Consider the following 72,089-nt stretch of genomic DNA (forward strand, 5'->3'; position numbering starts at 1 on the left):
GAGTGAATCAGTGAATGGAAGATCTTCCTCTCTGTATCTCTTCCTCTCTGTATATCTGACTTTCCGATAAAAATAAATAAATCTTTTATTTAAAAAGTACTTTAATTTACACTTGGTAATATTGAAATCCTTGTCCCAAACTGAAGACTGGTGAGTGATTTTGGCTTCACCGTCTGAGGCCATCAGCTACAAGGCGGGATGTTAGTATCGGTCTCACTAACAAGATGAGACACGCTTGGGGATGACAGTGATGTGCTCATGTTTTACTTCTTAGTTTCTCAAATGGAGTACATTTTGTAGAGTTTGACTGAGAAGGCCTAACGCATTTGATACATTTCAAACTGTACAAGGTATTTTGAGTTGAAGATCTTCTATTCATTGGAATATGCTCTAGTTGAATGTTAAAAACTGTTGTGATCAGCAGTCTGTCCAGATGTAATCAAATGAGATTGCTACCTGCATCTGTGGTGACTGTACCAACTGGAGAATGTTTTGTTTGAAATAATAACAGTTCAGTGTATCTGGGAAAGAAGAGCTGCTTACTATCGCACGAACAATGTGGTTTATTGATGTGTACGTGGGCTGGTTTTCAAGACATTCTGAGTGTTTGTATGTGATACAACCTATAATATGAGCAAGTCTTACAAATGTGAAAATTGGCATATGAAATGAACATGAAAAATATTTCTAAATTTTATGCTGTCTCATTGTACCATATAAAATATAAGTGAGCAAGGCTGCTAATATTGATCACATTCAAATGAAAATTGACATAAATACTGTAACATTTCAATAGTGCAATAGAAAAGCTGTAAACATGCATGTAGCATTAGTTTCCCATCAAATACACTACAACATACATAAAATCAAGAATAATAACTAAAATAGCTAATGTCTGACTATACCAGCATATTTTCCCCTGAAGAATGGAGATGTAAAGCACTCTCACATGAAATTATAAGCAAAAACAACTTAAAAATTCGTGAATAACTAAAGACACACTCCTCCCTTTTGTGTATGTATTGGGATTGCTGTTTTCCAAACCTCGCCGCTTTGCCCTCACACCTGCATTATAGCCATTCTACCAAGTGTAGGACCAAAGGGTGATTCGCACATTTCCCCCCCTCATGGAAGAGCATTCACAGCTAAGGAAACCAAGATACACCCAGATTTTCCTAGTAACTTAGTTTACTTCCCTTGATTTTTTGGGGTCTCAGGGTTCCTGCTCTAGTGGACTCCAATACCAGTAACCGTCTTCATGGAAGACTGTCCCATTCTTTCATCCACGATACTCTCTGTAACGCCTGCAGAGCGTGTGTCCATCTGCATGCATATGTAAGCTTGTGTGAGGAAGCGCTCACAGAGGATCGTGCACCCACCTGCCTGTTCAAGGCCTTTTACTTCATTGAGCACACACATGAAATGGGAATCCCCTGTGGCACACTTAACTCATCACAGCCCATTGATTCTCTGCAGGGCACCAGGCACAAAACATTCCTTCTCAAACACTAAGTCATAGGAGACTTACTGAAATGCTGAACATGTTCTTTACATGGTATAAGACTATCAGATTTTATTCACGGATCAAGAAACCATCTTGTATTTAGGAGTTCCTCAACCCTTAGCCACACAGAAGCTTACAGTTCCTTTGTGGGCAAGATGATTTTAACAGATAAGAACGGCCATGGGTGAAAGCAATATTGGTCTGGAAGTCAACGTGAATGTGGGATCCAGCGCATCACTCTCCCGTGTGGTTTCAGAAACACGGTGCAGAGAGCTTTTCAAACTTTGGTTTGGACTTGGACTTCATGAGGGTCTGGTTAGGACACAGACACTGATTCTGCAGGTTCAGCTGGGGTCCAATCATCTATATTGCTAAGAAGTTTTTCTATGCTTATGTTCCTGGTTTAAGAGCCATATTTTTGAACAGAGAGGGGTAAGAGTATCAGCTTTATTTGGAGATCTTTTCACAAGTGTTATTTGCTAATATGGTCAATTTCACTCCAGTCCACGGAACATATGTAAAAACACAATTATTGTATTTTATGAGTGTTGAATCTCCTCATCAATCCTTTTGGAGGCATTGCCAGACAATCAGTATATAATCTTTTTTTTTTTTGCTTGAACAAGAGGAGTATTTTTAGAGCAATGATACGAAACTGACCCACATTTCCAATCTGATACCCAGATTAAATAAATACCATAGATCATTGCTGATATTCTTACATGGAGGTGCATTTCTTTATGCTGCTTCATCCCAGAGGGCATTTTCTTCTCTGCCCTACACCAAGTTCTTCCAAGAGTAGCCCTTCTTCTGAAAGTTTGCATTGCGAGAGTTCAGTTCAGACAAGGCACATCGGGAACCGTCTCAAGCACAGAGAAATTTGGCTGGCCACCCAACCAAGGAAAAAGATGGTTGCTGTATGTCTGTTTGGGTATTCTGAGTGGGTCCTCATGTTTTGTTTCTCCTAGAGGACACTTGGGAGCCCCCGTCTGTGGATCAGACGTTGCTCTGTTGTAGCAGCAGGGTCCTCAGCTCCCTCTCCCTCTGGTCCTCCTGCCTGTACTTCTCCTCCAGCTTCTGCTTCTCAGAATCTGCGCAGTAAGGTGTGCAGTCTGCACTCTTGCGGATCTGCTCAAACTGGCTGAAGTCCGCCACGTACTTTCCATTTTTGGAGAGCGACACCACAGGCACAAACTCAAAGCCCCAGTAGATCTCCTCCGGGACATAGGAGGTTCGGCTTTGGCAGACAGCGCTGGTGGACTCCACCGTGGCATTGAGCAGGACCACAAGTTCAAACTCCTTCTCCTTCAGGTTTTGCGGAGTGAGGTCTCGCAGGGGGCTGGTCTCATCCAGCACGTGGTAGAAGGTCATGGGCAAGATGAGGAAGGGGCTCTCAGAAGAGGAGTCCACGTGGAATTTGACTGTGGCTTGGTTGAGCAGGATCCGCTCTCCCTCCTTGGTGACGTGGGTCTGGAGGAGCTTGCCGGAAAGCTGGCATTGGATCAAAAGGCTCTTCCTCATGTTGGCCACCTGGATCACCAGGCACAGTTTGCCGTTCTGCTTGGTGATGACTGCACAGTGGCTGAACTTGATGGTCTCGGCACGCTTTTTGGGTCTTGCGATTTTGGCCAGGAAGGTGCCCGTGATGAAGATTTCAATCAAGGTGGTGATGACCAGTTGAGCCACCAACAGAAAAATGGCGTGAGGACACTCTTCCGTGATGGAGCGGACGCCATAGCCAATCGTTGTCTGGGATTCCAGGGAAAAGAGAAAGGCCCCCGTGAGAGAGTCCACTTTCATGATGCAAGGGGTGTGATTAGAAATGTGCTCATTGGGTTCTAAGTCCCCATGGATGAAGGCAATACCGTAGTAGATCACTCCAAAAAGGAACCAGGTCATCACAAAAGTGGCAGCAAACAGGGTGAGCTTGTATCTCCACTTCATGTCGATCACGGTCGTCCACAGGTCTTGCAGGTACAGCAAGTATATGCCATCCACTTTGTCGATCCTCACGTTGCTGTGTCCACTCTTGGACATGACTCGAGGCCTATGGGCCTTGAGTCCAGCCCCAGTGGTGTGCTTCACCAGAGCGGCACTGGGCATGCCCATGTGAAGGCTGTCCATCATCAGGGTCTTGAGGCCACCTAAGGAGACGACCAAGAAAGACAGCTCATTACTTTCATAACTAGAACGGCCAGAAAAACAAAACTAGAAGAATCACAGAAAACTAGTACGAATGGACAGCCAACCCTCAGTATCCATGGAGAATTGGATCTTGCATGCCCTGAGGATACAAGAATCCAGGCCAATTCAACTCTGTTTTATTAAATTGTGTCAAATTTGTGTAGATATGAAATCATCCTTATGCTTTTAAGTCATCTCCCCACTATTAACTGCCAAGTACTATTGGAATGCTATGAAATAAGTTATTATATAGCACTATATAGGAAATAATGACAAGAAAGAAAATATGTAGACATTCAATATATGCCCCCTTTTCCCCAACTGTTTTTGACCTGAGGTTGACTGAAACTGAAAATAGGAACTCCTTGGGTACCCGGGCCAGCTGCTCAAGGTGGACTTTGGGAGGCAAGTTCAGCTGACAAGTTCACTCAGAACACAGACTTGGATGAAAAGCAAGTATGAGTTAAACATCCACTCCGCACTTCACCAGCTGTGGGAACCCAGGCAAGTTGTTTAACCTCTCTGGACCTCAGCTTCCTAATTTTGAAAACAGGAGGAAAGGCTATTTCTCAGGTTTGCGAGATGACTAAATGAGAATCGTGATCACCAAACAAGTTCATAGTCGACAAAATGGTCTCATGTTTTTCTTTGTGATATTACAGTCAGGCATATAACCCTGAGTGTCATGAACATTTGTTGATGACTAAATTTGTTTAGCTTAAATCCACCACCCATCACAATAATGATTGATGTGACAGTGAGAATACTAACATAAATTATAAGAACTTAAGTAGCAGGACCAGCATCATGACGAAGTGAGTTCAGCTGCCACCTGTAATATGAGCATCCCATTTGAGTACTGGCTCAGGTGTCAGCTACTCTACTTCCAAGCCAGCTCCTTGTGAACATGCCTGGGAAAACACTGAAACATAGTCCAGGTGCGTGGGATCCTGCCACCCATGGAGCAAACTGGATGAAATTCCAGGTTCCAGCTTTGGCCTGGCTCAGCTGGGCTATTTTAGCCACTTAGGAAGAAACCAGAACATGGGAGATTTTTGTCTCTCTCTGTATTTCCCTCTCTCTCTGTAACTGTGCTTTTCAAAATTCATAAAAAAAAATTAGCTGTGTGGCACTGACAATTTTTAAAAGCTTGTTTATTTATTTGAAAGGCACAGTTTCATATATATATATATATATATATATATATATGAGATAAATATTTGGAGATAGAGTTTCCATCCACTGGGTTACTACCCTTTATTTATTTATTTATTTATTTATTTATTTATTTATTATTTTTAATTCATTAATTACATTGTATTATGTGACACAGTTTCATAGGTACTTGGATTCTCCCCACCCCTCCCCAAACCCTCCCACCATGGTGGATTCCTCCACCTTGTTGCATAACCACAGTTCAAGTTCAGTTGAGATTCCCCCATTGCCAGCATATACCAAACATAGAGTCCAGCCTCTTATTGTCCAGTCAAGTTCAACGGCTTCTTTGGGTTACTACCCAAATGGCCTCAAAAACCAGAACTTGGCTGGTCCAAAATCAGGAGCCAGGAGTTTCTTCTGGGTCTCCTACATGAGTGCCAGGACCCAAGGACTTACACCATCTTCCACCATATTCCCAAACACATTCTCAGGGAGCTAGAGCAGAGTGTGGCAGCCAGGACCTGAATTAACACCTGTATGGGATGTCCCTCCTGTAGACAGAGCTGCAACACCACAGCCTTGGACACAGATAATTTTTTTAAACCCCAGCTTTTTCAGGACAGTTTTTATAACAGCAACTCTTCCCCACCTCCCTCCCCATTTGGAGAATTTATCACCTCTCCTAGTTCTCGGCGAGGATGGAATAAGCTTAGAGCATAAACATATTTTCAGCAAGCAATTAAGCTTTATTTGTGCCTGAATCACTATGCAGAGTAGTCTCAGAATAAGGTTCCAGGCCCCAGCACAGTGGCCTAGCAGCTAAAGTCCTCGCCTTGAACACACCTGCATTCCATATGGGTGCCGGTTCTAATCCAACCAGCCTTATTTCCCATCCAGCTCCCTGCTTGTGGCCTGGGAAAGCAGTCTAGGACAGCCCCAAACCTTGGGACCCTGCACCCATGTGGGAGACCTGGAGGAAGTTCCTGGCTCCTGGCTTCAGATCAGATCAGCTCCTGCCATTGTGGCCACTTGGGAAGTAAATCAGTGGATGGAAAATCTTCCTCTCTGTCCTTCCTTCTCTCTGTATATCTGACTTTGCAATAAAAGTAAATAAATCTTAAAAAGGGGGAGGGGAATTGCCAATGCCATTTGAGGGACGGCAAGAATGTCATGTTCCCCTTTAGAACTCCATAAACCCAGCATGAAGAGACTAGGTGAAAAGGTTGAGTGTGCTTCTAACACCAGAGCAGAAGAAAAGCCTACCTACAGGCGTGCTGGGCTCCCGCTCTCAGCCCTGGAACTGCTCAGTCCCGTGTAACAGGCAGGAACAAGCTGCCTGTGAGCCATGGGCATCTTACAGCACCTGCATCATCACTAAGATCAATGGCCCCTATTTTCCTTGGAAAAGATAATGTGAGTGAATACAGGGTAAGCTCACCTAGCTGGCATGGGGTTTTCCATTTCATTGACATTGTAAGGAAAAGAAAAAAAACCCTCCTTTTACAAAGGGGTTGTATACACTGGTTTGTGATTCATGCAGTAATCTCCCTTATTCTGCCAGCATTATCTCAATGGAAATTTGGAAAGTGATCCCCTGGGCAAATCCTCCCAAGGAAATGGACACTGTATCCCCTGCAGTGGCTAAACACCTGTTCAGGATGCCGTGGCTCTGTGGGTGTTTTTATTTTCCTGTTCCATTATTAAGGGCACATCTTTGAAATGGATTCTTTTTTTCTTGGAACGGAAAGACATTCTTTCATTATCCATGCAAAGAGGGACCACAGGTTATTCAAAATCTCTCAGTGTCACCTCCATCTTTCTTGGAAGCAGCTTAGACGCAAAGAATAGGATAGAACTGATCCACTTGCTCCTTCCTGGTTAAATTCCTGGCAACCCGGAGAACGTGACCACAATGAACATTTGGAAAGGGCATGCTATGCCAGCATGCCTCAACGCATAGGCAAGCTCGTAACATGAGCAGCCAACGACAAACACAGCTTACGTTCAAGTAGCAGCATGAAGTTGAAAAAAATAAAATAAAAAAGGGCTGCTAGGCAAAGCACATGCCAGTCAAGCCACTGAAATAAAAACAGAGGCTTAGGTTTTCCAGTCGGACTGACATCCAAGGGTCCTGTGGGCACCTGCCAGCTTCCCAGCTCAGTCTGCAGCCAGATACTGAAAAATCTCGCCCTGCTGCTGAGAAGGCGATGGCGCGGACCTTGTCTTCTCATTTCATTTTCATAGGGGTGGCAGGCTAGGCTTGCATGGGCCTGTGTCTCTTTCTCTCCCTGTGCTGGTATACCTAGTGCTAGAATTAATGGCATCAGTGGCGCACACCGTCCTCCCCCCAGCATGGTTTGCTGGAGACACAGCACAGAAAAAGAGGCAGGCCAAGGGTGCTGCTTCCCACTCTGTCGTCCTCCCTCCCCCTGGAGTCCTACACGCCCTCAGACCCCTTTACCACCTCACTCACTCAGCAGGTCAGAAGGTGTCTTCTTTCCAGGCAGGTAGAAAGAACGTCCTTGCTCCCCTTCACCCACCTGGCTAGCATGGGCTTCCGCTACTGCCTGAAAGAGAGAGGGACACGTGTTTCAGGGGTTTATGGAGAGCACCCCACTGCAGCTGGCTCTCAGTGACTTCCTCAGGGCCACAGCCTGTGGTACATTTACCTTCCAGTCCCTGGCCATCTGACACAGTGCCCAGGAAAGGGTGAAAGCTCAAGGATGTTTCCAGAATCCGACTACACTCACCATCAAAAGCCCTCAGGCTAGATGCCGAGCTCCTGGAGGGAGCGTGGTGGCAAGACACCCTGGAAAGACAGGGTGAACCCTCCCCCATTGAGGCCTGCTGAGAACGGAGCTGCAAGCAGAGGCAGGAAGAGGAAGTGCAGAGGAAGTAAACAGTGAGCATTGGAAGGGAAGAGTCTAGAATATTTTTACCGCCTGTGGAACTGCATTGCTCCCGTTGAGTCACAGACTATCAGAGGGGAAACAACTGTCAGGATCATCCCCTAGGACATGAGCTTCACAAACAGGCCGCCACTGAAACCCGGGTGCTAGGACGGACTTCTCTGGGTGTTGGCACAAGGGGGCAGGTTGCAAAGCTTTGGAGAGCAAGATTTGTTCTCCTCAGTCCTCTACAATGCCCCTCCAGGCTCCTGCAGCCTCAGATAATCCATCCTAAATCTAGAGGGTTCTCTTACAGCCTACTTTTCTGAAGTAACACTTCCTATGTTTATTTATCTATGGTTTTATTTATCAATTGTCTATCTATCTATCTATCTATCTATCTATCTATCTAATGAGAGAGAGAGAGAGACTCGATGCACCAATTCACTCCACAAATTTCCAACATGTCTAAGGCTAGGCCAGGTTGATGCCAAGAGCCTGGAACCCCATCTAAGTCTCCCACATGAGACCCAATTATTTGATTTATCACTCAGTGCCTTCAAGGAAGGTTGGCCAGGAACCAAAGCCTATACTGACTGAGCTACTCTCATGTGGGATACAAACATTTTTTTATAACATAAAAATTTCTTTATTTTTATTTGGAAAGGCAGATTTGCAGAGAGAAGGAGAGACAGGGGGAAAGATTTTTGATCTGTTGGTTCACTCCCCAAATGGTCACAATAACCAGAGTGGAGCCGGTCCAAAGCCAGGAGCTAGGAACTTCTTCTACATCTCCTGCATGTTGCAGGGGACCCAAGGACTTGATGAATCCTGGTCTGCTTTTCCAGGGCATAAATAAGGAGATGGGTCGGAAGTGGAGCAACCGGGGCATGAGCCAGTGTCCATGTGTGATGCAGGTACCACAGGCAGAGGAGTAGCCCGATATCCCACTGTGCCAGTCCCTTGAGATGTAAGCATCTTAAAGCATGTCTTCACTTCTGGGCCCAATGCTGACTCCAAAATCTCCTTCACAAGCAGTCTCATATTTCTTTTCTGATTCATGAATTATTTACCAGTTACTTTTTTATAGCTGAATTTTTCCCAATTATTACATTCCCATAATGGCTAGATTCCCCCAGGGTAGCTCACCATGTTTGGAAAAGAAGAAAACACTGTTCTATCAAGTTCTGATATCTTCTTGCATCCATCAGTCCCACTATGTGCCTTACTTCTACCTCATCAGAAGCAAATTCATCCTGTTTTGTTCTTCATTCTGCATTCCACATGAAATTTGCTTGACTGTTTTTTTTTAAAGATTTATTTATTTTTATTACCAAGTTGGATATACAGAGAGGAGGAGAGACAGAGAGGAAGATCTTTCGTCTGATGATTCACTCCCCAAGTGAGCGCAATGGCTGGTGCTGCGCCGATCCGAAGCCGGGAACCAGGAACCTCCTCCAGGTCTCCCACACGGGTGCAGGGTCCTAAAGCATTGGGCCGTCCTCGACTGCCTTCCCAGGCCACAAGCAGGGAGCTGGATGGGAAGTGGAGCTGCTGGGATTAGAACCGGTGCCCATATGGGATCCCGGGGCGTGCAAGGCGAGGACTTTAGCTGCTAGGCCACTGTGCTGGGGTCCTTGCTTCACTGTTGAAGGCACTTTTATTTCATGTAATTTTATATTGGTGCCTTAGGTTTTTTTGTTTTTTGCTTTTTTTTTTTTTTTTTTTGATTTGGTTCGGTTTGGTTTCTCATTAATGATACCTCTATCCATTTGGTTTTCAACTTCTAAACTTTTGAAGGGCAATGTAACTGTCCCAAGAGTTATGGATGAGAAGAACAATAGATGATATTAGCTTGTCATTTCACCTCTCTGAATTCCTGAGCTAAGCAAGTTCTACCCAAGTTATCAGCAGCTTCCTTTCGTCTCTAGAATGAGTACTTATTTCCACAGTGTGGGTTGTAACGTGCCTCCCATGGTTAGGGTTGCAGTCCTCAAAAAGGCAAGATCTACACTGAGGCATTATCTCTGCAGCTCTTGAGTGACCAACCACCCCTGCTTCAAGCCAAGGAAAGATGTGTGATGTGAAGGTATGTGGTGTTTACGCACTGGAGTGTTTGTTTTCTGATAACAAAGGAAGGAAAATGGCTTTGATCAGGACCAGCCCTGCCTATTGTGGAAGGAAGATCTCCTTTCTGTCTCTCCCTCCCTCTCTTTGAGAGGGATGTAACACAATAGCTGGCACATTAGAAAGTTACTCTGCTATCTGAAGAGCTATGCTTCCAGTGTTAGGGACAAAACCAGGAGAATGAGGAAAGTGAGACAGTTTCCATTACTTCCTCTATGAAAGATAGAGGCTTTCGTAAGAATGGAGAGCCTAAGAAACCAATCACAGCTTTCCGGAATAAGCTGTTCTGTCAGAGGGATCAACCTGCCAATGGCCAGAAAGCCATGATAATTAGTAGAAACGTGTAGAGGCTGGTGCTGTGGACTACCGACTTAACGCGCTGCACTGCTGTCTGAAACGCAGCTTCCCACAGGTGCATTGGCGCGAGTGCCCGCTGCTCCACTTCGGACCCAGCCCCTTGTCAATGCACCTGGGAGAGCAGCAGAGGACACCCAGGTTCATGGCTCCTGGCTGCCATCTAGCCAGCCCTGCCCCCTGTGGCTGTCTGGGAAGCAACTCTACCTTTCAAACCAATGAAAACAGTTATGTATAAACACATAATGAATAATAATGGAGTTACATTAGAGTAGTTACAAGTGCCCAAAATAGAAAAACGATTGATAGAAAGCAACAGTAATAATAGAACAATAAAAAAATGCAGACAAGTAATCACGGTAGGGAAGTTTCGGATCAGCAACAACACTGACCGTCTTGGGTACTCGTACCACTGCATGCCAGCCACACATTTTCTATGCATGGACTTGACCAACTTTCACCCACTGTAGCCTGTGTGCTGCGAGAACACTTGCTTATTCCTTTTCGGGAAAATATAACTTCTGCTGTCAACCATCCAAGCCTGGATATGAATTGTTTTAGGGCAAGAGTCTACATAGAGCTCCAAGTCCAATGTCCTGCTTAACCTCCCTCAACTCTCTCTCCTTAAAAATGTGTTCCTGCTTGCATGAGGATCCAGAAAAGCACTATTGAAACTAATAATGTTTGCCTTTCCTCCAGGATGGCTAGCCTCCTGAGTGAGCCTGTTTCCTAACATCACAAAAAAAAAGGATATGGATAATGTGATTCAAGCTATAACATAACATGTTGTTTATATTTATTATATACCTTTTATAGAACATATATATCTATTATAAAAGGTGAATTGAATACATAATTACAATGAGGCATCAGTTATATTTATGCTGTGCATGAATATACAATTTTAATTGGAATATTAATTACAATGAAGTGTAGAGATTTCTTCAATTCCCACAATAAACTTTCACTCCTCTCTTCTGTTAGCACATCTTTATTTCTGCAATACCTTTTATCCAGGTCTTACAAACGGGACTCTTCTGTTAGTTGTCATGTGGGTACTTTGTTACCAAAATATTCCACTGAATACTGCTTTCTATCTCCTTCCTAGTGACTAGACCACTGAGCTTCACTAAAAGCTTAGACCTCTATTGAGCCACATTTTGGATGCTTGCAAATGCCCAGCCTGGAAAAACTTCGTTCCAAACATCAGGGTGGACTCGCAAAATAGAGGTATCACCATAAAAACACTATGGAGGGTAGCTTTCAAAATGTAGAGTTTCCTAAGTTGAGACTTCAAGCCACCTCATCGCCCACACTTCCAGACAGGGTGCTGAGATAGTGGGAGTGAAACGTGAGCACAGGCACAAGTTAGGGTTTCCAGACAAATGGGAAAGGTGAAAGATCCGACTTATAAGCTCTGACAAAACACAGCTTCCTGTTCACAACAAAAGCTGTCCTGAAAGCTTTCTTGCAAGTTAAAATTTCTACCACATCCATTGTTTTTGGTGATTTTTCTCTTTGTCTACAAACCCCAAATATCCAGATTAAATTTCATCATCATTATACACAGGTTTAAATATTAAGTAGAAAAAAATGCATGGCAAGAACCGACTGGAGTTCACTGAGCAATAAGGCTTTAAAAATAATTGAAAATAAAACCAGTGAGGCGTGGCTAGGCTCCTTTAGACCCCGTGACTCTGGTCACACAAACACACGCTCTGTGGCCTCTGCCTCTGGCCCCATTCCATCCCCCTCCTGGATCGTCAGGACAGCCTGGGATTGGCTTCAAAGGCTGCCCTGACAGCTCATGACTTCCTCCATATCACCAGCCCAGGAGTCCTCAGAAATGGACGTGCTCACTGAGAAAGAACAGGCCGGCAGAGCTGACAGGGTAGATTGCCAAGGCCAAGGGTTCTTCTCTCTTGGGGAAATTCACTTTTCCCTTTGGGCCACTGGGGAGGGAGGGCAGCTGGGAAGAATGACAGCGTTCTGGGGGCTGTGTGATGGCTCATTCATCTCCAACAGAATCAGAAGGGTCTGAGGGTATTCTAGGGGAAAATGGTACATTTGGCAGCCATTTCCATGGCTACCAGGAGCTGCGCCTTGAACACAGGAGGTTGGAACTGGGCGCTGCTGTGGGTAGTTGTTGGCTATGGCTTGTAGTCATTTGTGCACCTCTTTGCTGGGACTGCTCAGACAGGACCTTTTGCTGGGTCTCACCCTGGACTGTGTGTTTTCTACTCCTTTGTGTCACTGGGTTGATGGAGTGACTTCTACCTGTACGGAAGTTTCAGCATCAATATGGGGTTTGCAGCTGCTCCCGAATGGGTGCCCCGTCAGCCTGTTCCTCTCCTGGAGAGCAGGAAGGAGGAACTGCTTAGACCAGAGCTACAGCTGAAGCTCACAGGGCTGGTGAGGAGGATGAGAAAATGGTGCTTGTGTTGTGTTCCATGAGGGGCTTGGAGTCCTCTGTGGCTGAGGAGACACCTGACCACAGGGCACTCTTACTATAGAGTTCTGAGTTTGGGGATTACATTTCTGACTTACAAGGCACCATATTTGAAAAAAAGAAGAATCCTGAAATTTTCCTAATGTGCATTCTGAATGTCTGTCATTCCATGACCAAACAGTAAATTGAGAAAGAATCCTTTGTCACTAAGGTTATAAGCAGGAAGACAGAGTGGTCTGATCCCAAAAGACACCATACAAAGGGTGACCAATCCTTGTAAAATTACCTTCAAGTCAGCATTTGAGCTTATCATGCCAAGATAACTTCTTAGGAATGTCCTAAGGAACCCTATCCTGTTATTCTACTGGTGTGTGGAGCAAGGAGTCCTAGATTTGCGAATTGGGTGACCTCATGATTTGTTCTGTCCTGGACACACTGGGCTACCCTAGGGACCATGACGACTATTCCACTGATTGTTTTCATAAGGCAAGGAAGAACTTACAGCGAGAAATCACTTTTCAAATCAATGGCAGAGCTATGGCATATAACCCTGCCCTTTCCCTGGTGAAGGGACCAAGCTTAGAAGGCAAAATAATCCTCACTTCTCATGAGAGTCCGGTACAGAAGACTCTGTTAGCCAACCAGCCAGATCTGACTGTCCCCAGCACTGCACTCCTCTGTTACCACCATTGTTCAAATCAGTTCTCACTCGGTGTCCCTCCCTCTGGTGCAGTGTCGCAGGCATCAATAAGCCACCAATACTCAGATATTGGCCCCTGCCATAATATAAATAGCAAGGACCGAGTCACTGCTCATCTGGCTCCAGACTTCAGGCGAAGCATTATGTACCACATAGAGTCTGAAAGGGGCACTACTGTTACTATTGGTGTTTATTATTCCCCTGTTTCAGGCAAGGAAACTATGATGGCCAGAGGACCTGATCCAGAGTCCTTGCTTCTGAGGTCCCTGACTTCACAGAGCATCCAATCCTTGCGGAGTTTGGTATAGCACACCTGTGACTAGAAGGGATTCACGCCAGTGAGCGATTCTGGATCTGCAGGTCTGCGGGTGTAGCTGGAGGGTCTGCAGTTCCAGCAGGCTTCCAGGAAGTGCTTCTCCTGGCTTCAGGTGACGCTGACGCTGTAATCCTGAGATTACACTTGGCAATCCACCTGACTCCCTACTCTATGAACTACACAGACTACAGAGAAAACAAACAGGCGCCCTGTTAGTTTGTCACAAATTCAGTGTCATTATTTTCAAGCAAAGGAGAGGACCTCTGCCTTGACACGGTGGAGAAAGTGAATTTGGTTGAATAGTAGCTTCTAGAAGGGTTTTTCACTGTTCAGGCAAAGTCTGCTAGGACATAGAAGCTTCAAGCATATCTTCTTGGAAGGAAAGAGAATTGCTGGGAAACACAGAAGCCATGAGTTGGAAATTGGGTTTCTCGTTGGAAGAGCTGTCATTGCAGAGTAGTCCTCAGTAGGGCAACGCAAGGCTGTAGGGGCCGGGCAGGTTGAACTGAGAAACTTATGGTGGCCTCATAATTATGGAAAGCCTTATCTATCAGGTCCTGACTACTCACTGTCTCCGCCCAAAAGGAAGTCACATTGTCCATTTGTAGATTACAGGTTCTGAGGAGTCCTATTGTTATGACATCTGCTTCTCAATATACATGAGGTCCCTTCAATACGTTGATCATTTTTTTTGGGGGGGTGTGCAGGAAAATCCTCAACACCATGGTGAGGAGCGACTAATCTTTGTGTCCCACCCAGCGAGGCATAAGCCAATCCACGCCAGCTCTTTCCTGTCAGATTCCAAGCTCTACTTTTTGTTGTTTGTCTATTTATTTTAGGTTTTTTTAGTTTGTATGATTGTTTGTTTGCTATGAGGGGTTTCCGGAGCAATCCCGATGGTCATCGCGAGGGAGAATGGGGGTCCAGAGCCGGAGCCAGGCTAGGACCAGAGAAAGCTCCCCTCCCTGGTCCCGGGGTACGTTTATTGTTCTTCTGTTTCTGCGTACCGCTCAGGGCTTCTGGTTGTCGTTCTGATGACGTCGGTTTCTGCACGGTAGTGTTTGGACTTCTTCCATCCCCTGCGGAAGCTCCGGTTGAGGGTGGGTGACCTCAGAGTTTTTGGCCTCCGAGGGCATCAAATTTCCTGTGGCCTCCTTGGCAGTTGGGATATAGTCCTTGTTGCTCGTATTAATAGTCTGTGGTGAAGATCTGGGAGTCTTAATGGTTGGGATCCAAGCTTCCTCCTTTCAACCTGCTCCACTCTGGAGTGCCCCCCTGCTCCACGCACATGACCTCCTGTTAAGAGGTTGTCAGGATCACTCCCGATTCCCCCCCTCATGCATTGGTATAGTAGTTCAGATCAGCAAAATTATACTTCAACACAACAAATGGCTAAATACTAAAATGAAATACACACGAGACAGCTGAATAGTACCCTATAGCCATTTTAAGGTATATAGCAGTCGGTCCTGTATATAAACTAAAATTGAAATGTCAATGAGCTAATCATAGGATGTGGTTAAGAACCTGCATTTTTTTTTAACATACTGGTTACTCAAAACCATGTCAATTCCATAATGTTGTAAATTGCTGTTGATGTTATATTGGGACTCTTAATTGACTGGGATGATATTCTACCAGCTCTAACTTCAGACCAGAAATAGGCTCCCCAAGAAACTGTTCAACCCATCTGGACAATAAGTAGCTGGACTCTATGCTTGGTATATGTTTGCAAAGAAAGAATCTTGATTGAATTTGCTGCAACAAGGTGGAGGAACTCACCAGGGGGAAAGGGCGTGGGGAGGGGTGGGGGGATTCCCAGAGCCTATGAAATTGTCACATAATGCAAAATAATCAATAAAAAAGTACGTTGATCAGAAAAGGCCAGAAGGGAAAAGTTAAGTTGATTTTAATGCTCATGATATTGAAACCACACATCCACGAAATCTATCCTTTACCTGGGAACACTTTGAAGAGACCCTGTGTCGTCTGAGCTTCTTACTTTAACTCTGGGGTGAAGAGTCTAAGCGGATCTGCCTAAGGTTGCTGAGCCAATAGTGAGGCGAGGACTAGAAACAAGGTTTTGTAATTCTCAGTGCATTGTGAGGACAGACACCTAGCTCTGTTGGTTGTCAGAGAATAACTTGAAATGAACTGTCCTCCTCACTGGGCACTGGGAATAATGGACAGGATAGCATGGAGCAGTGTGTCTGGACCCCTTTCCAACCCCTACCCCTCCCCACCACTCAACTGTAGCAGCAGCCTCACTGGGAGTGTTAAGTACAAACATAGAGTCGCAGACCCTCCTCACCTGAGTTGCTGAAGTGGTACATCTGGGGGGTTACTTCCCAAGCAACCGTACCTTAACGAGAATTCACTCTTGAATTCAAGAATTCAAGATCTTTCTGGCTTTACAAAGCAGTGGAAAACCAACAACCATTTTTCTTTTTTAAAATGGATTCCACATTCTGCATTGCATGTGAGCACCTAATGATTCAATTTGCATCAGTGGTCAAATATTTAGCCTTTTTTCCCTATGTTTCCATTCCATTATTATTGTTTCAAATTCCGTAAGTACTAAAAAAATCCCTTCCCATCCCTAAATGTGGTTTGCATAGTGATGCCCTGCACTCCTCAATGCATACCCTTTATAAAAAAGGGCTTTTTTTTCATTCCTTACAACATCAACCTTTCTCCACTCAGCAAAGACAAGTTTAAACAGATACTGTGTTCAACAGGAGGCTCATTTTCCATTTTCCATGGCAAAGAATTCAAGCACTGGAAGAAGTCAGAAGTATCATTTGCTGAATATTTTTGTAAAGACAGTTTAATTTCAGTTCCTTTATTTGCAAGAGAACCGTGTAACCCAAATAAAACATACTACATCTGTCTGTTGTTACCAGTGACCAGCTTCGGCTGCACATTATCACAACAGGGAGCTTTCCTATAGAGTAAGGTCGTGCAGGAGCGGACAGCATGTGGAAACTCCCTTTGGTTTACCACCCCTGGTCTCTCCATGCTCCAACACGCGGAGGACGTGGGTAATAGGCGTATTCTCCCTTTAATCACAGTCTGGCTGTGATGTGCATTGTTGTGAGATGACTGGTAAAACAGGAAAATTGATGTCTGGGAGGAAAAACGAGGCAAATCATACTGCTGCGCTCGACTCCCCAACACACTGCCCCACACGTTCTCTTCTTGTCTGGGCGAAGTTGAACACGGCAGAGTGGCACAGATGGCTTAAAACACTGCCCTTCGGCTACGACAAAGAAAATGCAGAGCATCGGGGAGCATCTGATTGTGACCAGGAGTGAGTCAGAGAGGAGGCCTCTGCCTCCGCAGACAGCACTTGTAAACAAGTATTTCACTTTTAAGAATTCTACTTAATGACATTTCAAAAAGAGCATTGTTAGAACATTTAACAAGGAAGAAAAGAACTGGAAAGCCAATAAAAAGGTGTTTTTTTTTAATCCCTCTGTATGGTTTGAGAAATCGTGTAAGACTGGATCGCTGCATTTTTACAGTGCATCTTGTCACGATTTACAACATTTCAAAGTGGCTGTCTCCTGGTTAAATCTTTCTCTCACAGCAACACTGAATCCAGTACCCTTACCGCTCACATTTTATTTCTGCTTGTGCTGCCTTTACAATATCTGTGTAGTGAGAAAAGAATAGAGACATAGGGTTCATATTATGGATGTGTACTTGTAAGCAGGCACCTACTGCAGGCTCCTCTGGCAGTGTGCTGACTGCCTCCTCGGTTCATAAGGGAATCACCTGCTTAAGAGGGTGAGTGTTTCTCCCTGTTGACTTCCGTGGCTTGCTATGACCAGGCTTGAAATCTTATCCCAGACAAAGGAAATTATGATTCTTGCTTGATTTGGAACGCAGCTACTTAAGAATGGGATGAGCGTCAAAAAGTTTCAAAATACAGTCTTATGTCAGTCTAAAGTCTGACCACATTTCTCTGACACAGAACTGTAACTCAGAGCATCTCAAGGGAACACAGTTAATATCAAAATTCTTGGGTTGTGGTCAATTGACTTGAAAAACTAGCAATATTTATGAGTTGTTTGCTTTGCCCAAAGTTGAAAATGTAGAAGCTTGTGATCTCTGAGTGTTAAGAAACTTCAAATTTACAATATTCTCTCATGGACTTGAACTCTGAGACCTCGATGGTCAACCAATTACCAGATGTAAACAGGGGGAAATCCCATCTTAACCATCTGCAGGTAACTAGCTGGGGGGACACTCATTCCCACCTCCTTGGTGGTAGGACTGCCATGGAAAATAGAAGATGGTCAGTTAAACTTGGATTTCAGATGGACAGCAAATCATTTTGAGAGTTAAGAATGCCGCATGAGATAGTTGACACAGGCTAATGGTAAAAATTGGTACTTGAAATTCAGGAATATAGATGTACAGCCTGTATCTATATGTGGGGGGGAGTTACAAGTTCATGGAAAATGCATATCATATTTAAAAATATGCATGTATTTTTTTTAAGGATCTTAACATGTTTATTTTACTGTTATTTGACACTATGATACAAACATAAGAGGATTTACTTGACATTTTTAATAAATATCTCATGGGCTGTTGAGTGCCTTACTGGTGAAAAGATTTAACTGGCTAATCTCATCAATCCATTTTGTACATTTAGTAAGCATCATCTCTGCCCTACATAACTCTTAATGCAATTCACAGCACACAAAAGGTTATCATATTAAATACATAATCAACTCGGACTTCTCAACAACAAGGAAATTAGTAAACCATCAAATGGACTGCTTACCATACACTTTCCTCATAACTAAATAACACACAAAAAAATCAAAATAATATTTGTCATCACTCTAAACTATTGCCAGCAACTGACGGAAACTGCCAATTAGCCATATTCATATTCACAACATGCTAAATATACTCTGCTGTTACTTCATCCATGAAATGCCAACATGCCTAGAACAGAGAATTTTCACCATCTCTTGCCTTGGGACCTGACTTGCAGCAATCTATATTTAGATCAGAACTCCATGGGCACTTGATGAACTCTACCTTTCCATGTTGGCTTTCTTATATGAGAGAGAATATATGGTATTTATTCTTTTGTGATTGACTCATTTCGCTGAGCATAATAGTTTCTAGTTGGGACCACCTGGTTTTGAATAGAAAAATATCGTTCTTCTTGACAGCTGAATAATATTCCATTGAATAGATGTACCACAATTTTTTTAACCATTCTTCCTTAGACGCACATCTGGTTTGTTTCCATGACATTGCTATTGTGGATTGTGCTGCTGTGAATATAGGATTACAGATCCCCTTCTCGTATGCAGATTTCACTTATGTTGGGTATATTCCTTAGAGCGGGATTGCTGGGTCATATGGCAGGTTTATTTGCAATTTTCCAAGCACTCTCCATATGGATTTCCACAATGATTGTACTAGCCTACACTCCCACCAGCAGTGAAGGAGGGTACCTTTCTCCCCACATCCACGCCAGCATGTGTTGTTTTTCGAATTCTGAATGTAGGCCAGTCTCACAGGAGTTAGGTGGTACCTCAAGGTGGTTTTCATTTGTATCTCTCTGATGGCTAGGGAGCCTGAGCATCTTTTCATATATTTATTAGCTATTTGTATCTGTTCTTTTGAGAAACATGCATGTATTTTTAAAAAATATTTTACATCAAATGAATTTCACACATTTTTACTTATGATTTCTGGCATCCTTAGGAAAGAATAAATGTATGCTCAAGAGTAGCTCAAAAGGCCACAAACCTTAAAAACAAGGCTTGACGTGGAGACGGCATTTTCTAAGATTAGCAATCCAGAATTCCCCAGTATGTCCAGTCTGCGCTATAGTGGGTGAGGATAGAGCCTTCTCACACGTGGTGTAACAGAGGTTTCAGCCACTCTCGTAAGCTACTCTCAATTTCAATAATTGGCTTGGGGCTTGTTGGCCATTTTTGTGTTTTGCACCGTTTCTGGTGGATGGGTGACATACATGATTGCTTTTCATTCTACGTCACATAAACAGATAAAAATAAAAGAAATAAGATTGCCAAAGACACCATAACGTTAAAATATTCTCCCTACAACACTGAAAAATAAACATTCTCTCCATCGACTACCCTTCCCCCGCCAAGTGCTTCTTTTCAACTATTAAGCAAGAGCTATTGCTTTCGAGATGTGGTGAGTAAAAGTGCTATTTCAGAACCTCTGAAAAGATGACAGCATGGTGAAGCAATATCAGATTCCCACTAGGACCATGTTGCAAGGGCAGCTTCTACAACTGCTGTTTGTTGCCCACATTTGGAGTGCAGAAAACAGAACCTTTAGTTAGAGATAACTGCAAAGAACCCGGCCCCTTCCCCTCACTCAAAGGCATAAGCCTCCCGAGTTCCCAGGCTCCAGGGTCTCTCAGTCTTGGGCACCAGCTTCTGATTGCTCAAAGAGGACTTCTGATCATGTCCTGGACCTCAGGCCAAATATTCTAATTCTTTTGGACTGATTTGCTCCATAGACACATTGCTGGCATTTTTAAACTGTTCATCATGTCACATGTGATTTCTTTGATACAAAAAGCCTGGATCCTTAACCATCAGAATCCCTGTTAGCATGTTCTCCAAAGGACATGAGTGCTTGCGCTCAGAGAGTTGCAAAGCCTCACATGGGAGTACACAAACACGGAGGAGAAAGAGCAGCTCCATTCCTACGCCCTCTACCCCACCAGTCACGGAGCAGACTCACACAGAATCAAAGCAGGAAACAGCAGAAAATAACTCGGATACATACGCAATGCTTGGTCTTCTGAGCCTTGTTCTGTGGGACTTCACGGACTCCTCAAAGTGGACTGTTAGAATCGATACGCAACTCAGTCACACACGACTTCGTGTGACCACAGTTTCATCAGAACTGTCACCAGGAAAGCGACTCTCACCGGGAAGCGCTTACTCATCTACAGAGGGCTAATTCAGACAAATACTCCCCTTCAGAAAGCCTCAGAGTCGCCCACAGCTGAAACCATCTGGGCACCTTTGGGAAGCAGAAATCCTCTCTTGAGCCCCGGCTCTGGTGTCCCCTTGCTCTGGGCTCCCTTTGGGGTAGAACTTGGGTGCGTCCCTGCCTCTCCCAGACAGCTCTTGGCCTTGTGGCTCTGGGTCTGGAGGCAGCCGATTCCTTCCTGAGGGTGCTCCGTTCTTCCCCTTTCTCAGGAAACTCCCACCTGTCCTTCAAAAGCCAGGTTGAACATTACCTCCTCTGTACTTAAAAAAAAAAAAAAAATGAAATACTGCTTGAGAGGCAGCGTAGTGTAAAGATTAAAAACGCAAGACGCCACTTCTGTTAATACTAGCTTTAGACAACTTCCTTAACCCCTTTGAGACTTGGTTTTCTCAACCACAGAATGGCAAGAACTACTACGTATCCTGGGGTTGTGTCAGGTTGAAATACACAAAGCACCATAAAATTCTGCCTGTTCATACTGAGCACTGTGTAAGAGTCAGCTACTAACAATATTTGCAGCAATAAATCGAACACATAGACTACAACTCACTGGGCAAAATCGCATGAACCACAAATGAATAGTAGGTGAATGTTCTAATTATCTGAAGTTCTCATGAATCAGCAAAAACCCTCACCACCTAAATGAGCCTCAATGAAAAGACCATTAGGGAAGTGAAAAAGCGTTCTGACACTGCACGTTGGTGTGTGTGCCAGGATTGTTGGTGCCTGCTGTGTGTTAGACATTATGCAGCGCCAGGCAGATCCAGCAGTGCTAAGCTGGCTGTGGCCCTTGCTTTTGTGAAGTTTGTACTGTAACAGGAGAGTGAGGCATAACACAACACTCAATAAGGGATGTGAAGATACTCACAGGGACATCTCAGGAGACAGCCAAGGATGGGAAGGAGGTTAGAACATGTAGCATAGAACACACCCTAGTCTGGGGTCCAGCAGGGATCCCTTGAGAAAGTGATGTTAAGCTGCAAGTGTGACAAATGGGAAGTGCTAGACAGACTGCCAAGTGGACAGAGAGATCAGTGAGTGTTTAGGACATGGGGTCACAGGGAATTTGCAAGGGCCAGCAAGAAGAAGGCAGTGATGAGGTGAAGGAGATGACAAGGCTGGTAGGAGCTGAGGACAGGATCCCACCATGGGGGTCCTGGTGGTTCCTGAAATCTTCATCCTAGGATCACTAGAAACACAGGGAGAGTCTTGGGAAAGATTGGATTGGATCATTTATGATGCAATCTGGAGAACACAGGCATAGATGGTTCAAGTCTGTTTGATGGGTGCTCTCACTCAGCAAAGCTGAAATCGCAGACATGGGGCTGTAGACGTTCCAGACACTTGGAAGGAATGAGGCTGTCTGAGCTGCACATTCTAAGCCACAGGTGTCCCAAAGTTGGAAGCTGGGGCAGAAGTGGTGAGGGAGACCCTGTCTTCAAAGTGACTGCTGGCTTCTTGATATGGACACAAAGTGGTCTTCTTGTTTCCCAAGGATTTCTTTTTGTTGATTTAGAGGGTACTGGATGTTCCCCATCCTTTTAGGATTGCACGTGGTACCGAACCTTCAGGCTGTTCCTTATTGGGACATCAGCGTGGAGCTCACTTTTGAGCATAATCCTGATTCGGAGTGACAGCATGGTTCAGGTTGGGGTTTGGGGAACTGATGGGCCTGACTTTCAATAAAACAAGTTGGGCAAGAGGGATTCCCTGAGCATTTAGGTCTCCAAAAGGAATTCAGATCATGGAAGTGGATGTATCTCTCTCACACAGCCAAAGCAGTTGGAGAACCCAGCCAGTCTTGACATGGGCACAGTAGGAACTACTGGGGCAGAAGCGCAAGGCACCAGTCCAAGGAGTACAAATGCACCCAGGACATCTTTTTCACCTTTCAGATTGCCAAGATTTGGGGAGATACATCAGCATTTTATACTGACAAATATGTACAAATGAGTAACTTTTTAGGTGGCATCTGATGAAAGGGATTTACTTTGCATTGGTGCTTTGCTTTGGCGGAGTGGAGTTTGGGGACAGTGATTTGACAGTGGATAACCATTTTTTATAAAGTATTTCTTCATCTCCTGTGCCCCAGCAGTGAATAATGAATATAAACATTTCTAAGAATTCATAAGAAATGTATAACAGAATGATATGTAAGCATGTTCTCTGTTTAGTCATTATATCCAAACATTTGGAGCAGCCTGGATCAGGAGTGTTACAGAAATAGTATTATATTTATAAAATATTGACAAACTAGAGTGTCAGGCAGTCTTTAAAACTCACATCCAACAGCTGAGCATGTTTGCAAACAGTCAATAGATTTGGCTAAATATCCAATGTCCCCTTGCTGCCTCTCTCTGTAGGCGAGAGAAGCATGAAAAGGGACTGTGAAGCCACCAACACTTATCTCCGAAAGGGAAACAGAACCAGACACGGTTTGCCACCAGACTTTCCATTTATATGTAGCTAATCTGAAAATGTGATTTCCCCGGCACAGATCCTTCTCAGGCATTCCAGATTTTACTCTAAAGGAGAACTACTCACTGTGTTTTCCTGAGAAATTTTCCACACATGGCCGCGGCCAGTTCTATGAAATCACTTGCTGTGAGAGATGTTTTGATTGCACAAATCCAAGAACCAACTTTTCATTAAGTGATCAGGGCTATTATTTCATGTTGATTTAAGGCTTTATTTAATCGACTGAAGAGTTTGCACTTCACCCAAGGGTTTGGTTGCTGAGAAAGCAGATTCCTTGCCCAGTGCTTTTGTTTGGGCAAGTCCTTTCGCACCATATTACGTTTCTGCCCTGTGCGTGGTAAACTTCTACTCATCCTTCAAGGCCCAAAGCATAGGCCACCCCCTCCAGCTCACACCTCACCTTCTCCAGCTACTGTTTTCTTCCCATAAACTTTGTGTATGTTGTCCAAACCTCATGACAACACACACACTTCATTGCTGTAATGATCCCTTCTGGAAACTGCCCTTTCCCTGGAAGAGGCTCTGAAGGACTGAGTATTTAATTCATCATTTAATCCTTACTGCTAAACACAAAGCCTGGAATATGCTATGAACTCCAAGTTTGGGGGAGGAATGGCACAGGCAGAGATGCAGAATGTTCTAGAACTAGTGACCCCTGTAACTGACTTGAAGGCATGCAGTCTACAGCTAGGTTCACTGAAGCTTGGGAGATTTGAATGCTTCCCTAATTTGAATGCTGGATTTAAAAAATTTAGATTTCCTATATTTGGCTTTACAGAGTAGAGAACAGCCTACTACATCTTCAAGAGAAAATTAGCTGTGCATTTCTCTAATTGACTAAAATGATAAAAGCCAAGGGCATGCAGCAATTCCATGGCTCAAGTGGCTAATCCTCTGTCTTGTAGCGCTGGGATCCCATATTGGGGTACTGGTTCATGTCCTGCCTGCTCTACTTCCCTTCCAGCTCCCTGCTTGTGGCCTGGGAAAGCAGTGGAGGATGGCCAAAGCCTTGAGACTCTGAACCCATGAAGCAGACCCAAAGGAAGTCCTGGCTCCTGCCTTCAGATCAACTCAGCTCCAGCCTTTGGAGCTGTTTAGGGAGTGAAACAGCGTAGTCAAGCAGCAGATGGAAAATATTCCTTTTCCTTACAGATCTGTCTTTCTAGCAGGAATAAATAAATCCTTTTAAAAAGCAAGCAAGCCATGGACATAAACATACTCAGCTGGGCCTGATCAAGGACTTTCTATGTTTTGTTTCCCATGTGGTTTTAAGCACACTGACTACTGCACCCAAATGTTTCTAAATTCTTTCCTTCTACCTACTATCTCTGAATTAGATACAATCTGAGTGGAACAAGTAGCAGAATAACATAATTATTCTAATATATTTCCTGCTTCATATCTTCCTTTATATTCTGTGCATATCTTTAAGTGCTCATCACATGGACAAGCATTGTGGTGCAACAGATTGAGCCAGTGCTTGGGACACCCACATGCCCTATCAGAGGGCCTATTTCAGATCCTGTCTACTCTGCTTCTGGTCCACCTCCCTGCTAATGCACCTGGGAAAAAGCAAATGATAACTGAAGGACTTAAGTCTCCACTAAACACATGGGAACCCTACAGCTACATTTGTGGTTGCTGACTCTGCCCTGGCTACCGTGGGCATTTGGGGACTGAGCCAGTAGACAGAAGATCTCTCTGCCTCTCCCTCTTTTTCTGTTGCTCTATCAAATAAATAAATGAATAATTCTTTAAAATGTATGTAATATATTAGTACAGGACAAAAAAATTACATAACACACACATTGTCCCAAGGGATTCCTGAGGAAACAACTGAGTTGACTTCATTGGTTCAGATCAATGCTTATTAAACTTCATTGTGCATATATATTCCCTGGGGATCTTTTCAAAGACAAATTCTTATTCAGAGGGCCTGGGCCAAGGTCTGACTACATTTGTAACAAGCTCACAGTACCGTTGAGTTTGAGGCCTAGAGTTCGCTCTTGGAGTGGCCCTCTGCCTCTGGCATCCAGAGTTCTTCATCAGGACCACAAGACAAAGGCCCCGTAAATGATACTAACAAAACTACCCTTAGAACGTAAGAGAGAAAGGCATCCCTCCTGTGAATGAAAGCCAGGGGCTGGATTCAGATTCACTTTCTCAATTCTTGTTCCACTATTTGGTTGAGTCGGAGAGCTGATTCCTTCCAAGTTCAGTCCATCGTCCACAGAATTGTAAGGCAGCCCACTGGGACTCAGTCTTCCCATCACACCCACATTGAAGAGTATATGTCAAGACCAGAAAAAGAATGCAAGGCACATGGAAGACCATTCACTTGACCTGTGACCAGGAGCTGGTCCCTGTCATTTCCCACTTTCTTCCTTAGATCTGTCTTCAGCCATATGTTCAGATATGTGACCTACTGTTAAGCAGCTAAAATTGGAAATAGGACCCTGGCTGCAATACCTCGGCAACTCTAAAGCCTCACATTTGTTTTGTGTGACCTCCCCTAGCTCTCCCCAGTGATCAATACTATTTAAAAATATTGATGTATTTATTCAAATGGAAACTGCAAAGAGAGAAAGAGAGCAAGATTTTCCATTTATTGATTCATTGCCCAAATGACCACAATGGCTGAGGCTGGATCCAGGCCAGGGTCTTGGAACAGAAACCATGTCCTCCACACGGGTAACATGGGCCTAACTACTTGGGCCATTTCCCACTGCTTTCCTAGGTGTGTTAGTGACTTCTGTCCACCGCTTTACTTGGTTAGAGCCACGACTAACCTAAGTAGTGGACACACTTCATTCATCTGACATTATTTCCAAACGTTCCAGGCCATTCCTGCCATCCTCTCTCAGTCCCCAACTTCTCTGCTCCATTTCTAGATAATCCTTCTTTCCTGATAATCCTTCAAATGGTATTTTCTCCCAGACCTTATACTCCAAGACCATCTTATTATTGACCACACAGTACTTCATCCCTTCCCGTGGTATCTGGAGCCATCTTTATTATCCATGAATCCCAAACCTTGTGTATGCATCCAATCCCTCTCTTCACTGCTAAATGAACAGGCTGTGGTTAGGGTTAGCCTGTGGTCGCTCTAGCTAATTGGTTAGAGGTATCCTAGATGAAATACAGCTTTGCATAGATACCCACCACCCAGCACTCCTCATTTACCTTGATATGCTTTAAAGGTGTCCCCACCTCCCTTCCCATTGCCTCTACCTCACTTACAGCCACAAACTATCTTTCATTGGTAGCTCCAACACACTCACGATAGTGGCCTGCATCTTTTTCTTTGTAAGATTTATTTGTTTTTATTGGAAAGACAGATTTACAGAGAGAAGAAGCCGCAGAGAGGAAGATCTTCCATCTGCTGATTCATTCCCCAAGTGGCAGCAATTGTTGCAGCTGCGCTGATCCAAAGCCAGGAGCCCAGATCATCTGGGTCTCCCACATGGGTTATCCTCCATTACTTTCCCAGGCCACAAGCAGGGAGCTGGATAGTAAGCAGGGCCACTGGGATTACAACTGGCACCCATATGGAATTCTGGCTCGTGCAAGGCGAGGACTTCAGCAGCTAGGTTACTGTGCTGGCCCTGTGGTCTGTATCTTAAGTCATCTTTCCTCTACAGCATTCTCCATAGATCAGCCTAGTGATGGCTCCCATACACTCTGCTGCCCAGGTCAGGAGCCCCTTTGATCTACGTTCAGTGCCACTGCTCCTGAACTTGTCATGGCATGGAAGATCCTTCAGGAGTTGGTGTCACCTGCCAGTGCCTTGGCTCCAGTTACTCCCCAGTCTGCCACCTGCCCAACCCATGCTGAGTGACTCACTTGTTCAAGCGTGTTGGTCCTCTTGTGGTTGAGTGATGCTTTTTAACATGCAGAGCAGCTCTTGGAAGCCTTTCTCCTTTCGTTGCCTGCTCCCTCAAATCTTTTGATAGCGCGAGCCCCTGGTAGGCAGATGTTTTTTCCTACCTGTGTTCCTAGCCAGTGCTTTTTAATCTGGCTTCTCTGTGCTCTGCCTCCCAGAATACTTATCTGACTGTAGTAGAATTGTTTGTGTACTTTCATATATCTGATTATAGCAATCATCAGGCTAACAACTGCTATTTGTGGGAATGTACATGTGATCAGCCCCATATCTGTAGTCCACATACTTTAAGTCTGAATTTCAAAATCACTCTGATAACAACACATACATGGAGGCTCCTGTAAAAAGAGCTTGCCTATATTCACATAACTGTCACCTAACTAGTCAGCTGTTTGACAATACTGGATCCTGGTCTGACTCAAAAGTCGACCCTTGGTCTGTCACATGCATACACCTCTCCTGGGAATGTAAGCCACAGGGTCTTATTGGGTGCCTGCCAATGTCCACACTGTAGCTGGCCTTAATCTTTGTTGAATGTGCACACAAATGAGTGGAAAGAAAGGGAATGAGGATTCCAGGTCCCAAACCCAGCCATAGAGTCAGCATTTCTTGGAAGTGCCTTGTGCTGAGTCATCAAAGGTGATACCAGCAGCCCTCATCCTGTCCTGCCTCTGTTCCTGAATTATTTACTCCTACAAGTACCCCTCAAGGTTACCTAAGCCAGAGGCCAACATCCACCTCTAGATCCTACTTCTTTTATGACCCAGAAACACTTGGGCTAATCCCCTGAATAATTTCTGTTTTCACAGCCTGTTCTTATATCCTCCCATGGTCCTCTGGGTGAGGAAGCCCCTCAGAGTCCCTTGTAGACCCCCGTAGAACCAGCCTCCACTTTACACTCTGTCTGTGCCCTCCTTGCATGGTCATACTGTCTGCTGTGCATATACAACCTTTCAAATAGAAGCATTTGTCCAAGTCAGTGGGCCCAGCATGGTAACCTAGTGGCTAAAGTCCTTGCCTTGCATGAGCTGGGATCCCTTATGGGCATCAGTTCATGTTTTGGGTGCACCACTTCCCTTCCAGCTCCTTGCTTGTGGCCTAGGAAAACAGTTAAGAATGGCCAAAAGCCTTGGAACCTTGAACCCACATAGGAGACCCAAAAGAGGCTCCCGGCTCCTGGTTTTGGATTAGCTCAGCTCCACACATGGTGGCTATTTGGAGAATGAATCAGCAGATGGAAGATCTTCCTCTCTGCCACTTCTTCTCTCTGTAAATCTGACTTTCCCATAAAAAATAAATATTTTTTCAAAAAAGTCATCGTACCTGCCTTTGTTGCATTCATGAGCCAACCCTCACTGTCCCACCATTGTTCTACAAGAACCTCTAAACTGCTTTCCTTCTGCCTAAGCTCTTCTAGGATCTAACTCCTGGCTACCTTGTTGTTCATATCTCTGAATATTCCCTTTCCACTATCTATACTTCAGCCATGACAAGCAGCCTTCCCCTCCTTGCACATCCCAGGCAGCCTCATTCTTTTTACCTGCCTTGGTTCCCACTCGTTCTGCTGTCTTCAAGTTCATACTAGCCCCAGGTTTCTCTCCAGTGGTCCTCCTCCTCACTGCACATCTATTCCTGTTAGTGAAACATCACTATGCTGGTGCACATCACTTTCATTATGCGTCTGCCCTTCCCAATGTAGGCTCCAACCACCTTTATATTCTCAGGAGTACAGTCCCAGACCCAGGTGCTGCTGCAAAAATGTTTTAATGACTCCTGGCTCTATAAGTGAATCAACAAATGAATCAATAAATGGATTAATAATGAGCCCATACACTAAAGAATGAATGAATGAATGCTACAGACCTGGTCCAAACACATGTGTGCAGTTTCTGTGCACTTTCATTACATGTGAAGTTTTCCAAGTTGCTTTTTCACAGTGATTCAGACATAATCAGTGCCTGATTTCAATAGGAAGTAAGTTTCCATTATTTTGAAATCTTCCTGGTTAAGAAGTACTTCCTTTTATCTTTTATGACTCAGATGCTTTTGGAAGCTGAACTAAGCCTTTAAACTTTCTTGGTGGAGGACTCTTAGGTTGTGGCTCACTAGTATTCTTCAAGAGGGAATGGGGGTCCAGATATTACCTTTGTCCCTGGGAGTGATCTCCTTGTAAGGGCCTATTACCACACTTGTTGCTGCCTGAATGGCTACAGATTTTCATTGGAGAACTGCAATTATTTTACATGAACACCACTTTCTCATTCCCTTCAGGCACTTGCCCAGCCAAATTACATACACAAAATTTACATTTAGACATGGCAAGGTCTTTGTCTACATGCAAGTGGTGACTGTGCTGGCTTCAACAACAACACCTGTGAGAGGGCCAGAGATGGAACTTGAAAGTCACAGCAAGGTCAGAGAGGAAGAGAGGACAATTCCTTGGTCCATCGAGTGGCCAGGTGTTTCTCCTAATCTCACACTCCAGTGTGCTAATCAGTCATCAAACTGTCACATTGCATCTCTGGGGTTCGTTTATCAAGATCAAGTGCATTCCATGCTGCTAGGGACAGATCATTGCTTCTCAGTCATAAGCAGCAGGACCTAGTTTGAGGTGCTACTTCTATTTCACTGAAATGGATAATGGAGCAGGCAGTTGAGGAAAGTTGTAAAACACACTCATCATTTAGGACTGAAAGTTATGATCTGGGTCTTCCGACTCTTGTCGGATTCCCCTTGCACTGACTGAGGCACTGAACTGCAACGCTGGTTCCTTGGAATTTTCATTGCTCCCTAGTGACTCCCAGTTATCAACAAATCACCCACTCATTCACGCATTGATCCAGCAAACATTTTGCAGTATTAGAATTTTTGAAATATGAAAGGTCTTCATTAATCTTGTGTGAACTGAGTAGTATGGGAAAGCTACATGCAGATTTCAAGACATTTCTTGCTTCTAAACAAGTGTGCGTTTTAGTTGTTTTTTCTTCCCCCATGAACATTCTCAATTTCCCTCATACATAAAAGTGAGTGTTGGCATAGTCCCGTTCTCAAAAGTGCACCATCTGATAGAAGAGATCACATGTCACAAGCAGAACGACTTCTGCTGCATCACCTGTATCCCACAGACCCTTCTATACTTCTTAAGTAGATTTTGATATTCCCAACATGTGTCTTCCCCCACGAGAGAGTAACCTGCTGATTTACAGGGGCCTGGCTTCATTCCTCTGTGTGTTGTCCATGCCCAATACAGGACCTGTCGGCTCACGTGAATGAATTGACATATACAGATGGACTATAGATTTTTTCCCCCCAGGAAATGGATTGATTCCTTTCAACTGGAAGAATCCTGTTTCTTGTACAAGTAAGACTTAAAAAAAAAAGAGGTTTGTGGACAAGGGGAATTTTCCAGGCAAAAGTATGTGGAGGTAAACCATACTGCAGTACGCCTGTTTAATCAAGTCACTGTGTCCGTCAGTTATCAGTGGTTCTCAACTGTGGCTGCACATGAGAATCCCTTGGGGAGATTCATAACACAGACCAGTCAAAGCAGAATTTCCTGGTGGGGAGGCAGATGAGTAAGAGCCTAAGTCTGGCTAAGTTTGAAGAATGTCCCCATTTGCTTCTACAAAGTTGAGAGATTACTAACAATGAATGGTATAACAAGACAGAGGTCAAACTGAGTAGATTGTTCTTTCAACAGGCATAAAGATGACAACAGCATAAGGCAAGACACACTGAGAAGCAAAGGGGTCACAGCGAGATTGTACAGGAGGTTATTGATTTTGCCTTTGTCTCAGTGATGCTGTACATGAACTTGGGTTGGCTGCCAAGTTATTTTAGCATTAAGTATAAATTGCACACATGTTAACTGTGAAATGGTGACGGTTGAGAACAAATGATGATGGACTCTGGTCCTGCTGCTGACATAAAGAGCAAGTCCCACGTGAAATGCAACAGGCATTGAGGGAGGCAGAGTGAGGTTGGCTCTGAAGATTCACCTGGAGACATCCATCTCCAAGGAGGAAATATGGAGCCGGAGTTGAAGATGTTGGAGTCGCTGCAGTGGGGATCAGAAGAGGACCATAGAGGAGTCAATGAGAGCTGCAAGGAAGAAAAACACTAAAATAAGAGAGTAGCAGAAAGCAGAATCTTAGGGATTGACCAAAATGAAAGAAATTGGACAGGATTTTCCAGCCAAGGAACCAGAGAAGAAGCACCTGGCACTATGTTAGTTTTCCAGACAAAACAATTAAGAAGATGTGATTTCAAGAAACAGGATGATTCAGAAGTCAAAATTTGGTGAGTGGCAGACATTTGGAATGGTAGTTCACATGTTCCTTGCAGCACCTAAATCTTACAGGAAAGTCCCCGGAATCAGGTTCCAGACCCACCTGTGAGTCCAGCTTCCTGCTTGTGTACACCCTGGTAGGTAGCTGGGGATGGCTCTGGTTGCTGGGTTCCCGTCAGGCATATGTGAGACCTGGTATCATTCTGGCCCTGATTGGGATCTGTGGGCATTTGGGAAAGTAAACTAACACATGGAAGATCTTCCCCTCTTTCAGCTTCTGAGTGCAGGCATGTGTGTGTATGTGTAGGTGTGGGTGTGTGTATGTGTCTGTCTTTCAAATAAATACAAATAGGCAAATAAATAAATGTTTACAATGTGGGAAGCAAGAAGGTATTGATGCTGTTTGGAAGGTTCCTCTAGGTGTGGAGGGCAAGGGGGAAGGTACGCACACAACACATGTGTTTACTCATCACCTACTATCCTTGATATGGGACAGTATCACAGATGAGGTGCTGCCTACTCTCAGAAGCTTTTATTCTATATTTAGAGAAGAGAAAGGCAGATGACAGACTCACAGAAAATATTGGAGGTATAGTGATAACAATTGAAGAAACGTGATCTCGGTTAAGGAAATGATAATCCAGTATTCGGGTAAGAGGAACAGGATGAAGGATGTGGAATCAACCTGGGCCAGCCCTTCAGTTTCACACAGGAGGAACCACGAGAGGTAGAGAAATGACCCAGTTGTGAAGAGGAGCATGAACTTGCATCTTTGGTTACCTGTGCATGACTTTGTTGGTGCTTGAAATTCTGGCTTAGTACAGGAGAGGTGGACAGCCCAAGGCAGGGATTAAGCAAAGGCCTTAGTGGTAAAAATTCCTGGGTCTCTGGATTACAAATGCCACATTAGAAACATAAACATGGAAAACCACAGAAAACCAATGCTCAAGGTCAAAGCAGACTCAGCACATGGGATCTATACAGCAATTGGACACATTAAGCAGTCTACTGACTCTGTTATCCTGTCTTAGGAGAGCTATAATTTAATAGCACTAGCTATCAATTACTGCTGCTTTCCTCATCTGTAAAATGAGAGGCTTGGACGAAATGACCTCAAAGTTCTTTTCCAGCATGGTGAATGGCGACTGTCAGAGCACACGTGAGCTCCTGCAAGTGAATGGACTACTTTAACATGGACAGTGACTGCTAACTACTGATGTCCAGGGTACTGCCGTTTTATGCTCACAGACTTGGGTGCCAGGTCTGTGCACACAAAACTGGCTGTTTGGGGGACCATCTTCATTTTAAAATAGAAAATATAAAACTTAAACTCTAATGGGAGATGCCTCCGGTGATGTGTGTAACTGAATAGAGTAATCAACAGACCATTAATAATGCAATGAAATGTGCCTAGAAACTAGAGGTGAACAGTTTCTAGTATTTGTCAGCTTGGAAGATGGTTTCATGAATGCTTAGACAAATGAAGTATCTAAAGGCATAGATGATGGTCATAGCTAGAGATAGGAAATAAGCCTCTTTAAATATGATTTATGAACCACAGCTAAGGTTAACTTAGAGCACTCTAGAAGAGGACTTCAGAATATTCATGAAAATGAATGAAAAGATGTTACTTTGGGGTTGGCATTGTTAGGTAAAGCCACTGTCTGCAGTGGCAATAGCCCGTATGGGCACCATTTCTAGTCCTGGCTGTTCCAACTCTGCCAATTCATCCCTTCCTGCTAATACCGGCCTGGGAAAGCAGAGAAAGCTGGTCTAATGGCTTGGGCATCTGCATCCACGTGGGAGACCCAGAAGAAGCTCCTGCCCCCTGCCTTTTGGCACTGGCTGCCAAATCCACGGTGGGAGTGAATCGGTGGCTGGGAGGTCTCTCCTCTCTCTGTTTTGCCTTCCTCTCTCAGACAAATAAATCTTTAAAAAACAAACAGATGTTTAACTTTGTATAGTTTTCATAGTATGCATTTTCTGTGAACTTCTTTTAAACTGCCTAGTTCTTGCACCAAAATACTCTTACCTTTTAAGTTCATGTTTCCACAAAAAATGGCTTTCTGTAGATCAGTTTAGGAAACTATGCTTGGATCAAGAGGAGTCACTCTGGGGCCCGGCGGCGTGGCCTAGCGGCTAGAGTCCTCGCCTTGAAAGCCCCGGGATCCCATATGGGCGCCGGTTCTAATCCCGGCAGCTCCACTTCCCATCCAGCTCCCTGCTTGTGGCCTGGGAAAGCAGTCGAGGACGGCCCAATGCATTGGGACACTGCACCCGCGTGGGAGACCCGGAAGAGGTTCCAGGTTCCCGGCATCGGATCGGCGCGCATCGCCCGTTGCGGCTCACTTGGGGAGTGAATCATCGGACGGAAGATCTTCCTCTCTGTCTCTCCTCTGTGTATATCTGGCTGTAATAAAATGAATAAATCTTTAAAAAAAAAAAAAAAAAAAAAAAAAAAAAAGAGGAGTCACTCTGGTGGAACCTTCCAGAAATTCCCTTTGTGGTTCAGGTGTTGCTGCCCCCTCCCTTCTGCCCAGCCTTGTTAGCCAGCCAGCAGCACCTGGGGAAGGGCTTGCCTGGGGTTCAAGTGCTGGGGCCCAAGCTCTGCTGGTGATCCCAGAGATCTGAGGAAGGGATGGCAGAGCCGGGCGCTGATGGAAAAGGGCTGTGTGCAGCCTATACCTGCAGGGCCCCTGCTCCTGGGACAGAAACGGAGGAGGTCGGACTCTGCACTGCCCCCAGGGGGAAGGGGCCTCTGTCCCACTTCGGAGCGTGTCTCACCCATCTCTGAGGACAGAATCTGAGCTACAGCTTTCCTACAGGACATTTTTGTTTTTGTGGTTAAAAAAAAAAAAAAGAATTCTTAGGCGGGTCTGGGAGCCTGCGCAGTGCCTTCTACTCCTCAGGGGTCCTGGAGACACTGGACGCTCATGCTTGAATTTCCCTTCCCTCTTAGGGGCTGTGGAACCTTGGAGGAGAAAATGGTTATGGTAGGCCCAGTCACTTGAGGAGCTCTTAAAGCTGCCATGGGGCCGGTGCAACCTCTCATGGCATAGATTGAGGATGCGGGTCATGGGTGTTGGCTGGTTTTCCATTCGTTTCGGAAACAGTCTCTCATGGTGGATGATAGTTCCTGGTACACGGGGACACGCTAGTCTGTTGTGACAGGGGATGGACGCGAGGGGTCTTCTCGCAGTAGAATTCCGCATGTGCTTGTACAGTCGATTTCTTCCTTGGGACAGAAGCTCCCAGCTGACCTTTGACGCAGGAAGTGGGCGGAAACTCTGGGACAGCCACAGCAGAGGCGGATTTGAAGGGTGCAGCGCGACTTCCAGGTCGCTGCTTCCGGAGAGGAAGACACTCTTGACTTTGGCTGTCTGGGGGCCAGCTTGGCAATGACAGGCTTGGGGCGGGGCTAGGGGCACGTCACAGCAGTCCAAGTTTTAAAATAACACTATTGTTTCAACTGGCGCATGCAAGTGGCACATACTTATGGGCCTTTTAAACCCTTCTGAACGTTCATGGACTTCTCTAGGATGTCTTTCCATACTGTCTTTTCTCTTTCCAAGGTAGAAGCTGCTTGAATTCTCTCATTGCCGCCTGAGTTTGGTTTTCTCTTTTTTTCTCTTGGGCATGAGCCTAGAACGGGAGAAGGCCTGGAGCTGTTGGGAGACCCACTCTTCTGTGAGCTACAATCCCTCAGGTGGGTCACAGGTCTCTCTGGATGTCAGTTTCTTCATCTCTTATAGGGGAAAGGCTTGGAACATGGCTATGAAGCGACACAAGTGCTGAGAGACGGACCACGTTCCAAATCCGAGCTGATCTAAACAAGCCCAACCATCCCTCCAGTACAGGTTTCTTTGAAGATGAGCAGCCTGGCTTTGTCTTCGGAAAAAGCCGTGAAGCTGAGACCCAGCTACGGTAGCACTTCTTGGTGTCCAGAGGGACTTGTCTGTACCAGGGTAGTTAAGCATGCAGTCGCTCAGACATGCCCTTGGCAATCGGAGCAATCACATTGAACTCCTCCTGATGCCTGTGGCGTGTGTGGAATTATGTTGGACCCAGGTGACCAATAATTATACATTTCCTTAAATATTAATGTGTGTTTAAACTTTTATAGTCTTTTCATATAAAGCAAAGAGTAAGGAATAAAGTTTTACCGTGGTCTTTAGCATAAAGACTCTCCTTGGTTTCAAGATGCAGGGTTTGGTATGTTCCCCTGGCAATGAAAACTTGGGATGATCACAGATTCATTTAACAGTATCTCATGTTCAATTTAGGACTGACATCTTGGTGATCAAGAAGCAGAGGGCTGAAGTAGAAAAGGGGGTAGGGCCAGAGCCAGATTTGGGTTCAAGTCTCAGATCTCATGGTTAAGATCTGGTGTTGGGGGCATTAACAGAAAGTCTGGAAGCTTGTGCGAAAGCCTGCCTACACGTTGTGTCCTCCTGACGATGCATGGAGATGCCCCTGAGAGGTAATGAGGCCTTGACTCCAAGCAAGAGACTCGTTCTTGATCTTGATCTCCCTGACCTTCACTGTCCTTGTCAGGATGAAAAAGAGACATCTTGCCATGCACTGGGAGCTGAACGCATCGGGTTTAGATGCTCGGGAGGACTTAGTACCAGCTGCTTTGGTTCTTGCTCAGTTCAGTGCCAAGTTCAGTCTGACCACCAAGAGACTGTCTCCTGGCTAGTGAAGTTGGAAGCACCAACACCCAACAGCCGCAAGTGGGATACACTTCCCCCTTAGTTCTTGGCCGCAGAGACACTATCCAGGACTTGTTCAAGCTGGAGAAGACAAACTCCAGGAAGAGCAAACGTGGCTGATCTCTACAAGGATGGAAAGCTGAGCCTTGCCAGGCTTCCAAGGGCCTTGAAGGAGGGATAATTCAATTCTAGCAGGAAAAGGAAAGAATGACCTGCCAGGAAATGGAACTGTGCTGGCAAAGGCAGTGAGGCCTGAGGGGTGGAGGCAGACAGGAGCAATAGAGCAGCATCTCTTGTTGAAGAGAAGGGGCGTGGATAGACCCCAGGTCGGGCAGTGGGCAGCCTAAATGAGGAGCGGGAAATCCCACAGAGTGCTAGGGTACAATGGCAGGTGTTTTGCCAGGACCAGATTCAAGAGATTCTGCTAAGATTGCTGATAATTACAAACATCCCTGACTCCGGGGACACCTTGTGGTTTCAGGGAGTCTGTGGTTTCTCTCCACACCAGCTTGAGCAGTATGCAGTCAATTTATAGTTTACTGGGCTTCCCACACACCCATGTATGTTTTCCACTGAAGTCTCAGCTTTTTCCTAGACCCACCCGCATTCCAGGGCAGGCCTCCCTTGCACGCCAAGCTTATGCTCTTTCTCTTTGTCACTCTCTTCTTAAAAACTCAGAAAAACTGCTACCTCTCTTGGTGTTCTTGACAGAAAACAACCTCATGAAAAAACCTTAAGGAGAACTGCTGATCCTATTCGCATTAGAAATGGCAGCTTCTAGAAACAAACCCTGTTCTTTCCCATTTCATCCCACGTTTGCATCATCAAACCGGGGTAGAATCTGTTATAAGCTAAAATGTGAACAAGCTGCTTGAAGATCTCATGAAGCTTGTTAACACCCTTCACTCTAAATTTTGGGGGTTTCTTTGTAAAGTACGTGCTTTTTAGTTTGGTTATTTGTTTTTAAATGCAAAACTATATTAAAAAGGGAATTGGACCCTCAGGGAGAAAATAGGACTCCGTTTTGCTCATTTGGCAAATGCTTGTTCCCTCTTGATTCATGCAGCAGAAGTCAGAGGAGTTTCCTCAACGTTTGCAATGAAAACCATGTCCTTGATCTTCCCCATTATCGCACTGATGGGTATCTCTCCCAGTATGACATGTGAGAAATGAAAACGGTAAATAATTGGGAGAGGATCACCCATCTTGTAAACACCAGCCTCCAGCTTGAACCTTTGTTCCAACAGCTGCATCCGGAAAAGGCTTGTGTCCAGCCTGTTTGGGACAGGGGCAGCCAAGGGTCTTGGGGAAATGGGAACCTGGGTGAAGAGAGGAGTGACCACTTATGCTGTCACTTCCCATGCACCCAACGTGCTGAGAAACTGAGGGCATCGGGCTGATCCCCAGGGGACTGTGACCAGGCGTTGGCACATCTGGACTTTGCATGTCCGGGAATGTTGGAACGCCAGCACTGCTTTGCCGAAGCCCAGGCTGTTGCTTATCAGAGCGACCCCCTGACCAGACAGTGCCTTTCCTGCTCTTTCCTGTCTTTGTTCCAGAGGGCTTTGAGTAGTCTTTCAGAAACAACTACTTTTCAAAGCACAATGCATTTTGTAGCACTTTATAGTTTACATGCAACATGTTTCCCTGCACTCTAGTGGCTGGATTGCTTTGAAACTGTTGAATGAGGCTGGCAATTTTGTAAACTGGCTTTGCTATTTTACGGAATCTGTAACTGAAACAAAGAATAATTAAATCACTTCTTTTTAAAATGCACTCAATGTATTTTACTCATATTTTAAAAATTATCTTCTACAATTTTCATTCACATGTATTACTTGCACAGTTGGGGGATGGGCACAGTGCAAGTAAACCCCCATTCTGGAAGTTTTCCAAATGCATGACTTTGGCTAGGAAAATGGAGGCTGTGATTGTTAAAAAATGTATTTACAAATTTTTCACACTACTAACATAGGGCAATTCACAGGCCTAGCACGAATAGTGCCAGCATCACACATTTCAACCTGAATGAGTCCCCAGGCAGCACTGACAGTGATGGAGTTGGCACTGCACTGCAGGAGTTCCTCATTCTCTCTCTCATCACTCTCTTTGTTGGATCCTGCTTGTATTCAAGAGGTTGCTGAGCTTAGGAAAGAATAAACTTGAAATGTCTTGCTTTAATCATTGTGGTGATTAGCAAATTTGGACACTGCCTTATCTTTCGCTTTTCATTGGAAACACATTCAAGAATGGGCTTGCAGCTCCTTCAGTGCTGCTTGGGAAGCTACAAGAAGAAGCTCTCTCCAGCCTGGTAAGCTCAGGTGTCTTCCTGTGTGTGACCAATGGCTGTCACAGTCTGCGTGATTTCAGGTACCACATCACCATCTGCTGAAGCCTTGCACGTTGGTCCTAATTAATGCATGGTGTCACCTTGTACATGAACTGAATTGACTCTAAGGAAGGGCAGAGGGAGGTGAGGCATGCTTAGAGCAAGAGATGGTGAAAAGCGTTCACCACTGACACCCTGACAGGCAGCCACGCTGCATGCCTCCAAGGAGTGAGCTTGGGCAGCCCAGCCATGACCCCGCAAGGCCCCTGACTGCTTCAGGAATGTGATTTGATTGAGCTGCTAAGCCCTCCTCCACCATCTGTTCTTGTTGGCATCTTCAGGCTCTCCACCTGTTTGTCCTTCAACTCCATACTTGCTAAGATCTTCCATCTCCCCTTCTCTGTGTGGGGAGTCTCTGAACCCCATCTTTGGAGTTTCTTGTTCTGGTTGCTACTAAGGTAGAAGGCTCTTTGGTCTGTCCTCTGCTATGGAACTTCATTCTCTTACTGTGTGGTGGATTTCTCTGCTTTTCTGCTTTCCTAATCACGTTCCCCTCAGTCATTTTACTGGCCTCTTTTATTTCCCACATTCTCTTTGGAACCTTCTCCTCACCCTTATGGCTACTCACAGCCCCAGAACATTCACTGCTGCCCACTGCGGCATCTTCCCAACCCTCTTTCCAATGCCCTCGGGGCCCCTTGCCTAGAAAAATGTCAACTACTGACTTGTCTGAAGCTGAGTTCCTGACTAGTTACTCCTGTGCTTTGGTTCCTAACAATGATGTTTTCCTGTTCTCTAACTTTGAACTTCTTCACGTCCCCCCCCGCCCTTCTTTTTCCTTTGAGCTCCAGAGGTTCTACCTGCTGACTACACCTAGCACATGTGTGTCTCCCTTGGCCCTTGGTGGGGTCACTGTTGTAGTCTTGGTCTCCATTTCTTTGATCCAGCTATTCGAAGTTGCTTTCAGGCCAATCACTTGGCCCATCACTAGTATATCTGAAGTGTAGCTCAGAACTCTGACATGCAAAATCTTCCACGGCTCCTCTTTGCTTGCCAAACACTCTCAACCAGCATTCCCTGGAATCTCACCTCTCCTGGCAGACCTGGAAGGATGTGGCCTCAGAAACCAATGACTTTACTTCCAAGGCCAGTGTCAAGCCCTTCTGAAGGTTCTGATCACAAACAAGCTACTTAACCTCTGTACCTGTGTTGGCTAATCTTTGTGGAAGTTAATCATGAAGCCATCTTAAGTGGGGTTTAAGGAGTACTTAGATCGATGTCTAAGCAAGCATTCCACAGTGTCAGCCATGCGTACTATCCTCACCACGATCATCACTGTCCTCCAGAAATCTCAGTCACTGTGTAGCTACTGCCTCCCTGCCATCTGCTGGGGCACCAGTGTGCATCTGTTTTCCTGGCTTGCGATGGCTTGCTTTCAGGAGACTGAAGGGTGTTTGATTGTAATCACAGAGAGAAGAGGACTCTCAAGTTTTAGTCCTATAGAATTTCATCTTTAAAATGGGAAAGTCTTAGAAAATTCTCTGTCAAGTTTAGACATTAAAACACACTGGGCGTTAATGGTCTTGGTTGCCATGCACCTAAACACCGCCTCTGATGGAGACTGAGCTAGGGCTGACTGGCTGTCTCCTGGATACACTGTATCACGACCCTTACTAGTTCCACAGTTTCTTTCTGATTTCAGTTTCTTGTTTCCTTATTCTCAAAACATTGTACATATGTCCTACTTTGTCACAGTTGCATAGTTACTCTACTGTAGGCACATGATTCCCCCTTTTGTTGCTCAGGAAAGATGTCTCCCACTTTCATGACTTACATGACTGTCACAGCCAGTCTAATACTTCGCAACTTTCATCCAGGAAGAAAAACTAACAGCTAGGGCCCAGCGGCGTGGCCTAGCCACTAAAGTCCTCGCCTTACATGCCCCAGGATCCCATATGGGCGCCGGTTCTAATCCCGGAAGCTCCACTTCCCATCCAGCTCCCTGCTTGTGGCCTGGGAAGGCAGTTGAGGACGGCCCAATGCATTGGGACACTGCACCTGCGTAGGAGACCCGGAAGAGGTTCCAGGTTCCCGGCTTCGGATCAGCGCGCATCGGCCTGTTGCGGCTCACTTGGGGAGTGAAACATCGGATGGAAGATCTTCCTCTCTGTCTCTCCTCCTCTCTGTATATCTGGCTGTAATAAAATCAATAAATCTTTAAAAAAAAAAAAAGAAAAACTAACTGCTAACACTTTTCAGATACATGTATGAGAAGTCTTCAGAAAATTCACAGGAAATGCTTACTATGAAAAAAAGGCACGGATTTTGCAGTATTTTGGCATTGGAATAAATTTACCCTTTAATTCTGTTAATTCCATTTTCTATGACCTTTTGGACTATCCTCATAGTTTTGAAATATTTAAGATAAAAAGATCTGTGATGTATGTTTGCAGGATCCAATAGATGTCAGTTCATTGTACAAGGAAGATGAAGTGATAAGAAAAATAATTCCTTTCATATCAATGTGTGTGATTTGATAAGTACTTGCTGAGGAATTATTTCTTGGACCAACCAATGGGAAAACAGTGGAAGGACTGGAGAAAATTATGGTGCTTGTGATTTTGTGTTCCTAAAGGGCAAGAAGACAAACAAGCAGGCCAGGATCCAGTGGGATGAGCTAGCTCTTCGCAGGAACAGGGAGGGAATACAGAGGGGGTCCCTCGTCCGGACAGAGAGAACCAGGTGTGATTCCCTTGTGCTGGTGTTAGCCAAGGGAAGGTGAGCCCAAAATGGACAATTAAATTGTACAGACAGAAAGAGATGATGGCAGTATCTCTGACAAGGAACAGACATTGTCATTCAAAACAAACTTTAAAAAATGTGCAGGTTAAAGCAGACTTGACAAGTACTTAATGGATACCCAGGTTCCAATACAACACATATTTTAGACCTATCTTTAATTTTGAAGTAACAAACAAGGGCCTTTGGCTCACTAGACATCTAATTGTGAGGCTTAAAAATAGATGAAAATAGATGGATATAGAAAAATAGATCATATAGATACTATATATATCATGCATCACATATCATATAGATACTATATATCATATTATCTGTATTACATACAGGTAATATAAAAATAGATAAAATAGATAAAAATAAATGATTAATCAAGTCACCTGGTTGAAGTACTTTTTATATATCTGCTTCAATTCATGTTGTATTTAGAATGTGTGTGCACGTGTGTGGTTAAATTCATTGAAGTCTTTTCAGAAGTAAAGGGAGCATAAACAAACAAAGAGACAAGTATTTTTTGGGGGGGAAATTGGGGGTGGGAACAGGATTTGACAGGGAGCAGCCATGCTTTGAATTCTCCAAGGCTGGCCAGACACCTACAGAGGCAACTCAGGGCCCGAAGGAACAACAAACAGCCAAGAGGCTCATGACATCGCACTAGATCTTCCAGGGACCACATGATGCAGGACCGACCCACACCAACCACAGTCACACCATGACAGAGAGCTAGGTTACTCAGAGCTGTCAGGCTGGAAGGAGGTGCAGACAAAATATGGTCCACAATGGATACAGAACTCAGAAAGACGAAGAATGCTGCCTGGTAGAACTTGTTGGAGTTCTGATATGTTCTCGATCTCTGTGGAGTTCTACTAAGGGATATGACAAAAGCACAGCACATCTCCAAGTGCTGACCTCACTTCTACCAAGACTAACACGTATACACCAGTGTCTCCCCAGCACAACCTCCCAAGGTAAAGACTGCTCTGCTATCGAGCTTGATTGTGTCTAAGGGCCCTCCTCTCCTACCTGCTGGCTGGGGGCATCACCCCTTGCCTCAGACCCCCAGAGAGCACAGATCCAGCATTGGAACAGTTTTATCTCCACAGGGTCCAGGTGCTGGAACCCTGAGTGATTGTGGAAACCAATTATCACAGCATTTCTGTTCACCAGACTTGAGTCATGGGATACTCCATGCAAACCTTTTGTTCAGGAGTGACATTCAAATGTCACCATTTCTATATAACACTTTTGGTAACTAATGTTCAGGGGCCAGTTTGAGGAAACACCTAGTCTGTAACACGAACCTTAGGAAAAATTATAAATTAGAACTTTGTGGAACAAACATTGAAAAAGAAGCTCTGTTACATTGTAGACACTGGCCTTGAGAGAGTGCCGTTGTACCTACAGTTTCACCACGGGAGCATGCCCACGTTGCCTTGGGTATGGAAGTCCCTGGTGTAGAGAATTCTGTGTGTGCTGCATCTCACTATCTGTTTCTAAATTATTTCCACAGGCTTGTGAAAAGATACAGATGGCAGGGTGGGGTTCTCCTTCCTTAGCTTCTAGAACATGTTGCAAACAGGGCAGCCAGGAGCCCCTGGTTTATTTACTTCCTTTCACTCCGAACCAATCTGATGGAGAGAAAGTCTATTGGAAGACTAGTAATGATGCCACACCTCATGACTTTCCCAAATGAAAGGTAATTTTCGTAACTTGTTGCGAAGAGGTAGGAGGAAATAGGAAAGGAAAATTTAGGGAATAAGACAAGCAAGATTCAGGGAGTCAACCTTGTGTTCTTTGGCAGGGAAGACTAGGAGAGAGAAAGATATTAATCTGCAAATATTTTCAAATGTAAACAGCACGGAGTGGGGGTGTTATCTTGCCTGATGGGCACCAGCTTTGCAAGTATTCAGACAGAAAAATGATACTGTTAACTGCTATCAGAAATTGGAAACAATGCTCTCTCTGCCGACACACAGACCTGTGGATGGGGCAAACCGTCAAGTCTCTAAAGGAGGCACATGCACGAGTGTTACCAGCACAGCCAATGTCTTTCGAGTTTCTAGGATCCCAGTCAACATGGCATTATTTGAATTGTACACTGTTGGTTTTCCAAGTAGAAAAAAAATGCATCACAAATTTCAGTGCCCACCTACTACCCGGCTATTAGAAAAAGCAGCTCCACCAGCATGGCACCCTGCAACCTGGATAGGATGGGGAGGTTCAGTCAGTCAGGTTCTGCGCTTTTCACGGCAACACATTGACAAAGTGAGAAGGATTCCAGAAAGCAGCCAGATCCATGTTCCACTGAGTCGGGGGAGGTAGGGTCATTTCTGCTGATCAATCCTCAGAGAGACAAGGCAGCCAGCAGCTTAAATTAGTACACAAATTAACTCAACCATTCATTCCAGAAACAATACTCTCTTATGTAAGACAAGGCATGTGCTTATCAGTCCTACTTTGCAGAGTTCCACCCCCACAACCCCACTAAAACCTCAGTGCCTGAATTGGACGGTCACACACCTATGTTCATTTTCTTTCCAATTTCATAGTCGCCAGATTCATGTCTCTGGAGCAAACATGCAAGAATATGGCCAGTCATCAGCCTGACAGCGGGCCAGCTCATGCAGAACCAGGAATGGGGTGAGACCCAAGCTGAGTCTTTGGGACACTCTGGGACACCCCACAGCTGTGCTCCCTCTGCCACCCGACACTGGCTCTCGTTGCTCCTGGTGGCTGCAATTTTAGGCACATGGATCTTCAACTTGAACTCCCACCCTTAAGAAGGGAGTGAAAAACCAGTGCTGCCCCTGTGACTTTTGCCTGCCGACTAGGGGATGTAGCACCTGCTTTATTTAACTCAGACCACCGCTCCTCTACACTGCTCCAAAGTTGAGCCGCAGGGTCATGGGGAAGAGCCAAAGAAAACTTTGTCTGTTCTGTTGCTAATTCTTTCCAGAGCTTCCCTTTTTCCTCCCGTGGGTAGAGAGCATGGATACACTCCTCCAGTTCATAGCTTCCTCCTGGAGGCAGATCAGGTGGCTGGCACCTGTGCACTTTTGTGCTGAAAATCTAAGCCATGCTCTTCTCTTAGTTCTCCTCCAACACCTGCAGGCGTGATTGAGTGATCCTGATTTGTCTTCTGATCATGGTGAAAATAACTAGAGTATCACACAGTGGCATTATACTTCAGAAGGAAGTAGAGAGTGTCTTGTGGAATTGAACTGGGTGTGAAGTCCTAGTGTGGGCTGTGGTAACCACAGGTCTGTGGATCTCAATTACTGCAAGGTGCCCACCAAAGGGCTCATAGGTGAACAGACTCCTCATGGAACTCTCATCTGACGACAAGAGCATGGCTGTGTTTGATCCCAAAGCCCGGGGAACGAGGCAGGATCTGTGATATGGATCACAGCAGGCGGGATCCCTGACCTCAGCCTGCATTCATTCTGAGTGGGCCTTGCAGAGGCTGCAACATCTGGCAGGCTCCACTGTCCTAAATTGCCTTTTAGAAATAATTGACATGTTCTTACTTTTCTCCTTTGATCTTAAAGCAGTAAAGATAAAAGAACATACAATATATAGAACTCCCTCCGAACCTTTACTTGGTGGTGATTAATTATTCTCTCTTCACTCTAAGCCTGCAATTCTCCATGTAAATGCAGGGAGCAGGCTCTTTATGATGTTTTAGTGTAGTGGAGATTTGGGAATTCCCAGGCACTTTTGCCTGGAGGTTTCTTAGGGTCTCACAGCCCTTTTCTCTCTCTTTAAAACTGGCACAAGGGAGCCAGCCTGAGCGGCAGCCAAGGGCCCACTGTGTCAGGTCAGACCTGTTTCTGGGGCCCCAGGACCTTAAAGAGGGCCCACCTGTTCTGGACTTACCTTGTGGCTTTGCTTTGGCAGCACCCAACCCTGACCAGCCCCTCCCAAGGCCTCTCCTGGGAGACCACAGCGAGAGTAAGAGAGGGACTTCAGTAGCAATGCACGTTTGCTTTGTCTCTCGGAACTGCCTGTTAAAAAACAGCCAAGTTTCCCCAGCAAACTGAAAGCTCACATTGAATGCTCGAAGCACTGTCTCAACTAGTCTAGAAGCAGAGTTCTTTTCATGGGAATGAGGACTTTAAACAACACCCTGGGAGACGTCGGATCTATCCCATGTGAGCAGGGTGGACTATATGAAGAGAGAAGTGTTGGCGCAGAAGCCAAGGCAGACACAGAGGATCCGGGATGCCTCCACGCCCTAAACCCACATTTGCAAGGAATGCTGAGCCTCAGCTCTGCTACCCTCGTGTCTGCTGCCTTCCCTGGACTTGTGGCTTCTAAGATTCCATTCCACAGATGCATTTTCTACAAAGCCCAGGGCTGGGCAGCCACAGACGTGAAGGGACTTCTCTCACTTTCACAGAGATGAGGGAGGAGGGACAGGGTCAGTTCAACTATACCAAGTGTACTGATTAACACAGGAAAACTTGCCTCTCCGTTGGGTACCTGCAACCATACATTGATGGCTTTTCTTGTCGCAAGCACTCTGTTGTCATTTGGCATTGTTACACACACGCACACACACACGCGTGTGTGCAAACACACAAGCACAGCCCTTTTAAGATTTTCTTAATTCAAAAGCAGAGGGAGGGCGTGTTCAGCCCAAGGCAAAGGAGCCAAAAAAACCTGCTTTTGTTGGCTGTGAGTGCTGGCACGTTAATCCTGGGGTCTCGTGCTCTCCTTCGCCCCCAAATGCAGCTGGCTGCCCTAATTAGACGTGCGAGGAGAGGAAGCAGGAGGAATCGCACTTTCTGTGAAATGACCACAACCGTTGGTGGCAGGAAGGTGTGGTAAGAGAGAAGGAGGGCTTCTTTGAAATGTGTTTTCCTTAAGCAACCAGAATCACAAACTCCCACTAAGCCTGTTTCTCTAAAGCCCCCGGACTACTGACACCTTTATGAACTCAGAGAAGAAATGACTGCTCTGACCTCAGACTGGAACAGTTGGCGACATGGTTAAACTCTCCCAGCCCAAGTGAGAACATGCCACACGACCTCCAAGCGGCTTCCTGCAAGGCCAGTCAGTTATGTCAACTACTGTTAAGCAAGACGCAAAGCTGCTGGAAGACACAGCCCCAGGAAGGTATCGTGCAAACAGTGCCGGGAGCCCCGTGGTTGAGGTGAGTATTGAATGGCCGAGCAGGTAGTCACTCACCTGCACATAGAAAGATGTGTGAAAGCCTCGTGGGGAGCTTTTGTTGGGAGCTTTAGGGAATTTTCTGATCAGACAGGCTCGATCACTTAGGGCTATACCTAATCATGGCATATTTGTATGAACACGCATACAAGAGGACACAGCAGGGAAGGATTGGAACAACAGTTGATTGTGTGAGTTTGAGGTTGCAAAGAAAGAATCATTGACAATGTACGTGTGTGTGTGTGTGTGTGTGTGCGTGTATTTTTTGTTTCAAAATCCTCCCCTAGAGTCAAAGGGGGGCAGGGGGAGGAGGAAGAATAAGCCACATTCATATGAAAAGAAGTGCACTAAAACGTTGCGGCTGAGAGAAATGTGAACTCCTGCAGTTTTGTGTTTTCTCCTTTGTGGCTCCAAGAAATTGTGGCCCCAAGGTCTCGATTCCTTGTGGTCACTCTCGGTGGATTTGTTGAAAGGGACACGAGAGGAGTTTTACAGGAGCAGTAGCATAACATAGAATACCTGAGAATAGCCTAAATTCACGAGAAATTATACGCAGATTACCCGAAGCGCTGCCCATGGGCTGTGAACAAGTTTCCAAATGTTTTTTTTTTTAAAGTCAGAATTGTTTACATTCCTTATACCACAGAAAACTTGTATAACTTATGTCGTCCTATATACATAGGTAGCAGATTTTAAATTATTCCAATGAGGTTTTGCCTCACGGCCACCTAAACTCATTTCCTCACTGACAAAGGAAAAATCACGGCTAGAGAATTAGCCAAAGCACTCTGTAATTGCTGGAAATCGATCACACGCTTGCTTGAGCAGACGCTACGGTAGAAAAGCACTTGTGATGAGAACTCTAAGTCACTTTTCTCCTGTGGTCTAGAGCCCCGACACCCACAGCAAACAAGACAACATCTGGATATTATTTCACAGCAAGAATAAAGCACTTTTTTTTTGTCCCATCATTAAGGAAAAACCCGTTTTCCACATGCAAACAGTACTTATAAATTCCCCCAAGATATGCCTGGATGTCTTGAATGATTTAAGTAAGTTTTAAAAGAATCACAACTTTTTCATTACCTTTAGAAGTAAAGTTTTTCAAACACACCGCAGTGCGCTCCAGGCTCCAATGTTGACATAAGCGTGTGTCTCTTACCTGCAAAGCCCAGCGGAGTGCAGAGTCCTAGCTGAAAGTGAAGTTGAGACGAGGCAGAGATGAGCCCTCGGTGCAGGTTGTCTTGGGAGTAGGTGCTTACGGCTTCTCAGAGGAAAGAACACATTCTAACTGCTCACTGTCAGTCAAAAACAAGTTGGTGCAAGTTTGAGTAGGAATTACCTGAAGGAACTGAACAGAGAAAGAAAGAGATTGGGAGAGATTGGCGGAGGAGGGAGGGACGGAGGAGAGGGAGGGAGGAGAGGAGAGAAAGTGAGAGACACAGAGAGAATCTGAGAAGGGAGTCCCTGGTATCCGTGCCTGCCTTAAGCCCTCAGGAAATGCACAGCCCAGGATTCAGCTGGGCACCCACTCCTGAGGGTCCTGAACACCTGTGCAAAAGCAAGCTGATGCCCTTTTAAAGAATGCCAATTAATCTCTGAAAAACTTGGGCCACTCTTAGCAAAGCCTCTCTAAAGGTTCCCTTTGCCTAAGCAAAGGATAAATAACTGTATTATCTTTTCTAACAAGTTCTCCTTTATCTCTCAGGATCTTTCTTCCTCTTCCCTCTCCCCACCTCCAGTCTGAAGCTGAACCAGAAACCCCTGCCTCCTGTGCCATGCAAGACGAAGGCACCCGCCCACATCTTAACAGAACAGAGCTTCGTAAGAATATGGCACAGAACCCCTGGCTGTAGCTCTCTGCCATCCTGGCCCCATCAATAACTTCTATCACTTCTGTTTTCATTCATGAAAACAACATACAGAAGTTGGAGGGATGTCGGTAAGACTTGGCTCTTGTGGCTCATGGAGTTTGGGTCTGAGGGTTCTCTGGAGAGTCAGGGAGTTTTATGAGATGTGGTGAGAATTCCAGGCTGCAAGCAGAGAACTGGGGGGAGATCTTTTGGACTCTGGGATTGGAGAGCTTCCTGGGACACAGGCACATGCTCTCACAGTCACCACGTCCAGAGGCCAGTTCATGGCACATGTGCTTTCCTTGGCTTTTCATGGCAGAGTACACGTGGACCTTAGTAATTCCTAAGACTGCTTGTATGCTTCCAAGGGTTCTCCCCAGGAATTGTGCCCACACTGGTCCAAAGCTGCCCATCACAGGAGGCAATGACCCCCTCATACATACCCTACAAATACATCTTGGTCTTGAGTGACCTTCAGTTACACAACCCCACAGCATCATTCCGGTTTTGGCTCACACGGGAGGTCTCCAGCTAGTAGGGCCCTGACCCAACTCAGATTCAATGCTCATTTTTTTTTTCTATATGTCACTGGCCATCACCTGAGAGCGTCCCAGCTTTATTATGCATGGTCTGTGCTGCATTGTGGAACCCAGCTTCTCTTGTTTGGACCACCAAGCAACTAACCAGTATTACTTGGCATGTTGTAAGTCCTCAAAAGAAATATTTACTGGGTGGGCATTTTGCTGTAGTGGGTTAAATCACTACTCGGAGCACCCTCATCATACATTGGATACCTGGGGTTCCAATTCTGCTTCCAACCCAGCTTCCCATGAACATGCCTGGAAGGCAGCAGGTGATGGTTCAAGTACTGTGACCCTGCCACCCATATAGGAGATCCAGAGCGAGCCTGGCTTCAGCCTGACCGAGCCTGGCTGTTGCAGGCATTTGGGAAAGGAATAAACAGGTGGAGATAACTCCCTCCATCTCTCTCTTTTTCCCTTTAAAATAAACAAAATATTTTGGGCAAGGCATGATGGCCTAGTGGCTAAAGTCTTCGCCTTGCATGCACCAACATCCCATATGGGATCCAAGTCTAATCCCAATAGCCCTGCTTCCCAACCAGCTCCCTGCTTGTGGCCTGGAAAAGCAGTGGAGGATGGCCCAAAGCCTTGGGAGCCTGCACCTGCGAGGAAGACCCAAAAGAAGCTCCTGGCTCTTGGCTTCGGATTGGCTTAGCTCCAGCTGTTGCAGCCAATTGGGAAGTGAATCAGTGGATGGGAGATCTTCCTCTCTGTATATCTGTGTTTCCAAAAAAGTAAATCTTTTTAAAAATAAAACATTTAAACCTTTGTCAAGTAGGTGGAAATAAGTGAATAATACTGTTCACTGCAATTCAACTTGAATTCCTGCATTTGAGAGCGTTTAAAGCTTCAACTTTATTGAATACTCTTTTTTTTATTGGAAAGTCAGATATACAGAGAGGAGAGACAGAGAGGACATTTTTCTTCTGTTGATTCACTCCCTATGCAGCCACAATGGCAGGAGCTGTGCTGATCTGAAGCCAGGAGCCGGGACCAGGAGCTTCTTCCAGGTCTCCCACACGGGTGCAGGGTCCCAAGGCTTTGGACTGTCCTCAACTGCTTTCCCAGGCCACAAGCAGGGAGCTGGATGGGAAGCAGGGTTGCTGGGATTAGAACCATATAGAACATATAGGATATAAAACATGTAGGATCCCGGCACAAGCAAAGTGAGGACTTTAGCCCCTAGGCTACCATGCCTTGCCCTTGGACACTCTTTCCCAGCTTGCTATCTCTTTCAGAAATGGTGCTATTTTGATGCTAAGGCCCAAAGTGTCCTAATTGCTACAATAACAGTCGGAGAGGGTAAGTGATACCCTTGGCATCACAGAGCTACAAAGTAATGAAAAGTTCTTCTCCCTCTGAGGACGTGGTTTTTCATTATTCTACATTTTTTTTCTGGAATTAGTCTATTGCAGGCATCCATCTCAGTGTGTATTCTTTGAAACGCCAAGCAAGAACACTGTGTTGATTATATTCATGGTTTAAGATCCCTGCAGGTTTCAGTTCTTGCGTGGCCGTAGAGTGGAGCTGATATTGGGTCGCAGCAGCCTCTGAGGCAGTGGGGAGAATGAGTACAGGGCAGTAGGGTGACATTAGGAAAGGTGGGTGTTCAGAGACTGACGGTCACTTGGCCACCTCGTCCTGAGCTTTCTTCTTCATATCCACGACTTTGATCAGAGCTGACAGATCTCACGGGAGATGCGACCTGAAGAATGCAGGCCAAGGATGGAGGAAGATGTTCTAGAACAAGCCTCCTAGTAGATCTTTGTCATGAGGAAACATTTTGTCCCACATGTTTTAATAATTGGACAATCTGTCCAAATGTTCCTGGAAATTTCTGAAGCTAACTGATGAAAATAGAACAAACTATTAAACTTGAACAAAACAGTATTTTTTGTTCCTGAATTTCCCTCTCATTCACTATGTGTTTCTATGTAAGCTGCGCTTCACTGTGTGATTCTAGGGCGTAGTGACAAGGAAGTGACTTAGGAGACCATGAGCAACAACACAGTGACCGTTCTGAAAATGAGCATATTAGTGTTGCTTGTCCTTCAACCGGAAAGAGCCACCCATGTGGATTTGCCCATAAATCACCCTTCCTCCCCATCTACCTTGCTTCCTCCTCCCTTTCTCCCATTGAATTGAGAACAAGACTTTGACATGTGTCATATGTGACTAGAGCATTCATCCGAAGTCTGGGTTTATCCAAAGTTCTGGAGGAACATTCATAAGAAACAACTTTTTTTCAGGAGACCCATTTCCTGAGAATAACTTCCAAAACACACACATACTAAAGTGCTGTATTGAGACATTAAAAAAAAAAACATTGAAATGTGGTGAGTGTAAAAAACACATTACCTGTGACTGTATTCTGTTAAGTTGAGTAAGCTATGAACTCATTTACAGAGGGCCAAGGTTGGTTCTGAGAACCTCGTTAGACACTCCTGTAAATCCACCTGCTGGCAGACCCCCTCCCCAGCCAGGTCAGGTAATACATGGCCAGTAGGCTCCGGATGGCATTGAAAATACACCCAGCACCACCACCCTAAAAGGAATTCATTCCCAGGAGAGTGACGTGTGACCATCTCCATGCTTCCAAAGCTCCAGGGGCCCGAGATGGGGACCCACTAACTGTGAGCCTTTTTAGCAAGCTGCTTGCCTTAGGAACTCACAGAGCCAAGGTACCCTCCTGAGATCTGTTCCCTAGAAGCAGTCATCCAGACAAGGGTGCTTGATAATTTACCAAAGAATGGCTTCTAGAAGGATCCTGAAAGAGAATAGGGGAAACAAGTCAGGGTTGGAAAAGCCAGGGCACAATGTGAGGCGGCAAATGCTGAGGCCCAGACCCTGGAGTGGACTGTGGGGCGGGGAAGGAGTTGTGGCCTGAAAATGACCTCCTAGCTATGGAAGCTGGTTCTCCAGGACCTGCCTGAGGCAGCTTTTGGCCAAGTGGACAAGAACAGCTGGGGCACACAGTCTTCCAGCTTACTGCTTCTGCACCCAAAATGTCCCTTCAACCCAAGGCAGTCTGACAAAGGTGGAAGAATTCACAAGCAGAAGTAGCTCTCAGAAGTGCTGGAGGGGCAGCCGGAAGCTCCAGCAGATTTCCCAACAGCTTCAGTTACTATCACAGATCCTGTGGATACCACCAGGATTTACTCCCCTTGGGGGCTGGAATGGCACCTTATCATAGTCCCTCAGCATCCCCCAGCAACCTTCCCCAACCCAACCAGAAGAAAGCTCAGCACTGATCCCGGGATAGTCTGCATACGAGGTGCATGCTGTCATTTGCTCCCTGCACCCACATGTTCCTGGCAGGGCTTGCTTGTCACCAGAAGGACCCTTTGTTATTGACATCATGTCCATGGAGTTTGATAAGTGACTGGATTGGGCACCTTCTGTCTGGGAAGTTACAGCAACCCCACAACCTCATTACAGCTCAGCAGAAAGATGGACACACAGTGGCCCATTTAGTGTGAGAAAAGCTAGAGGGTCAACATGTTCCAGAAGTCCCTAGGGAGGGCACTGACCCTTGCCCTGAATATTGAAAGTTTCCAGAAAAGGGAGCAAGCTGACTTCAGCCTGCCAGGAGTCCACAGGTGGAGATAAAGAAAGATTGTAGACATTAATTTCAGGAAAAAGGAACAGAGTCAATAACTCAAGATTATTTCAGCAAAGATTAAAAGAGCCAGGAGATTTGGTCTCTGGACAGCTGAACAGAAGTGACATAGTTCTAATTTTAGCCCCTCAGAGTTGAGGCAGCATGAATGAGAAGGTAGGTAGCTTTAGGTGTAAGAATCCCCCATGACCCTTGACCTGCCACCTTCAGGCCCCTCCTTCCCTTGGCAGAAGTAAGTGGGATGCAGACAGCACCGAGCCTCCCTCCCCAGTCCCAAAGCGTCCACTCAGGAAGGCTTTTATCTGTTGTTAGATGGCACACAAATGATCTGAAAGTGTGAAAATCCCTTCCTGGCAATGTTACTCCAAGTCAGCTTTCTGTCAAGGTACGATCCACCCTGGTTTCCCCCGGATTACTCTGATTCTAGGATTTATTTTGTTTCGTACTTGTAATATATATTTTTTTCATTTTATTTTTGAAAGCCAGAGGGAGAGTTCCTGTTCACTGGTTTGCTCCCCAGAATGCCTTCACCCTCCAGGGCCAAAGTAGGACAAAGGCAAAACCAGAATCCAAGCCAGATCTCCCACACAGGTGGCAAGGACCCAAGTGCTTAGCGGGAAGGTGAGTCAGAAACAGAGATGCTGGGGCTTGAACCAGGAACTCAGAAGTAGGATGAGGGAGTCCTAAGCAGTGACTTAGCTATCCCTGGCCTGGTTCTAACAGTAGCAGTCCCACCTCCTCCATTCATTGCCCAGTCTCTTCACCCTGTGCATTTTCCAGTTTTGTTGTTCTCAGCTATTACATGTCAAGAAATGAATTTGGAATGAAAGCACTCATGCTTGCTTGCCCTCAACAACAACTTGCTGAGCAACCTGAAGATGTACCTCTACCAAATGGTGTACGTGTGTCCCTAAAATGTTAGCTGTACAAATCTCAAGCTCTCTTGGTAGAGAGTACCATTAGTCAGTGGTTCTGTGTTTGTATCACCAACATGGTTCCAGCAAGCAGTGCCCACTGGCATTAACCCAATGGTGATTCAGTTTCCTTTGCCTGATGCCAACTGGACTTTGTTGGTTTACCTGTCATTCACGCCACCTTATACCAGGTCTTGCATTCGCACAGCTTCTTCCTGCTTGGTTTGCTTCAGACACTTTCACTCAGTGAGAGGTTTTGTGGCAATTCCTACCAAAGAAATTCCCACCAGGATAATGACTGTTTTTGCCTTTGGATGGCATAAGCCGACAAATAGAAAAACAACATCTACAGGGTAAAGTTACCTTCTTCAGTCTACTGCAGCCAGAGTGAGCCTACCTTCCCTTGAAAGCTTGGCAGGATCATTTATCTGGCAATGTGTTCTGTGCCAGCTTCCATGAGCTCACCTCTTTTGCTGACTTCCTGTTGTTTGAGTCAACTATGCAGGTGACCTCCTGGGCCAGACCCTGGGATATCTGTAGGCACCAGTCCTATCTCCTCCACATAACCAAATACACAGAGGGTTAGCCTAACACTGCAAGGCAGGCTTTAAAAAATTGTCCCAGTAGTTTTTATTATTATTATTATTACTACTATTATTATTATCATTTTATGATAAAGTTCCATAGAACCTGGGATTTCCCTTATCCTCTTCCCAAATCCCCTCTCCCAATCCCCTCCCCCATCACTGAGTTCCCCTATATTATTACAATACTATAGTTCTTTATAAACAGTCATGTGTCCATCATGGTGGGCATGGACAATCGCAGAGAGTCCAGCATCCTATTGCCAAGATACAGTAATCGGTTTCATTGAGAGTTCGTCTTTAGTCTGGAGATAGACACACACTCCACTGTATCCTCACATCTGGATATGATAGTCTCCATTACACAGTTACTGTACATCCCCTTAGATGAAAAGCCACAATATAAAATTAACAGGAGGAAGAAAAGTAGAAATTTACAACATCATGAAGTTAAATAACATGCTGCTAGATATGATACTCTCCATTATAGTTTCTATACATCCCTTAAATGAAAAGTCACAAAACAAAATCAACAACAGGAAGGAAAAAGAAACTAACAACACCATGAAGTTAAATAACATGCTACTGAATGACTCATGTGTTGCGAAAGAAACGAAAAAGAAAATCAAGAGCCTTCCTGAAGAAGAAAATGATGCCACTCTATGATCTACGAGTCAGTGAGGAATTTAATGAGAAAGTGTTTTGGAGAGATGAAACTAAAAGTAAAACCATCAAAATTAATGAGATATGGTTTCCATTGATCTTTGCTGGTGAGATATGTCTCCTGTAGGCAACAACAGGGTTCTGTTTTTTAATCCAGTCTACTAATCTATGACATTTGATTGATGAGTTTAAGCTGTTTACATTCAAGGTTAATATGTGTGGGTGTTACTTTGGTCCTGTCATTTTAGCAATGGGTTGTACATTGATTTAGTCTTCTCTTGTTATTTCACTGGGATGTTCTTCATATTTGCCTTTGGTTTTGATGGGTGCTATTCTTTTTCTCTGTCAAGGGAACATCTTTAAGTATCATTTGTAGGGCAGGTTCGGAAGAGGCAAATTCTTTTAGCTTTTCTTGACTGTGGAAGAATTTTATTTCATTTTCAAAGACAAAAGAAAGCTTTCCTGGGTACGTTATCCTAGGCTGACAATTTTTTTCTTTTAGAATCTGGACTATGTCACTCCATTCTCTTCTGGCCCATGGAGTTTCCTGTGAGAGGTCTCCTGTGAATTTAATTGGCATTCCTTTGTATGTCAATTTAGTTTTTTTTTTTTTCACAAACACGTTTAAAGATCTGTTCCTTATGTTTGATTGAAGAGAGCTTGATTATCATGTGTCATGGTGCAGATTGCTTTGGTCAAGCCTGTTGGGAGTTCTGTGCCCTTCCTGGATCTTGTTTCCCAATTCTTTCCCCAGATTGAGGAAAGTTTCCTTCATTATTTCATTAAATGAGTTCTTAAACCCAGCTTCTCTTTCTGCACCTTCTGGGACTCCCATAACTTTTATATTTGGTCTTTTAATTGTGTCTTTTTAATCCTTGAATACCTTTTTTTAGCTTGACTCAGCTCTGCTTTCAGCTTTTTGATTATTTTCCCATTGTGATAAGAGATTTCTTCTAATTCTGAGATTCTTTCTTCTGTCTCATTCATTCTATTTTGGAGACTTTCCACTGAATTTATAATTTGCTGTATTACATCACTGATTCCCAATAATTTGGCTTAAATTTGTTTCAGTATTACTCTCTCCTGTGTAGCAAACTCCTTACATTCCTTGAGCTCCTGTATGTGCTTATCATTGTTCATAAGAATCTTTATAATGAGTTGTCTGAATTCTGTATCCCCCATCTTCTCAATGTCTTCCTCAATTAACTCTGAGGTTGGCAAAGGCTTTTGCTCCTTTGCAAGGGAGTCTTCAGTAATATTCACTGTGCTTTTGTCTCACTTGATCTTGGTATTTGAACTTCTAGTTATCAGATTCTTCTCCTTGGGGCAGGTTTCTAAACCATGTAATCCACAGGTCTACAATTCTGTTTTACTTACTGTGGTTGGTACATGGTTCTTTGTTTGCAGTCAGTTGTGCCACTCCCTCCAGCGAGTTCCCAGTCTGGGTGCTTATGTTAGATTTCCACCATGGTCTCCGTATTCCCAGTTCCTGGCTCACCACTCTCCACCTCATGTGATACCATGCTGAAGCTGCACCATTGTCTGTACAACCTTTGTCTCACCTCTGGTTCGAGCAGTTCCCAGGATTAGGGAGACATCAATTTTCCTAATATAGCTAGGCTGTTGGTGGTGCTTATCTTGCCGGAACTTTTTGGCCATTGGGTCTGAGGACCTGTTTTGAGTTGCATGATGGCAAAGTAGGTATTATTTTCTCCGTGGGACCAGTGTAATGCACTGAGCTCAGTGCGTTTGCTCCCAACTCAGCACATGCACAGCTTACTCTTGTCTTTGCAGCCTAAAAGCCTTTGCCACTCTGTACAAAATGACATCTGATGTGCCACTGCTAGAGTTCTTGATCTGCTGGCTGTCAGACCTGGGAGTTATCTGGGACTATTTTGTGTGGAACCTGTAGGATACCACGATGTTACAATTCACTGAGCCAGAGATGAGTTTACTCCCAGATCAGTGCATGCATAATTCTGCCCCATAGCCTTTATCTCTTTAAACAATATGGCATCTGATTTGACTCTAGGGGGTGGATTAAACTCTGAAATCCACCCTGTTCCTGTACCACCTGCTTGAGATCTGCTGCTCTGTCTTTGCTTTTGGTAAAATTAAGCCAGCAGGACGCGCAGTTCTTTGTCTGGGTTCACCCCCTGAGCTCCTAGCAATCTCCCCTCCCCACCTTTTTGCTGGTGGAGTTCCAGCCACCTGTGTAGTTCAGATCGCTGCTTGCTGAATGCTGCTGGGTTATTGGTCACTGCAACACCAGACTGTTGTGTTCTCTGCTTTCCTGTGTCTGTCAGTCTCCAGGTGTCCCTCTGCCTTTGTTCTGTTCTCTCCTATTTCCTGGAATGTGACCTCACTGGCTAATGTTTCTCCATCTGTTTAAATGTGTCCTTACCCTATCCCAAGGCAGGATTTTATAATGTTTAAATTATAATATTGAGGATTGTGAGAGAACATTTTCAAAGATTAAACAAAAGAAGAAAAAAACTAGGAGACCATTCTATATTTCCCCTCTTTCATATTTTGGTGAGTGGTCTTTGGTGATAACCATATGTTGCAGCAGTTCTTTGGGGGTACTGGTGGTACCAATGGATAGGCTGTGTGTGTGAATCCACCTGCTGGACACAAGCACTGACATTCATCACTTAGACCCGCCAAACAATCCAAGGACCCCCGCCGCACACAGGGCTCATTGTTCTGACATTTCTTCACATGATGTTTCAACTCCTTAGCATGGATAACACCCTTTTCTTCCCTATGACCGTGGCATTTACACACTGATGTTGCACCACTAACCCTAACTCCACACAGCATTCACGTAGAGTGCCTGGAAGCCCTAGCTCTCATCTCAGAAGTAAGATGAATTAAGTCTATCACTTTGAAAGCTTCCCCTTGCATAATTATAACTTTTTACCGAATATGCTGGGTTTTATGAGAAAACTGAGCCTATAAATTGGCTAAATGATGCAAAGCAAAAGATATCAACTGACCTGTCACAAATCAGAAAAATTTCACACTAAAGGAGCAACATGAATATACGAAACTCAGCCTTTTCCTTACATACCTCAGATGCTAGCTAAAAGAACAATAGCCAGAAAATTCTCAAGCAATGCTGTTGTAAACAAACAAAAAAGGACTGGAAGGGAAAGCTGTCCATGGTCATACACTCTGTCTTTTTAACTTCATCCTACCAAATGTGCCTGTAGAGATGTCAGCAGAAAAACAAAGAATGCCCAATGAAAAGGTATTTTTTTTCATTGTTCTTCTCCTTTTGGTGAAGAACAAAAGGTAGAAAAAGTATGTGTGAATTAAAACTGAGATCATAAAACAAAACCCAGTTTGCCATGGTGGTCACCCAGGAGAGGTGAGTTTTCAACTGCTTTCCTCCAAACATCCTTCCTTGGAGAACTTCCACTAAACAATGAAAGCTTGTCCTAACTCGTTTCCCTTCTCCAAAGGTGCATCATTACGGTGTATCACACAGTCAATAACACAAATCACCAGTGAAGTGTGCCACTTTGATTATCCGTTCAAACTCAAAGTGATTTCTTGGGCAGACATCATTATGTTTCCTTTTTAAATGGCTTAATTGTGTTAGAATGAATTGATCTCCTGGGGTTCTTATGCAGCGGGGATGAAGGAGAGGTGGGAGTGCCTGACACCAACTGTCTTCTATCAGAGAACATTTGGATGAAGGTGGCCAAGGTCAAGATGCCATTCCTGCCCCTTGTACTCAGCCATGGACTGCTCTTTCCTTTAGCAGGAAGTCATATCCGAAAATGATCCTGTGTAAATGTTTGCTCTAGCACCTGCTCTTATTTCCTCCCTGGTGCTTGAGTTGAGGAATAAAGCTGTACAACCCCATCCTTGGACAGAGACCCTGCACTGCCTGAAAATACCTAAGCTTTTGCATTTCCTAGAAGTACGGCAGTTCCTGCCAGGGAGACCAGGGCAGATACCACAGCTTCACGACTCTCACTCTATTTCCCATATTATTAAGCCACTTGAGTAGTCCCGGCATCTAGATTACTTACACAAATAGAATGTCCTTGCTCATTCTGAGGAAGCTGAGTTTTATCATGCAGAATTACCTGAAGGGGATTGCATTGCCGTGATAAGCAGTAAGGCTAGTTGAGCAGTTTCTTGACTTTGACAGAACATGTGTATTCCCAGTAATCAATCGTAAAACTCTATCTCTTAGCTATGGAAATGGCAATGGTGTTTAACACTATTCAGATCCCCTTTTGGTCTTAGTTTGCTCTTGAAATGCTTGCATGACCCAATACTAAATCAAGTAGCAAATCCAGCTACTATGTCCAGGCTTGCCAGTAGGTCAAGGGTCAGGAGGGGGGCACAGGCACGCTGCTCCTTATCACACAAATGTGCCCTTGCTAGCTGTGAGTAGACAGTGAAAGCTTCCACTTGAGGAAATTCATGTGGACAGCATCGGCATGGCTTGAATTTAGAAGCAATGGCATTTGTCAGTTCCCTGAGCCCAGCCCTAGAGATGGAATTTTAGTTAAGAGGGCAGCCTGAGTCAGCCCGGCCCTGTCTAGTGTTTGCTAGGTGTTGGGTTTCTTTCTCAGATTGCATGGGGGTGGTGTGGCATGGGGAAGGAATGGGTAACGGAAAGCTTCTTTTCTGAGGTTGTACACACTGTACCTTGAGTGTTTATGGGGAACATGGCAAAGCATGGAGTCCAGGCATTCAATGAAAGGAAAATGCCAAGGTTCTAGCACAAGGCTAACATCTCAATTACCTGTGATGGATATACGGGCCTAGAGAACCAACGATCTCCTTTAAACCCAGTGTTTTACCAAATCCATCCACACATGCATCTATGCATGTCTGCCTCTAGCATTCTATCCATCTGCAGTGCATCCACCCATCCATTATTCTCTTTTAACTCTAATATGTGACCTTGTCTTCCTCTTAAATTTGGAACCCAGGAGACAGACATTTGATCTATTGAATAAACCACTGCTGGGGTAGTGCAGCTCCTTTGTCCAAATTCTAACGCTATTCCCAATTTCCACTTCCTGCTGATACACAACCTGGGAGTTTTAGCACAGATGGTTGGGTCCTGGCCACCCTGGATTGAATTCCAGGCTATTTCTGTTGAACCCCTACTGTCCTGGACATTGAAGGCTTTGCGGGAGTGAGCCAGTGCATGGGAGTTCTGATATCTCTTTATTTCTGTCTCTTAGACTCTCAAATTAAAAAAATTAATTCAGACTAAGGATAGCTCCTAGCACTAACATCCTCTGTCAAAAGGTCTAAGTTGAAGTTTGGTTCCCAACCATGGAGTTACTGTGCTGTGAGCTGTAATACCCAGATATTAACTTTGCAGAGTAAAATTAGTACCAATCTAGGGGAGAATCAGCTAAATCTTTCTCTCTCTCTCTCCCTGTCTGTCACACACACACACACACACACACACACACACACACACCCCTACCTTAATGGCCAAGTAGCAAATATTGTGGCAATGTTGGGCAATGTAAACGATTATTTATTTATTACAAACTGTTGAAGCTCTAATTGCTTGGTAATATGTTACCTCTCTAATTCTATTAAAATCAAAGGTTGGAGAGTTCCTTACTTTGTATAATTTCTATCAACCTTTCCTTACCTGAATTTATTTGAATGATATATTCCATTAGGCGAGTCTATCCACCTTTTGACTACCTCCCGCCACACTCCTCCTCCCACGGAACACAGAAAATGTGGAAATAGACACAAGCTTCTCACCATCTACAAAGAACCCAAAGGAAATCAAAGGTAGCCCAGAAAGTCTGCAGAAAAATTCCTCCCGAGATGTGTCTTCATCATATGAACGTGATAACCGATACTTCCTGATCGGATTGAATCTGGATTTGATTTCTGTCTCTCTCGCGCGCTCTCTCTCTCTCTTTTTCTCTCTCTCTCACACACACACACACTCTAGTGACCTTAAAGTTTATAGCTTCAAGAAAAATTAAAGCATTCCTGATGGTCTTAATTCTCCTTGAGGCATAATCCCCTGTTGCCAGGAAGGCAGAGCTTGGTCGAGACGCACCATTCACAGCAGCCCTGATAATAGTAGCTGCTATCTATGGAAGGATTGTGATGGATCAGACTTTTGAAGCACGTGTTTCGACCTACCAATTTATTTAATTATCAATTACTACATCACTCATGCATTCCAAAATTGTGGTATCAATATCACTATTTACATGTTATAGAAAAGTAAGTTGTGCATTAACTCATTTACCCAAGGGCAAATGGTGATCTAAGGCGTGCGCATTCAGTTCTTGCTTCCACATCAAAGCCCATAGGCTGAATCGCTGTGTTATACAAACACCTTTCACTTCCCAATCCACGTGGATCTTACAGTTAATTGAGCTGCTAAAATGGCTAGGAACGTCGGCAAGAAACGCATGCATTAGCAAAGGCTCGTCTGATCTCCAACTACAAATATCTTTGATATTTTTTCCTTCCTTTTTTTGTTTGTTTTTTATTTTTGTTTTTTCCCTTCCTTTTTAATGTAAGTGAATCACATTTACAAAGAGGGATCTCATAGGCTGGGTTTCAGATATGATCTTATAAAGAGGTGCCTGGGTGAAGAGTTATGGCAGGGGGGTGTCAGCTGGTGACCCTCCTTATTTTTTCAGGGCTATTTTTAGCATCATCAGATTATGAAGTAGATATCCCCTCCCACACACACGCACCCCAAAACACTGATTACTTGGAATCACATGGAGAATTTTTTTTGACGATCATGAGATTGTGATCTAGTTGCTCTGGGCTAATGTTTGGACGCCAGTATTGCTTTTAAGATCCTGAGATGTTTTGAATGGAGACAGGCAGTAGAGAGAACAGTAGAAATAGAATCAGAATGATGTAGATTCAATTGAGAAGGCAAACCTCCAAACCCTCATTTCTTTCCAAGGAGCCCTTCTCTCGGACTCCAGACCCTGTGATGACGGTGCCTAGAGAAACCTGCTGTGGTCGAGGAGCTAGCTGTGCCTCTTCCTGCACATTGTGGATGAGTCACCAACCCTGCAAAGAGCATCCTAGACTCCCACAGGAGGATGTGTCCCATTTCTGTAGGTGAACTTTCAGAGCACACCCCACCCACAATCTGCTTCCAGTCACTACCTCCTGTGAAGAAGAAAAGAGACTGTTCTTGGTCCAGAATACATACTGGTAGGCATTAATTTGGCACAATAAATGTTTTAAAGGTTACAAGTCTAACCGCCACTGTCTTGCTAACCACCAAGTCCATTGCCCTTGGGGCCTGGGATGAGACAAATATCTCCGGAAGTCAGAAGCTGCTCCCCTTCTGCAGAGAATCTGAAACCTTTCGAAGTCTGGAGTACAGGCAGAGTAACAACCAGAGATAATGATCTTTCTGGAGTTTTGGGGACTCATTCAGTTCTGCCATTGGAAATGAGAAGGACTCTGAGTAGCCTCTTGTGCTAGGGAAACCAGAAGTCCCCTAGATATCATTTGGGACTCATTTCAGAGAAGATAAATCCAGTGTTTGGGTGACATGGAAAGTGCCACACTACAGGTCAGGTTGGCAGCCACCAGGTGAGAAAAGACTGCTGGCCTACACGTGGGTCCTGGGGCCTAAGGCAGGTGGATTACTGTGCCCAGCCGGGAATGAGGACTTGCCCAGCTTTCCTGGGCAGTTGCAGACTCTCAACGGAAGGACCAAAGTCCACCTCTTTGTGGCACCTTGTGTTCGGGGATTACTTGCTGGCAGGCCTGGGGAGGATGAGGGAGGTGCATTCTGGTTTCCATTACATTTTGATCTCTCCTCAAAACACATCTAATCTGGCACAAGTCTTTCTTTCACTCTTCCAGACTCTGGTGGGTGAGAAACCAGTTTAGCCACTAAGAGCTTAGTGGGCTTGTGCTAGAAGCTTTGTTAGTCTGCATAAACAAGATACTCACCAAGATGCAATATTATTTTTAAAGAGAACGAAGCAAAGAAGGAGAATAAAGAGTGCTTTGGTGCTTTTTTTTAAAAACAGTGGATCAAGCTTTATATAACCTAAAAATGAATGAAGTAGATGAAGACTCAAGCCACTTAACAAGTCCTGACCTAGAATTGGCCAACAATAGATCTGAGACTACAGTGAGTGCCTTGACTGACTCAGAAACATAGTGGAGCTAAGGAGTTCATTTGTAGGAAATACTTTATGTCAAGGATGGCTAATATTGGGATTAGTAGCTCCCAGATCAATGGTGGCCCACCAGCTGTGTTTGAAAAGTTATTCACACAACCAGGCCCTTTTGTTAAAGAATAGTTTAAAACAACAGCATAAAATGTTCAATTTAGAAAAGGTTTCTTTGGACAGGAACAGTAACTTCACAGGCTTCCACAACACCACTGATACCCCGTAACAGAGCTGGTTTGTGGTCCTGGTGCTCCACTTCTGATCCAGCTTCCTGCTAATGTGCCTGGGAAAGCAGGAGAGGATGACTCTAGTTCTTGATCCTTTGTGCCCACATGGCAAACCTGGAGAGAGCTCCTGGATCCTGGCTGCTTATCTGCTCAACTTTGGCCATTGTGGTCATGCAGAAAGTGAACTAGCAAGTGAAAGACCTCTCTCTGTCTCTCCTTCTCTGCAAATTTAGCTTTCAAATAAGAAAAAATGAATCCTTTAAAATCAAAACAAACAAAAATCAGAAAAAGGCTTCTTAGTCATAATGAGTAGAAGATCACCAACAAGTAGTCATTGATTATCATCCCAATGCAAGGTTCAGCTTGTTAATTTCAGGGAATAAAAAGACGCATCCTCTTGAATTATGCCCTTTATGCAATTATTGTCCAGCAGGACAAAAATCAGAGCAGATGATAACTCTAACATGCTATAGCTGGAAAAGAAAATTGTCCCAAATCTTATTATTCTAAAAACTTAGCTCAAATCTCAGTAATTGTGCTGAGAACAAAATTGAATTTCCTAACTGTGCTGAGGCTACACAGTCAGGTGGAGAAGCAAGGGCTGTCTCCTGCTGTGTCTCCTGCACCATTTGGTTTGATGCATTTGTCCATTCAGCATTCACCAAGTTTTAATAAAGCATCTACTGTGATCTGAGCATATTCACGTGTGCTGTGCTGATTGCGCTTGTAACATGTGTGCAAATACAATTGGTTCAACAAAGACGACTGCTGGGGTAGACAGAGCAGGGGATGGTAACGGGAAGCAGGAAAATGTCACTGTTTGAAGGTGAGCTGCTGGGGTCGGGGAGTGAGCCAGGCAGATCTGCAGAGAGATCCCTAGAGCAATGACTCTGGAGTCTTATAGGGAGTGGCCAAGCATGAAGACTTGAGGAAGAGGTTTTGTGGAGTTTCCTAGGTTGTCCTAAGAACTTGGATTAAGTTATTGGATTTTCAAAAGGTTCGAATGTTGAATAAAGAAACCCTCTCTCTTTGAACTCTTTGGGTGTTGGTTTGATATGCCATCAAGGGATATGTGTGTTAGGTGGGTGGGGAGGGGAGGAATCCTTTGATGCCCCCATCAACATTTTCTATGTGGTAGAATCCAGCCAAAAAGGCAACATGTGTCAAAATCCACTTCAGGCTCGTTTGGAAGACCCATAACTACAGCATTGCAGGATCCACACTTACACCCTATTCTTGGGTAAAGAACACAGGCATGAGAGATACAGCATGTATATCTTGCCTGCCTAGAAACATGACCAGTGCAGATCATGTGGACTAGAGGTGTCTGGGTGGCCAGCAGCTCCAGCTTTTTGTCTTGTGATGGACGACTTTTCATCACAGATGAGGGCAGTTTATCCCTTGCCGATTCTAGTGACCATGTAGACCAAGGAAATTAAAAGAGCATGCCATTCTTGAGAATTCAGATGAGAAAGTGGGAGAGTTGGTGGATGGAAGGGAGACATTCTATGTGACTTCCAGAATAAATTTTTGCTCAGTTTATAGAGGAGGGTGATTCAATACTTCACACAGGTCTGGAAGACCAAATCCAGGTGTACAAGACAGAAATGTCCCTGAGCTGACCCAGACCTCCGCCTTCTCCTACAGCCTGGTGGTGTCCCCAAACCACACCACAGGGAATGTGCACCCGTGATGCCCACTTGTGCTTTGAGTGCCAAGTCTGACCCTACCCTTGCAGAAACACCTAGAATAAAGCCAATCGTGTCTTCAACAGGGAAAGGTCACCTGGATGCTTTGCATTTGGGGAAATGGCAAAACTGTACACTTTCAGCAAGAAAAACATGTCTTACCGAAGTGCAAACCAGACACTTGGCATCCACTCCCTGTGACGCAGGGCTCTCTGACTGGCAGGAAAACCACAGTAAAGAACTGATTATGCTGCTAGAACACATTCCACGAGCTGTCCAAGGCTATTTTTATTTTACAATAAGGTACAATATGTTCCATGATGTTCCCCATCCTGGGCATTTTTTTAAAAAGCTATATTTGCATACCCATGAGTCCCACCAAATCAGAGAGACTCTGTCAATCATTTGAGCAATTAAGCAGATCCGAGTGTGTTGGGTAAATTTAGCAGGGATCTTAATACACAAAAGCGACTCTCATGGTGAGCAGAATGCTAGCAACTGCCACCATCTGTTGTGCAGTTGGACTTCTCAAGAAACTGAACCCCCAGCAAAGCTGAACTTGGGGGATCAAACACCAGATGATGATACTTACTAGTGAACAAAATGCACTTTCCAGTATTTCTCTTTTTAAAAAAGGCAGGCTTGAAAGCAGTGTTTGGTCAAGTGTTCTTTGGTCAGAAAATCTACTAAAGCCACGTAATACAGCATTCCAGGAACTTTATCCATAAGAAAATAAATGTTTCTGTTTTAACTTAGACTCCATAAAATTAAAATTGTTTTGGAAGAAGAAATGGCTTCCCTGTAACATAATGGATATTCAACAACTCAGATGCATTTGGAGAACAATTTTCCATCCACCTCTAAAAGGAAAACAGACAACCGGGGTAAGATTACCGCTGAAGCCCAGACCACGTAGGTCAGCTCCACGCTCAAGAAAAACTTCCTTGCTAATGCTTAACTTGCTATCATAGTCACTTGTATTTTTGCAGAATTTTCTAGCTACATTTTAACCATTTCTAGCAAGAAAGGTGTATCAAGGGCTTTCAGAGCTGGTCATTGCACCACCTAAGGACACCTTAGACTTGACCAGCTTTGCAAATTCCTCCTTGTTTTCATCTGTTGCAGACCTTGAAAAGTCTAGAAGTCAAGGGAAGGTTAGCCATCTGCAGTGCCAGATCAAAGTCTATGTTTCTTAATGGCCAATGGATAGGAAAATAAAAAAGAGAAGTGGGGTAGCCACGATTGTACAAATATGTGTTGGTTGGTATTCAAACAAACGTAGGAAAGACTGTCCCACTTAGCTTTAAACTAATAATAATAATACTAATATTCATATGGCTCATGACAAGGAGAGGACCAGGATATACACCCCAGAACTAAAAACTCCCTCAAAGACTGCAGTAAAAACAACTCCATACATGCAAATTTACACCTCATAAGAAAACATAAATAAACCTCAACTCTTGCTCCAATGTTTTGAATGTCAAGTTTGCTGACAAAATCAGGCAAAATGAGCCAAACATCTGCATCAGATGATAAATTCATGGCAAGAATGTCCTTTTTTCCACTGTAGAGCAAAGCAGATGCACAAAGTAATTTCTGCTTCTACTTAAAGACAAGACAAGGGTCCAGACCAACTTCCTCAACCTGGAAGTGATAGCACGTGCATTTCCTTTGTAACCTAACTTTATCTTTAAAAGGCTTATTCATTTATATACAGGTTGAAATGTCAGAAAGAGAGGAGGAGAAGAGACCTTCAATCCACTGGTTCACTCTCCAAATAGCTGCAAATAGCCATGCTGGGCAAGGTCAACCCAGCACCTGGATCTGCGCTAGGTCCCTCACTTGAGAGCGCCAGAGGCTGAAGAACTTGGCCACCTCTCATTGCCTTCCCAGGGCGTTGTTAGGGAGCTGCATTGGAAGCAAAGCAGCTAGGGCTTGAATTTGCACACAGCTATGGGACACCAGCAGCATACACAGGGGCTAAACCTCAATATTCATGTTGAGATTGGATTGGAGGGTATGGCCATTCTCAGATCTTGCAAATCTTCAGTGTACCTTGTTCACTAACTATGACTATTAGCTTTAGTAGTGCACCAAAAATGTGGCTCAAGTTATATACATTTTCTGTTTTGCCAGCTACAATGGAAATTTTTTAAGTCCATCAAAAGAAAAATGGGGAAAAATAAGTCCGTGCCCCAGAAGTGGCTGTTCCAAATCCATGTGCTGAGATTCTCTGCCAAGGCACTCCCGGAGGCTGCCAGCAGGCACCCTGGGGAGGCACATGGGCTGCACTGAGTGCCCGAGTTGGCTGTTGAAACTTACATCCTTTCTGGCCACGTGACTTTGATTTGGGCTGGTCAGACAGTAGCAACAACTAGAGACATCACCGCCGGTGACTACTTGGTGGTTAGTGTGAGTGTGCCTCTAGGTATATCTGGATCATTGAAATATCGAAAACAAAACAGCAGATTCCTAGTGCTTCTCCATGAGTTCCACAGAGGTGGTGCTTGCCTCCTCCTCTCACAGCAAACCAACAGCCAGCTCACAGAGCTCCCTAGGAAACGGCATATTGATCTTCAGGCAGACACCACCCAGACCCTCACTGCCACATTCGCAGTCCTCCTGCCAGTCATACTCTAATGGACAGGTCTTCCCGAGAGAATTGCTCCCTTCATGCAGGGTAATTTTTCACCAGGACAAAGCACCAGTGTCCACCAAAGGCTTTGTGAAGGAAAGAAAGGTCAAAGACACAGGGAATACTAGAAGGGAGGGATGTTTATTTTCCCATACTCCTGATTTTCCACCTCAACCCCTGGACAATATTTTTATTTGATCATTCCAACTTCCTCTCCCCTCTGTTCCTTTAGTGAAGGAAAAATTCATTACATTATGGCCTACACTACAAGTCAGAGTTAACTTGATTTCTTTAAAAAAAATGAGTATGTTCAGTTTGTTTTAACCAAAAGCCAGTGCAGGATGGCCACATGTAAGATTGAATCCATTTGCTGGGTCCTGCTGTGGCCAAAAGACTCACTGTTAACTCCTTTATGTCTTCCCTGTTGCTCCTTTGTGTCTTGGAGAAGACGACATCACTGAGCTCTCTGGCCTTGGTTATCTACCGAAAAGGAGCAAAGCATCTGAACACTGTCAACCTTGATGAGCAACCACATCTTCTTTCCATTTCCAAGGAAGTGGAGCCCAAGAGTGGCCTGATGTGGGGCTGATGAATTTGTTAACAGCTCCACTCTCCCTCACCCTCAACTCCTCCTGCACTAACAGTTCTCCTGAGGTACCCCAAATACTCCATTCCCCAAAGATCCAAGTGATGGAACCACAGGTCTGTTGAAGCAGCAGCACAAGCCTATTGGCACCATGGTTGATGTCTGACAACTTTGAAGTCCCTTTTAGTACTTTCAGGAAGCTGATGAGAAAGTCCAGGTGCTCTTTCTGTTGAGACTTATGGGAAGTTTAAGCCCCACAAGCCCATGACCCCACATAGGTATGCTCATCTGGCCTTATCCTCTTCCCACAACAAATGCCCAGGCTCTCCATTCCCTGTTCTCTCCCACTGTCTTTGCATGGTCTTGGTAGCCTGTCTTGCTCTCCAAAAGCATCTCTCATTGTATGAATAATAAGCCTTTCTCTTCTTTCCTGGTGGATGAATGTGTGGTTATTTCAGTCTCAAGATCAGAACTAAAGTTTGGGAGAGAGATTCAGCCTACCATTGAGGAGTGGGCTGACTTGAGCAAGTCTCCTTGGGCCACTGTCCTTTCATTCTCCTATTGGTAGTGGATTAACCAACTGCTTGTAACATGCATCGGTACACTTATGCTCAAGGTGACCATAGAGAACAAAAAGGAACCAGAATCCCCGAGGACATGTGGTTATCTATCTTCCTGCTCCCAGACTGGATTTCTGAAGCCATAAAAAAAAAAAAAGCTAGCATTTGGTCACTGATAGTGGAGGATAGCTTCATTCAGTTCATGACTACATAAGCAGAAATCAACATTTTTTTCCGGGGATATGTGTAGGTGAAAATCGTAATGCTTGTACTACAACTTGAACAAACTCATTCTTACAAGAGGACCCTTGTGGGGCCCAGCGCGATAGTGTACTGGTTAAAGTCCTCGCCTTGCACACACTGGGATCCCATATGGGCACCGGTTCTAATCCCAGTGGCCCTGCTTCCTATCCAGATCCCTGCTTGTGTCCTAGGAAAGCAGTTGAGCATGGCCCAAAGCCTTGGAACTCTACATCCACATGGGAGACCCATAGCAAGCTCCTGGCTCCTGACTTCAGATCGGCTTAGCTCCTGCCATTGTGGCTGCTTGGGGAGTGAGCCATCGGATGAAAGATCTTCTTCTCTGTCTCTCCTCCTCTCTGTATATATGACTTTCCAAAAAAAAAGAAGAGGGCCCTTGTAGTTAAGGGCAGTCACTAGACATTTTCTGGGAAACTCATTTGGGGGAAAGAATGGCTGAATAGAGAAACTGGTTCCAGAGAATCAAGATGGTGAAATAGGGTACGGACATGTTCAAGCGGACAGAAAAACATTTAATCAGGAAAACATTTAATTCAGGAAACAGGAAAGGACAGAACAACAGCAGAGGGGTACCTGGAGACTGATGGACACAGGAAAGCAGCGGGCACAGCAGTGTGGTGTTGCAGTGAGTGATACTCCAATGACATTCAGCACGGCAATCTGAACACCAGCAGCTGGAACTCCACCAGCAGCCAGGTGGGAAGGGACTGTCGTTGGGAGCTCGGGAGGTGAACCCAGACAAAGACCTGTCCATCCTGCTGGCCCGTTTGATTTGACCAGGAGCAGAGCAGCAGATCTCAGATGGGCAGTGTGAGAACAGAGTGGATTTCATAGCCCAGTCAGCCCCCTAAAGCTGAATAGGGCACCATTTTGCTTAAGGGGGAAAGGGCAAGGGAAAGGACTGAGCATGCACCAAGCTGGGAGTGAACTCATTTCTGACTCGGTGAACTGCAACGACATGGCATTCTACGAGTTCCACCCAAGATAGGTCTGGGTAGCCCTCAGATATGACGGCCAGCAGATCAAGAACTGTAGTGGTGGTACGTCAGGCACCATTTTGTGCACTATGGCAATAGCTTTGGGACTGCAGGGGACAACAGTGAACTGCGCGTGTGCTGAGCTCGCAAGAACTTGCTGAGTTCACTGGATTGCATTGGTCCCACAGGAAAATAATACTGACTGCGGCATCATACCGGTCAAAATAGGTCCGTGTGGCACCCAGACCTAACGTCCAACAGGTTCCGACAAGATCAGTGCCACCAACAACCTAATTATACAGGACACCTGGAGTTTCTCTAATCCTGGGACCTGCTCCAACCGGAAGTGGGAGAAAGGTTGCAGAGACAACGGTGCAGCCTCAGCATGGTAGCACAGGAGGTGGAGAGTGGTGAGCTAGGAGCTGGGGCTGTGGAGACCACAGTGGAAATCTGACATAAGAACCCAGACCTGGAACTCGCTTCAGGTTGTTGCACAAGTGATTGCAAGCAAAAATTTGTGTACCAACTGCAATAAGTAAAATTGCATTGTAGACCTGTGGGTGACACAGCTTAGAAACCTGCCCAAGGAGAAGACTCTGCTAACCAGAAGTGCAATGCCCAAGAGCAAAAGAAGAGACAAAGGCACAATGAATATTACCGAAAACTCCCCTGCAAAGGAGCAAAACCCTATGCCAACCTCAGAGTTCACTGAGGAAGACATCGAGAAAATGGGGGACACAGAATCCATAAGACTCATTTTAAAGCTTCTGATCAAAAATGAGAAGCACATGCAAGAGTTCAAAGAATTTAAGGAAGCAATAAAGCAAGTCCAGGCTGGTATATCAGAAATTAAGAACACAGCAGAGCAAATTAAAAGTACAGTGGAGAGTCTCCAACATAGAATGAAGCAAGCAGAAGAAAAAATCTCAGCATTGGAAGATATTTCCTGTCACCAGGGGGAAGCAAACAAATAGCTGGAAACAGAGCTGGATCAGGCCAAAAAAAGTATTCAAGAATTGAAAGACACTATTAAGAGGACAAATATAAGAGTTATGGGAGTCCCAGAAGGTGCAGAAAGAGAAGCTGAGTTTGCAAATGTATTTAATGAAATAATAATGGAAAATTTCCCTAATCTGGAGAAAGAATTGGGAAACAAGATCCAGGAAGGGCACAGAACTCCCAACAGGCTTGATCAAAAGCGATCTTCACCAAGACACATAATTATCAGGCGCTCTTCAATTGAACATAAGGAAAAGATCCTTAAATGTGCACGTGAAAAAAATCAATTGACATATAAAGGAATGCCAATTAAGCTCACAGGAGATCTCTCACAGTAAACTCTACAGGCCAGAAGAGAATGGAGTGACATAGTCCAGATTCTAAAAGAAAAAAATTGTCTGCCTAGGGTAACATATCCAGCAAAGCTTTCTTTTGTCTTTGAAAATGAAATAAAATTCTTCCACAGTAAAGAAAAGCTAAAAGAATTTGCCTCTTCCGAACGTGCCCTACAAATGATACTTCAAGTTGCTCTCTTGACAGAGAAGAGGAATAGCACCTACCAAAACCAAGGACAAATGGGAAGAACATCCCAGTAAAATGACAACAGAAGACTAAACCAATGAACAATCCATTCCTAAAACGACAGGACCAAAGTAACACCCACACATATTAACCTTGAATGTAAATGACTTAAGCTCAATCAAACGTCATAGATTAGTAGATTGGATTAAAAAACAAAACCCATCTGTTTATTGTCTGGAGGAGACACACTTCAATAAAGATCAGCGGAAACTATATCACCTGGGTTTTGTTGTTTTCTGTTGGTTTCATCTCTTTTAAACACTTTCTTCTGATTAAATCATTCAATGACTCGTAGATCATGCAGTGGCATCATTTTCTTCAAGAAGGTTCTTGATTTTCATTTCTTCAGCTACACGTTAGGCATTTAATAGCATGCTTTTTAACTTCTTGGTGTTGTTAATTTCTTTTTTCTCCCTGATGTTGATTTTCTTTTGTGGCTCTTCATTTAAGGGGATGTATAATAGCTGTGTAATGGAGACTGTCATATCTAGTAACATGTCATTTAACTTCATGGCATTGTAAATTTCTATTTTTCTTTTTATTGTTGATTTTGTATCATGACTTTTCATTTAAGGGGATGTACAGTAGCTGTGAAATGGAGACTAACATCCAGATGTTAGGAGGTAATGTGGTATGCATTTCTGCTTCCAGAAAAGGATGGACTTACAATGAAACTCTTTACTATATCTTGACAATAAGATGCTGGACTCTCTGCCATTGTCCATGCCCACAATGATGAACATATGACCGTGTATGAAGAACTATATGTTAGTAATGATATAGAGGAACTAGTTGGGGTGGAGGGAATTGGGGAGGGGATAAGGGAATATG

The 72,089-nt window shown here is 44.7% G+C and overlaps 1 protein-coding gene across 3 annotated transcripts; it reads right to left on the minus strand.

Annotated features, from left to right (window-relative positions):
- Positions 1-2,489: 2,489 nt before the first annotated feature.
- On the minus strand, positions 2,490-47,958 carry KCNJ15 (potassium inwardly rectifying channel subfamily J member 15). 3 transcript variants are annotated; one of them, XM_004594110.3, is made up of 3 exons: positions 47,512-47,958; positions 7,320-7,413; positions 2,490-3,648 (listed from the first exon to the last, which is right to left on the minus strand). In XM_004594110.3, exon 3 carries the CDS (start codon positions 3,629-3,631, stop codon positions 2,501-2,503), a length of 1,131 nt encoding a protein of 376 aa, XP_004594167.2. In that variant the 5' UTR covers positions 3,632-3,648; positions 7,320-7,413; positions 47,512-47,958; the 3' UTR covers positions 2,490-2,500. The 3 variants fall into 3 exon arrangements, with proteins under 3 accessions (XP_004594167.2, XP_058517609.1, XP_058517608.1); XM_058661626.1 differs by having other exon boundaries at positions 7,311-7,413; XM_058661625.1 differs by lacking the exon at positions 47,512-47,958 and adding an exon at positions 20,479-20,568.
- Positions 47,959-72,089: the final 24,131 nt, after the last annotated feature.

Source organism: Ochotona princeps, chromosome 3 (genome assembly GCF_030435755.1).
Source record: "Ochotona princeps isolate mOchPri1 chromosome 3, mOchPri1.hap1, whole genome shotgun sequence".
Lineage (NCBI taxonomy): Eukaryota > Metazoa > Chordata > Mammalia > Lagomorpha > Ochotonidae > Ochotona > Ochotona princeps.

What these genes read in the sequence shown, in the direction of transcription:
- KCNJ15 (XM_004594110.3), bottom strand. Translation starts at nt 3,631, where the DNA reads ATGATGGACAGCCTTCACATGGGCATGCCCAGTGCCGCTCTGGTGAAG.